This window comes from Hesperophylax consimilis, chromosome 24 (genome assembly GCF_061612785.1).
Source record: "Hesperophylax consimilis isolate HC1 chromosome 24, BYU_Hcon_1.0, whole genome shotgun sequence".
Classification (NCBI taxonomy): Eukaryota; Metazoa; Arthropoda; class Insecta; order Trichoptera; family Limnephilidae; genus Hesperophylax; species Hesperophylax consimilis.
The window spans coordinates 28,448,382-28,511,373 of record NC_142859.1 but is presented as its reverse complement, the minus strand read 5'-3'; the positions used below and the strand labels follow the sequence as shown (position 1 = coordinate 28,511,373).

The 62,992-nt window shown below is 33.2% G+C and overlaps 2 protein-coding genes across 2 annotated transcripts; both read left to right on the top strand.

Annotated features, from left to right (window-relative positions):
• The first annotated feature begins 24,900 nt into the window (after positions 1-24,900).
• Positions 24,901-26,312, top strand: LOC149412159 (actin, muscle-like). The gene has a single exon (XM_089646463.1). It carries the CDS (start codon positions 24,961-24,963, stop codon positions 26,089-26,091), a length of 1,131 nt encoding a protein of 376 aa, XP_089502589.1. The 5' UTR covers positions 24,901-24,960; the 3' UTR covers positions 26,092-26,312.
• Positions 26,313-39,154: 12,842 nt separating this feature from the next.
• LOC149412158 (actin, muscle) lies at positions 39,155-40,543 on the top strand. Its single transcript, XM_089646453.1, has one exon. It carries the CDS (start codon positions 39,237-39,239, stop codon positions 40,365-40,367), a length of 1,131 nt encoding a protein of 376 aa, XP_089502579.1. The 5' UTR covers positions 39,155-39,236; the 3' UTR covers positions 40,368-40,543.
• Positions 40,544-62,992: the final 22,449 nt, after the last annotated feature.

Here is a 62,992-nt window from a genome sequence, read left to right as displayed (position 1 = left end):
ATATAAATATTTAGTTTTGTGTTTATTATGTAAATACAAAACTGTATATATATATAAATATATAGTCAGTCTCAATTCTTAACAGCCGCACCTCATATCAGCTGTGTGTATGAAACGATCAGAGACTGACGTTTCCTCCAAAATAGCATTTGGGTTCACGTCTCCCGAGCGCTAGTTGTGGCTCTATTAATAGCTTGGGTGCAACATTACTAACTTCAGATGCAGCGGACTGATATCATAACTGGAGCTTTAAATGGGTAGGCAGAGAACTAACTTTTCGCTTGACGACTTTTATCGGCAACATCCGTGGCGGAGTATACACAAATATATTTGAATTTCACACGTAGAATAAAAAACAATTCAGATTAAAAATGTGAACTATTTCCTGATTTGAAAAATTTTCCAGTATCGTCGGGGTGAGACGTGAAACATTGACATTGCTTGAAATGGATTTAGCTTTCTTTTGTCACTTTTTTATTGCATTAAATCCACGCAGGAGACCCTGGGGAAAATAATTTCGCTGAAGGTCATTAGTGTCGTCTTTTGAGGATGTTTCTAAGGAGAGGAAGGAGTAAAAATTGGTATCTTGTAGGAGGGAGGAAATACAGAGGTTAACATATCGTTTCACAGCCAAACTTAAGAAATTCAAACTCAAAAACGAGCTAAAGGATATATAACGAGTATAAAGTGGTAAATGATGCATTCATTTGATGGGAAAGAAATTATACATTGAAAAACGTAAGCAGGTATTCTTATAAATAATTTGGTACAGTAGTTTTGCTTGAGATAGTACCACAATAATATGTTTTTTTCCCAAGGTATTACGTAGAAAGTCGACGGCTCGCATTGAATAATTTCATTGGGGATTTTGGGAATTCCAAATCTTGCGTATTAATAGTGTTGTTCGCAGACTTCAAGGTTCATTGTAATATACGAAAATACTGGATGGCTTAAAACACATGAAAAATATACTTAGTAGAATGCATGAACCTAAAAAGCCCTGGAGAGATCGTTGTTGGTGCGATATTGAATCCAAATCTAAGGTAAAGGGAAATTGCTTGTCAACCATCTTGTGTGACAAATTAATTTGATTTTTTTATTTGTTAATGCAATTATAATGGTTGATATTTTTTTGGGTATTTAGTGAGATAGGGGATGGGACGTGTCATTAAAAAAATTAAATAGGTTTTAGAATTATTTTTACATCTTCCCTTTCACCCCGTGGCTTCAAATTATTATCGAATAGCTCCGTTCAGAGCTTTTAAGGTTAATGACAGGAAACTATTTAAAAAATTAACTTCACACAGGAGGCCCTCAGGAAAATAATTTACCTCGGGGTTAACGTAAACTTTATTGGGTATTTTTGAGAAGAGGAAAGAGAAAACACGGGTGTTGAAGGAGAGAGGAAAAACAGAAGCAGGAAAATGTGTTGTTAATAGATCCACACCATCGTGATGGAAATGACATTAGACATCGTGAACAGTTGTAAATTTGAATACGTGGATACCTCCTTGTAAATTTGCTAATTTATGAAAGTAAAATAGATTATGCATATCTGTTTTTGGATTTAAGAAATAAAGGAAAAAATAAAAATTGAATACTTTTACATCGCCCAGTATAACGCTGCTTTTGTTTGCCAGCTAAATTAGTTTAGTTTCTTCCCTCGAACGAAAAATATCTGCAGCAGAAGAGAAATGACATGACAATAATTAAATTGTTGATAAGCCCTTGTAAGAAAGTTATTTTTTTAACGTTTGTTTGAATTTGATGCCAAAATACTTCACCGATTTGAAAAATATTTCTTTTATCAAAGATATAGCAAATATCTGTTTTAAATTATACAATACTGGTCATTAAAGAATTATTGTTTTCACGATTTTACAGGCAATTCGACAATTACTTCGTGAGAGTCGTTTTTCGTGTCGAAATTTAAAATTTATATGCGACAAATTTGTTTTCAAACGTAAATCTGTCGTCTGAAAATTGGAAGATTATGCATAGTGGTCGAAATTATGCGTCATAAAAAAATTTTTAACATTTGAAATAAAAATGCACATTTTTTATTGACGTGGAATAACGTCTTAAATTTGTAGGTTGACGTAACACCTAGATATTTAGAAAATGCTCTTAAATTATGTTTGGTTTCGAAGAGTTCATTTTGTCAGAGTGATAAGTCATTCGACGGACGAAACGATGTGATATTTCAGTTAATTTCATTGATATTAATAGAGAAGACAGAGTTAAGCTGAAATTTACGTTATTAAGCTTAGTATAAATGATATAATAATTAATAGTTATCCGGTACTTGTTGGCTGCATCAAAACTAAACGCCAAACACCCGGTTCATTTGAATATTTCTTTTACTGGTCTTAAGAAGACTGACATTGACAAACGTAACACAGTTTCAATTCTACACACATAAAAACACACTTTACCACAATCTACACCTCTGCTCTGATGACGGACACTGTAACGCTGTCCAAAACATAGGAAGCGCAACACGGCATAAAACCCCGCCACGATATAAGAATTATTATATTAATTTTTTTTTAATTTTGTGACAAAATTTAATAAAACCTCGGACTTTAATCACGATTTAAGAGTTATATTTAATTTCTTGTTACGAAATTAAAATTTTTATTATTTCTTGTTGTGAAATTAAGAACTTAATAATTTCTTGTTACGAAATTAAAAACTTCATAATTTCGCCGTTACGTTTAAGTTTCCTTGCAGTTCCGGGTTATAACCATCAAGGTGATAAATTCCCTGATGAAAGTCAACCTCCCATAAGAAAAGGCACCCGAATAAAAATAGGAATGCATATAGCATAAGTTTTCCATGTCGAAAAACAACCTACGGCAATTTCCCATACATTCACTAGCCAAATTATTTCAAAATTGGCCTTCACACAATCAAAAACATGCAAATAATACTGTATCATTCTACTCCCTAATTAAATAGTCCCATTGTATGGATTTGGTATTACTGCCTTAACAAATAGTGCAGTACGCATGTTGGGGGTTCCCTATTTTAATTGACTCAAATTTCTTTGATTCCTCACTAAATAAATACGATACTGGCCGACCAACGCGTGTCAGACACGTGCTTTGTACGGGAATCGAATCCTAGACTTAATCCCGTTGCAATAAGCTATTATTTAAAAGGGATTCAAACAAAATACACAATTAATATGGTTGTTACATAGTGTCCTAAATTTGTCCATGAATTTGTGAAACACAATATCATGTTGCTGTAATAAGTAGATGCATTTTTTTTAATGTCTGCTAAGAAAGCCAGAGAAATTTATTTTAAAAATGCTACATGGCACGATTGGGTGAACAAATTACTTTATTTTGATGTGAATAATGCACAATAAAAATGCTCCCCAACTGTCGGAAGCCAGTAGGACTATAACACCCCTATTTGGAGTATATCTTGTGAGTTTGAATGGAATGGGAAGGGGACGGATCTATGAAAGAGAAAGCAGGAGAAGTACCTCGCTATTCAGATAAGGTCACCAAACACGACTAATATTATTTCAAGCAAAGTATTGATTCTGAATAGTGTCCTAGTACCAGGGGGATAATGAGAGTATCTGCCAATTTGTTCAGAGTGATGCTTTCTTTGTTGAAAACTTTAATAAATAAATTTATGAGGAAAATATTTTTTCATTTTAAAAGCCTGTGAACTATTATTTTAAAATGAAGCTAGGAATTATTAATTACATACATTATTTCACTTTACGTCAAAACTTAGATTTCAATATAATTTTTCTTTTTTTAGAGAAAAATTAAAATGAAGGAAACATAAACGCTTTTTTATTTTTTTTATTTAAGCCGACCAAATGTTTACAAGTCAAGGTTTTTATGCTAAGAACAAAAAATAAAAAAACATTATAATTATTAAAGCCATAATTATTAGCCTAAAACACAAATAAAAATTGAAAAAATCACCAGAGGAAAACAATTAAAGTAAAAATTATCAGTAATTTTTTAATAAACACTAGTATTTATTGAATTATTTGGCGGTTAAAAATAAGCCGACGTAGCATGCTAGTAATCAGAAGGGTGTGAGTTCAATTCCCATCGGCGGCATTTATTTTAAAGCAGAAGATTTTTTAAATTATATTTGTTTTCAGCGTAATGATTATTGCATATAATAATATATTAATTCTTTTTTTCTTACATATAACTTTAGGTTTGCGTATTATAAACAAAACTATCGATATTTGACACCTGATTGACACTCTGGCAAAAAAAAACGCCTTTTTTGGCACAAAACTTTAACATATTCCTAGGTATTCTAAGCTTCAACTTTCTATGATTTTTTTATTTTCATTTTTTTTTTTGCTGTGTAATTATTATTACGCGTGACAGCTGTTTCGCCCTCTAAAGGCATTATCAAACTGTGGGTAGCCCACTTACAGACGATACATTTATATTATTTCTAGATAGGTATTTTAATTTCAATTACTGATTTCTTAATTGATTTCTGAGTAAAATGTTAGAAATTATTAATGGCCCAGTAAAGTTTCCCCAATTAATTACACAGCAGAAATTGTTTAAAAATAAACTGTTTTTTATGAACCCAATAACAATATTATTGAATATATAAAAAATAAAAAAAATAAAATAAAGTTCTACAAGTTAAACTTAATTACAATAAATTTCTATTATTTTATCATTTTTATTTTATTTTATTTTCAATTTACTCTGTTTTCTTTTCTTTGTTTTTCTGTTCTATCTTTTTGTTTTTGATTAAATATTTTGTTGTATCTCTATATGGAATGTGTGGGACTGCGCTAACCTCCCCACATACCGGAATAAACACTTTATTATTATTATTATATTATTAAGCAAATTGGGAAGGTTAGCAGGGAAATTAATAGCTTAAATTGATATGATACGATAAATCATTTTCGTAGTGCTGAGATACCTATCTTTTGTTGGCTATTATCACAAAAAAATTACCCTACAGCCTGGAATAACTTTGAAGGCCTCCATGGTCAAGAAGTAAGGCTGTCGACAATTCGGGTGCGAAAGTGAATTTTACATGATTAATTTGTATTATTTTACAACTTGGTGACCAGATAGAATATCTAAGTACTTACCACCTTCCTCTTTCTCATCTCCTTCCTCTCCCCACTAACTTCAACCACGCAACGTATCCCAATTAAGGATGCCATATCTTCACTGGCTCCAGACGGTTGGAATCAGTTTGGACTTTAGTCTTTCCTTGAAATATGAGTTTATATTTTATTCGAAAATTTAAATAGATAACGACCTTGAGGTAAATTTGCACAATAACGGCGCCATTAAAATCATGGAAATATTACTATTATTAACGTTCTATAAAATATTAAATAAATTTGTGGTTTCCCACGCTTACCAAAATTATAATTTTATGATAACCAATGAGATAACAAACAAAAAATTACCTTCCATCGAGTAAGGATCTGGTACGTAATTGTCATTCATCGCGTGTCCTTATTAGTGTAATAATTTACAGGGGGACTGGTGTTTGATGTTGGATAATATATTAAGAAATACGTAAAACAAGACGAACAAGAATTTATGCAAGCAAAAATGTGATACGCCCATATATTTTTTTAGTAAAGAGAAAATGTAATATTAATTTTTAGCATACTTTGTGCCCTGATGAAGAGACCATTGATTTTGAAACATGTTGAAAATATTTATTAAATAGTTTCGATTCTGGTTCGTCGCCTCCAAAAACTTCAATGCACAGGTCATCCATTAGTTGGTGCAAATGAAGAACTTGAAAATCTTAGAATTTTCTTGCCTTGATATGACTTTTGGAGACTATACATATATTACATACGTAGACTGGTTGTTATCAAACAGCAGTTCAGTCGTACAAACGAAACAATATGTTTTAATGGGATGGTGATTTATTCGTTTTTAAGTTACAATTTATAAATTCTATATATAATAATCGATCAATATAAATAAAAATCTATATTTTTGATTGTTCAAAATCCGAAAGTTCTACAACGATTACTTTGAAATTTTGACACAACGTTGAATTTGAGTACACGTTTGTTTTTGTATACCTATATTATATAGATGTCACCTGCGACAGGTAAAATCATGGTTTATTTGTAAAAACAGCGCTATCTGTTGGACGTAAAATCAACACGCGCTGTTGTTTATTTATCTAGCTAGTATAAAATAAAACTTATATATTGAGAATCAGCGTTTGTCAATCATATGATTACATATATTTTTTAAGCCACAGCTAATATTTTTCAATCTAGTTATTTTTTTATTTATTTATTGCTTGTAAATTATTTAACATTATAAATGATAACAATATGCAGACTTATATATATAATTTTTTCGTTTTTTATTCTACTACTCCATAAGTTGAGCTCCAGGAGCTCGTGTTTATGGAAGGAGTATTTTCCTTTAGTTCTAATGATTTTTTGAACAATAATAAAAAACTTTTGATATAAATACAAACATAATAATTAACATAGGTACACAAATTAGAAAATTGTGTTTTTAAAGATAATTAAAATAATATATTTTCTTACAGATTAAGTAAGCGTGAGGAAATTAAGGGTACAATATATCAGGTAAACAATTTAGAAAAATAGTTTTTTAAAGACAATTAAATTAATATATATATATATTTTTTTTACAAATTGAGTAAGTGTAAGAAAGTTAGGGGTACAATATATCAGTATCCAATTTTAGGGACTTAATTAACTTTTTGAATTGTACATAATTCACAGTTTCGGTTACACTAATTTTATTTTTGGACAATAATATATTGTACCATCTCACACCTAAATACGAATAGTGGTGCTGAGCCGTGGTCGTTCTAAGCATAGGAATGGCTATTAAGCCATTAGTTTTGAATCTATTGCTTATGCTATCTGAGGGATTATTTATTAGTTATTATTATTATTATTATTAGTTCCTTATTTAATGTTGGTGTTTTATAGTTGGATATTTTAAAGAGGACAAACCTTTTTTAAAGGAACACACAGCTCCGTAAAACTGAAGTTTTCTGACTTCTATTGTATTATTTATTTTCTTTCGCCATGTGAAATGAGCTTTCGGAATATCAGCTTCCGGAATTTTAAGTCAATATCTCTATACAAAAACATTAAGTTAACTACGAAAAATGCAAAAAACTTTTTACGTAGGAAAAAGGAAAAATTGATCCAAGGAAATTTGTCTACAACACCACTGCAGCATCTCACCTGAATTGCACAAGTGTAATTTTTCTGAGAAATAAAAAACAATTTAAAATAGTAAAATGATTTAGAATAGAGATATGAGGTCTATATTGTCCCGTAGCAGATATACTAGGATAAAAACAATGCAACGCCCACTCAATCTGCTAAGTGTTTGACAATACTTAGTCTATAATATCCTAGTTTTTATATGATAGTTAAAAAATAATATGTTACCATATTATACGTTAAAAAGTGTAAGTATTAATAGTACAGTCCATGGCTATCCTGCGAGAAGCTGCAACGATTCCACGCGTCTTAAGACATATTTATCAGCAATTCAAAACAATATTTATTATACCTACAGTAGGGTGTCCCAAAAAAATTAAAGTTGTTATTTTTGAACGCATACCCTCTAATTTTGTTTTAATAATGACAAAACACTTATAAAAATTTCTTCGTTTATTTTGGACAACTGCAACCCGTGCCGACTTGCATCGAAAGATGTCAGTACTTGTATATTAAGACGCCAGCGAGCAAACGTGTTGATGAGCTTGTAGTAACTTGCTATTTTGTTAGTAAACGAAAATCACTCGTTCAGGCAAGATGTTGTTAGATTTACGCACTTCTAAAAAGAGTATATTTTTAATAGGAATCGTAAAACACCAAATATCGGGTTCTAAACTGCCATCTAATGGACAAGTTCTTGAAGTTTTGTTCTACAATATCCGGAAAGTGAATTTAACTGTCAATATATACCAAATATAGCCATAGTTGGTATTGAAAGCTGTGATTGAAGTAAAAATCAGTCAAATGACTACAAGCCCTGACATACCACTCTTCAAAAAGTTTCGAGATAACTGTAAAAATGTTGATCCCGATAAAATTCAGTGCTACAGAGAAAATCTCACATTGCACCTAACCGCTTCCGAAATCGATGATTTGCTTGACTTTTACCATACTGCACTGACAACAAAAATACTTGGAGATGACTATTGAGAGTTTTTAGAGCTCTAGGAGGAGATACAGCGAGAAAATTTAAGATTCGGCCTCCAGGTGCTCGATGGATGGCAAATGCGCTTTATTCCTAGAAAATATCATTAATGTGTGCGCAATTTAAAATTACCGGTAAGGATAAGGCGGCACTTTTAGACGTTTGCCTGTTCATAGTAACATCCTATGTCAAGCCATGGTTACAATGTATTATAGCAGTTAAAGCACCTTACCAGAACTTTTGCTTTTTGAAATCGATGAAGGCTTAGGAAAAAATTGATGAAAACATCTCAATGGCAGCTTTATTTCTGCTCAGTAAGCAGTTATGGTATTTGACCGATGAAAGATCTATTTTATCGCTGTTTGACGACGCTGTGGATCAAACAACTAAAATAAAAATGCTCGAAATATCAAAAAAAATAATTTATCAACCCATAATAAACGTTACATCCCATCAAAGGAAGATCTTGATGGTAAATTGTATGGTAAGTTTATTAAGTAGTTTAAATTATGTTTTGTATTGAGGTTTTTGTTCATATCATAATTTAGTGACTTTTGTTTCAGAGAAAAATATTTACAACTTCATTTCAGTCAAGAAAGAGTATTTGTTTGATCGTCTGAAAACAGATGCCAGTTTTCTTAACGAATTCCCTGCGATGTGGTCAAATAATGCTTCGTATCAAGAAGTCAGAAAGAAGGTGTCGCCGCTGAGGGTAGTGAATGATACAGCTGAAAGAACTGTTAAGTTAATGCAAGATTTTCATGGATTAATCTCACGGTCGAATAGGAACAAAAATAATTTTTGTTACGATGCGTTCAGGAACACCGGAAGATTTATCCTGACTGTAGAAAACAAACTATGAAGACAAAATTTAATCAATAAACCATTTTTAAATATAAAATACTAAATAATTGAACATTTGTGCATTTTAAAATTTTATTTATCCGACAAAAATGAAAGTTGAAAATCCTTCCATATTAACTCTGTACCATATGTTTGGCATCAAGTCGGCACGGGTTGCCGGTGTTTAATCAAAATAATATTTATTATATGAGTTATTGGGATCAAATGGAATAAAATAAGAGGGTATGCATATTTAAATTCACGAAAATAAAATTCTTCCTTATGTCCTGGGACAACCTAACCTACAGGCTATAAAATGAGCTCCCTTTAAATTTTCAAAAAGTCTAACATTTTTATATCTCAATTCTGTGAAGTATAAAAATATAAGTACGTAGGTAATAGAATATTATTTTAGTAGTTTTAGAATAGATATACACTTTTAAAATAAATATTATTAATTTACATCAACGACTAAACACTCTTTACATTTAACAAGCCAGATATTTTATTTCCATCTCATACATTAATGCAAGTCTATCAGATCCCTATCCCTAGGTAACAGCTACTGTCCCACGACACTGGTTTGCTCGCGGTAGAATGAGCACAATACTTTGATATAAAAGATCATGGCGTTAATAGGGGATGATTTGTGCAAGGGGGTGGCGTGGAAAGCGCAACCAACCCTTACTGAAGGGAGACAGCTTTGGTCGGTCTAGATGCGGCTGGAGATTGCCGGCGTTGCGCCTTTTGTTTGGGGGCAAATTGCCAAAACTATAAGGAATTAAAATGTAGGCATTTTGGAGAAGGGAGTACATTTGTTGTGGGTAGGTAGGTAAAAGTGTTTTCAGGTTGTTGATTTATAAAAAGTTTATCAGGAAACCTGTTAATTCATTCTTTAAGTTCTAAAATCCCGTTTTTAACCGTTCCTATTCTGTTGTATATATACCTATATATATATATTTATATATTTTTTTTAACCGGATTACAAATAATTAATAATGAAAATATTCTTCTTGACACCTTAGTAAGTTTGGCAGGTTACGTTATCGCTGTTGGTTTTATTGTGAAACCACACAAGAGTCCCAACTGCTTTCAATCGGCTGTGGCCAGTGGGACCAGTGCATCCCCACTTGGGGTATGTTGTGAGGCTGAAGTTAGTGGGGACGGAAAGGAGATGGTAGAAATGATGGTGGTAAAGTACCTGGCTATTCAGATCTGGTAACCAAGCACGATTCTGGTAACCAAATTAATTCATTTTATATTTTGCGCGTGTCGGCATTTGAACCCGCGATCTCTGGCTTGCTAGTCGAGAGCTTTACCCCTCGACCACGGAGGCCATCAACCAGAGTTACAATCACTCAACCTAAAATAGTATTTTTTTTAAATATAATTAATTAAATCAGTTAGTTGTTAAATTGGTTGGTGACGTCGCGCGTCGAGTGTCTGCGTCGTGGCGTCGCGGCGTCGTGGTGTCGCGCGGCATGGGTTTGATTCGTCCGCTAGTAAAATCCCCCACCAATGCACAAACATTATTTCCTGCTTATAATAATGATGGTAGGAGTTGGAAAAACTAGATCTTATTTGAATTGCCATTTTAATTACATTTTGTTTTTATTTTACAAGCTGAATGACAAATATTTTTTGAACTAACAAACAAAAAATACATTTTCCTGACCTCAACAAGCAAATACATTCCGAATATTTATTAAAAAATTGACCCTGAATGGTAATTCAAATTAAGAATGCTTGTCCTTGAATGTTCGTGCACTCTCTCCGAGCGACTGAAGCGACGAAAGCGCACCTGGCGGCACAACTCGAAGCGGTTATTAATAGATGGGCTATAATCAGAGGAGAGTCTTAATCATTTTCGACAAGCTTCTTGAGGATTCGAGTGCGCTGTAGATTTTAAGACGTGGGGTTCGATTAACAAAATTAGAACCATGTTATTGTAGTTTCTTCGTAGATAGACAAGTTAATATAAAGCAAATAGTGTATGAATCATATATCATAAGATTAATGACAATATTTATACATATTTCTATTTTTGATACTGACAATTCGTGAAGGAATTCCATTATAATGACACGATTAAACAGTTTCGAATAATTTACACGATTGACATTTGTCACATGAGAACGAGTCACTTTTGCGACTCGTTCTAGAGTTCAATAGCTCGACTGTGGAACTATTTTCTTACCTCTGTGTTTCCTCCCTTCTACAACACGGGTCTTCAACACTCATGTTCACTCTTTCCTCTCCTGAAAAAGACACTCTGCACAACATCCCCAAAAATGACACCTGAGGAAAAATAATGAGTGTAAATGTGGAGTTTCTGTAAAAAAGCTTTTTTTCCACTTATTTTATTGTTTGACTGGATAAATCATCACAATGATAATTCATCACATCTTTAAAAAGTTATATAAAGTGATGAAACAAAAACTTTATTAACTGGGTTAAGTAGGTTAGGTAAGGTTAGATTTAAAAAAAATTTCATCGTTTCTAATGACTTTATATCCCTTTTTAAAAAAGTGTTGAATTATCACTGTGTTGAGTTATCATGGAACCGGTTTATTCATACTACATTTGGGGAGGGGGGAAAACGAGGGTGGTATTCTATGATTTGGTTACAATTATTAGGATTTACCCATCTGCCTTACTATGGGGTGTTTCATATAGCAATGAAGATGAGAAAATCATAGTTTAAAGAATAATTGTATTAGTCTGAAGATGGCTATAATACGTTTAAACCGGTAATGATAAAAAAAATAAAATAAATGGAAAAAGTTTAAAATTGTTTCAATGGTTCCATGATAACTCATCAAAATGACAATTCAACACACATTTAAAAAATGCTGTAAAGTTATGAAAAATGATTTAAAAAAATGGGTAAAATAGTTACATATGTAACCTATTTAATCTAGTTTTTGTTTCATCACTTTTCATAACTTTATAGCAATTTTTATAGGTGTGTTGAATTGTAATTTTGATGAATTATCCGGTCATCACTACACATATAACAATCGGGGAAGCTATACACTATACACCCACTAGCTTCGCAGTTGGGACTCTTGCGCGGTATATATATTTGGAATCCACATTATTGCAAGTATGAAAAAATTATAGAATCGGTTCAAAAAAATGCCTAGACTATTATCTTTCAAATGTGGACTTCATGACCATCTTAGATCATACGACGCACGTCGTGAATACTTTAAGATAAATACACTTAAAATACGAAGGCAATTGACTGACCTAATATGTTTGCAAAAAATTATCCACGGCCATCTTGATGCCTGATTATGTATAAGCAATATTGCAACAAATGTCCCCAATTCCCATTTTTTAAAACACCATAGCATTTTTCAAGAAAAAGTTCTGCTGCTGCTAAATAATATGTTTAGATAATTATATCAAGTATCACTGTAACTCTCGTGTCTCTTGCTCTCCTAGTATTATTTGTCATTTTACTGAACTTATGTACAATTTTATACTATAACCTATAGTATGTTACCTGTATTTAATTGCATTTTTACCTATATGTATAAAATTTGTAGATTTTTGTATGAAACTTAACTGAGTTTTTGAAACTGGATAGTTCTCACGTAAGTGAGAACATCTGTAAAAACCCAGTATAAATAAATATAAAATAAATCATACACACTAAAAAAAGGGAAAGAGCGTTTTCAGAGAACGCCTCGTTCAAACATAAACAATGAAATTTACTGAGCGTATCGAAGTTCTATTTGAACTCGACCGTTTGGCATTTCATCTGTCTGTAAATTTCTTTATATCTGGATTCTTATATCTGCTGCATCTACGTTATTATCTAAGCAAGCTTTACTTTGACTAGACAGTTGACTGATTGGCGTTTTCGAAAATCTGCTGCATCCACGTTATTATCCGGGCATGCCTTATTTTGAGTAGATGACTAACTTTGACTGAGCTTTTCAATATTATAGTACCTATCTGTAAGAAGAAAGTTTGAAAAAAAGAATGTTCATTGAAATACTGTCACTTTTCTTTGGACAAATTGTAAAATATCTTATTTGAAAAAAAAAATTTCATGAAATATTATACGGTTTATAATTAAGTACCTAGGTAGTCAGGAATTTAAGTAAATATTTACAAATCTTATTATTTCAGAAAAAAATATGTTACATATGTTAAATACGAAAATTCACAAATTTAGAATGAATGGATTCAATCAATGCTGTAGGTTTTACCCATTCGCCGATATGTTAAAATCACTCCCTTTAACCGGCCAATCACCGATTGCCACCCTTCGTAAATTCAAAAATAGGCTTTATTAGGAATTAGCGTCGGGACGCCGGCGCGCGCCCAACGCGTGGCGTCGCTAATAAGGCGTCCCTAGCGGGTAACAAGCGAAGGTTTATTGCTACGATAATTAAAATACGATGGCTGTCAACTAAGTTTTGTGGATAGTTGGGATAATTTGAATCTGATAATGTGAAAAAGGGTGGAATTGGAGTGATTACTTGCGCTACCTAATATTCAGTCCGAACACAATATTATGTATGTAATATTCCTCTCTACGATCATATTCCCTTTCCTACTCCCTTCAGCTTTAAAACACACCCCAATTGGAGATGCCACAGCAGTCGGAAGTCATTGGGACTCTTGTTAAGGTATTAACACAAATCATTTCTTTCATTTTCATGTTCAAATAATTAAAGACACTTTGAAAAGATATCATTTTAATTTTATCTTGAAACAAGATGTTTCCCTCATGCTTTTTCCGTCTTAAGGGGTGCTGTATGGAGAGTATTTTACTGTGAATAACCTTTGTAATGTTGTATTGTAGGTGGGAGGAAAATCAAAAGCTGGTAAAGAATTCCTCCGCCAAACCGTGAATCATAAGAAATATTATTAAACTTGAAGACCAATTGTGCATAAATATTGGGCACGCTTTTAGCGTCACTCCCGTTTATGCACTTAGAATATTTATATAAAATAACGGTATTAGTTTTCATTTTGCTTTTGATTTATACATAATTTAAATAAAGTTTTTTTATAAATGACGCACATAGTACCTACGTCATACTAAATTAACAGAACTCTTTACCAGGAATTCCTGTTTCAAGGCAGATTAAAAGTTGTTTTGTTGATTGATAGTGAAATCGTAACAATAATAATTGTTATGATTTCCTCATCTTTATGTTTGTTGACTGTAGGTTGTTAATTTCATAATATTCATATTTCTAAACCCCTCTTTCATGATTTTAAAACTAATCTTTATGTTTGTTGATTTCCACATCATAATGTTTGTTGAACGTGTGTTGTTGTGTAGGTGTTACTTCACGATTTTCTCATCTTTATGTTTGTTGACTGTAGCTTGTTAATGTCATCATATTCATGTTTCTAGACATGTTTCAAATTCATTATTTTCATTTGATTGTAGAACTAATCTTCATGTTTGTTGATTTACATATTATCATATTTGTTGAATGTGTGAAAATAATATTTACATATTATCATATTTGTTGCATGTTGTTTGGGTGTTACTTAATGATTTTTCATGATTTTCTCATCTTCATGTTTACTTATCCATTATTTGATATATTTTTTTAAATTTTTTATCTTTCTGGAATTTTTTATTATATTTGGATGGTGAATTGTATTGTAATTTTATCGCATTTAATTTATCATGCGAACTTCATCGTTAGTATTTACTAAATTTGTATTAGAACTAGGTCAATATCAAAAGGTCATAAACGAATTCATTGTTAAAGGCTATTTAAAGGACTCTTTAATAACAGCTACTTTCAGGGTGATATTTTATGAAAAAAGTACTACCTCTAATATTAAAATAAAATAATAATCAGTTGTCAGTTCTAGTAATATGTTTCTGCATTGTATAGAATCTTATACACTTCGCTTTTTAAACGTCTGTCAAGCCACCTGACACGCATTTGTCAACAATACAAATATCTTTCTGAACTAATTGCTTCGAAAACATCATGTCAGCATTTAATTACTGTGCCACAACATAGATTAAGGCGATGCACTACGTAGTAATGCAAAATCATGTGTTTTTGGTTAGAATATTTGGTCGCCTAGAAATGTTTTAGATGCTTTAATTAAATACTGCGAGTAGAATACATCTTGACCTTTGAAATAATCGAGCATTTTTTAGATAAATCTTTTTATAAGCCCAGAAAAAAATAATGTATAAGGCCTATGAAAACTGCTTTAAAGTTAAAAATCTCCTACTTACGAACCCATTTTCGGTTATAATTTTATTGTATAATGTGGCAAATTAAGTTATTTATAGAATGATCGGGAAAAAATTAAATATTTATGCCTGAACATCCACAAAATAAAATAAAAGGCACTTTTGGCCATGTTTTTTTCTTGCATAAATCGAAACAGGCGGATGGTGTTAAGCGGGAATTTAAACATTATCGCCATCTACGTAAGAGGTATTATTGATAGCGGCTCGATTCAAAATATTACACGACGTAGTGCATCGCCTTAAGTATATCTAAGCACCTGTTGGATGCACTGTGCATATTTAATAACTATGTTGATGCAATATCATAATCATACCTAAAGCATTTCATCTTTGAAGCTTTATATAGTATAAAACCTAGTAAAATGGCAAACTAGGTTTTGCACCGTATTCGCAGGTTCAAATCGCAGATCACAGGGTATATAACAGAGTGGTAGACACCCTTCAGTACAGCCTCGGTGAAAGTCTAACATTCAGAATCTAAACGTTGCTTGAAATGAAATTGGCCGTGTCTATTGACTAGATCTGAATTTGACAGATATTTTCACATCGTCCTATTCCCCATCTTCTTTCAACCCAACCTTCACCCTCACAACAAACCCCGATTGGGGATGCCATAGTCTCATTGGCTCCAGACAATTCGGAGTATTTCAGACTCTTATGCGGTACTTGCATAATTTATGCTTTTATTATTTTTTAAAAGAAAACTTAAAATACTTTGATGCTGTAGTAAATGCATGAAACGTTAACCATGAAAATAACAACCCTTCATTGTAGTTTTCAGATTTTTTTTTGAAAACAATACAGTGTAAAAAAAATCGGAAAGAAATACATTTCTGACTCATATCAAAAAACTGTTTTTTCTAACACTACTTTCTCCGTCCATCTCTTTTACGAGTTTATATTGACTAACCGTCATTTTTTATTCTCGTTCATCATGTTTATATGTATTTGCCTTACACTATTTTAAGAAAATATCATTTATAGAACTGTGAAGACCAACACGGTTCTATGTAAATTTTATGAAATATCAATTCGGTAGAAAATAGCGTGATTTCGTTTGTACATAGTTTGATAATTATGCTGTTTTAATGTACGTCTATTAGTTGACGATTACTAAAATACTTACAAATCTAAGCGAAACATGAAACAAAAAAAGACGCATAAAATAAACAGGTAACGGTCTCAACTGCGAATCGAACCCAAGATCTTTGTCTTATCGTGTTAACGCCTTTAGTAACTTGACCATTGTGACTTGATGTCTTTAACGTTATTTTTTACTGTAAACATTCATTTTAATATTCCTATTATAACAAAAGTTTAAACAATCGACCACCAAAACACGAGCATGTGCCTAGCATTGTGAGAGAAAAATTTCCAATAACTGTAATAATCAATGCACTGAATAAAGAAAAATTTAAAATCCGCCAAAAATCACAACACCGCATTTCCACTGCAATCTAGAAAAATACGTGATTGTCGACAGTATTTATATAATACACGTTTTAACCAAAAACAACAATTTAATATGTCTCGGATAATGAAAACATTATCACGCAGATTACGTCTGCCAAAAAATCACAACAGCGCGTGCTTTTCGCAGTCCACGTATCGCCAAATTAGCAGAAGAAGTGATAGCAAGATAAAATCAAGATAGAGTCGATTGCCAGAATGACTCAGTTACTATACGAGTCTACCCCCACGGGAGCGGGAGGTGGGATGGGAGTTACAATACGCCTTGTTCGATGCTGGATGTGGGAGAAGAGAGAGAGGAAGGTGGGGTTTGTCTGTGGGAGTTTCTCTACGGGAAGAATGCTGAGAATTCCAATTTGAAGCTGATTTTCATTGCCGCCTTTTTTGGCCATGTTTATTTTAGATAGGTGTGACTTATTTTTTTAAGTTTTGCTTTGTCTTGAAGCCAATTACATTTAATTAATGGGTGTGGTTTTACTAGAACTACTAGAACTAGAACATTTACTAGAACTGAGTGCATTCGTCACTTTAAAATTTTCAAGTTTTATTCTACATTGGAATTTTCGATATTAATTCCGATGTATGATTCCTGAGGCCTGTAAGAGAAATAACTGATGTGAATTTTCCCACAGAAGTAGACAGAAGATAGGACCCAACGTATCTCCGTATTAGTACGCACTCCTTATACATCATTTCATACAATCTTCAATTTTGTTATTCATGAAGGAAGATTTTGTTTCAATTGTTATGTTTGTTTTCCTGGGGCATCACCACCTACTTTATCCATTCACTTGCGCATAATAATTAAATTAATACAGTTTAAATTGATAGAGGAAGACGTTGGGGATGTTTCTGAGAACATCTTCGGAACTACCGGATCTGTCCTGATGATGGACACTGCAACGCTGTCCGAAACGTCGGCTAAAGAAGGAGTTAGCGCAACACGGCATAACACCCCAAAAACAAACAGCAAAAATAATTATTATTTGTCCATGGTAACTGGAGATGAAAACAAAAAAAATATTTTTTCATATGAAAGGCATTGATAATTCTAAATCTCCCACTAGATGGCGTCGAGATACATTATATCTTCATTTATTGGTGAAATATTTTAATATATAGCAATCATAAAGCTACGGGTTCAATTTCCTTCGGCCGCAAGATTTTTTCAGGTTAATAATTATTGCTTAAAAATAATATGTTTTATTTTGTGCTTTGCATAAAAACATTGTCTCGTAAACATTAGTTTATCATTAAAAATAATATTTGTTTAAAACTTATCTCGACATCTTACGATCATTCAACCCTTAATTATAAGGTTAAAATATATTAATATATTACATTATACCTAGCTCTCTCATTAAAAATTTGGGCGTATTAGATCTACCAAAAAATTTATATATAAATATGCAAAAGTCGGTCATTTTGAATACATGTATTATTTTTTTAAAATATTTATGTTGAGGGATCAGTAGGATTTATAGGCCCTATTAGGAGTTATTACGAGCCGAACCCTCTGATATGAAAATATCTGGAGTCGGTGAATTTTTTTTTCCCATTTGATCTCTGGTGATTTGACGTGTTGTTGTTTTTGTATTGTTTTGTATTTATTTTACTTATATTATGCACTTGCATAATGTTCATTGACTAGATAATCATTTGTGGAAAAGTGTGTGGAAGGGTTTAGTTTTTCCTATGGGGAAGATTTAACCCGGACAAATCAAATCAAATCAAATCAAATCAAAAATTATTTATTGTAAAATTAAAATTACAAAAGGTATAGCTTATGGGTAGACCCCATTTCTTCCAGCTAACCACATTTATTTAATTACAATGTTTATACAGATAAAATAACAATATACCAATGAAAAAATAAAAAAATACAAATATATATACCAATAAAAATAGGTGTTTCATTTACGTGAGGTATTCACTCAACGTGTAGTGACATTTATTAACAAGGAAAGTGTTTAGTAACGTTTTGAATTTGTGTGTATCTTGTATTTGTTTAATGTTATGTGGAAGGTTGTTATATACTTTAATGGCCATGTAGTATGGTCCTTTTTGGAATATTGTTTTGTTTGCTTTTGGTATTAGTAAGTTTTCTGTGAGCCTTGTAGCGTATTTATGTGTTGAGTTTTTTAGTGGGAACTTGTCTGTAGATGATCGCACTAACATGCATAACTCCAATATATATATATGTCTGTGACTGTCAGAATTTTCAGATTTTTAAACATAGGTCTACATGAATCTAAACGATCAGAGTTTGTAATTTTTCTTATGCATCTCTTTTGTATGATGAAAACATCTTTAGCGTTTACCGAGTTTCCCCAAAAAATAATACCGTATTTTATTATTGAGTATACATAACCATAGTATGCGGCTATTACTGATTCGGTGTTTAATATTTTTCTTAAGGTACCCAGAACATAAGAAAAACTACTGATTTTTGCTACAATTTTTGAGACATGTTCTTTCCAGTTTATGTTTATATCTAATTCCATTCCCAGTAGTGAACAGGTTTGGGAAGGTTCGATAATATTATTATTAATGTTTACATTTATATTTATCGGTGTAGCTTGCACTGGACAAAATTTTAAAATTTGGGTTTTGTTTGTGTTGAGTGATAGATGTTGCGATAACAGCCAGTTTGCTATTAATTGGCAAGTCTCGTTAACTTGTTTGTTAAATTCGTCAACGTCTCCATTACATTCAAACAACAAAGCGGTGTCATCAGCAAACATTGAACATTCTGTGCCCGCAATTATTGGAAGTTCGTTTATATAGATAAGGAAGAGGAGAGGCCCAAGAATGCTTCCTTGTGGCACACCCTTGTTTATTGTTCTCCATTTGGATTCTACCATGTACTGGACCATTTTTTCATTGATATTTGAAATTTGAACTTTCTGCTGACGATTTTTTAAGTACGATTCAAACCATTTTAATGCTAGACCTCTAATACCCACATGTTCAAGTTTAGTTAGAAGAAGCTCATGATCAACATTGTCGAATGCTTTTGAGAGGTCGAGAAAGATACCTACAGTTTTTTTACTAATATTAATATTTTCTAGAATTTTGTTCAAAAAATTGAAAACTGCCTGTGTTGTTGAACGGCCTTTACGGAATCCAAATTGTTGTGGACATATTATCTCAAAGTTTTCGAGAAAGTTATAAATGCGATTGTACATGGCTCTTTCAAATATTTTTGAAAAGTTTGGTAATAAGGATATCGGTCTGTAGTTTGAGATTTCCTGTTTAGGACCCTTCTTATACAAAGGTACAATAATAGATTGTTTTAATTGTTCTGGGAAGGTTCCTGATTCAAAAGATTTGTTAATTAATATTTCCAACGGGTAACTTAACGCTTCTGCACATGCTTTTATAATTTTTATAGGGATTTTGTCAGTGCCGACACTGCTTTTATTTTTCAGTTTTACGATGATTTTAATAATTTCCTCCCTGTTTACAGGCGTTATAAAGAATGATCGCGACTGTTTGTTTTTGACTGTTTTGGCAGATTGTGGATGTAGAGATGTGTTTTGTGGTGGTGGCGGTGGTGCAAAGAAAATGTTAAATTCATTTGCAATGTTTTTTGGTTCTGATACCAGGTTATCATTTATTTTAAGACAGATTTTTGGTTTACTTTTAGAATTAGAATTATTTGAGTTCTCTTTTATTATGTTCCACGATGTTTTGGTTTTATTTTGCGCGTTTTGAATTCGTTTACTATTGTAATTCCGTTTAGCTACCTGTTTTACTTTACTGAGAATTTTTTTGTATTGTTTGTAATTGTTTATGATTGTGAGGTCATTTGTGTTTTTTTGTTTCATGTACAGATGTCTTTTTTGTTTAATAGATATCTTAATACCAGTCGTTACCCAATTTATTTTGCGTTTTTGGGGATATTTATACTGTTTAAAGGGGAAACAAAGCTTCATACCATTATTTATTTCATTAATGAAGTATTCGTAGCTGTCATTAATGGATTCAAAGGATTTCAGTGGTTCCCAACATATACACGATATGTAATTGTTAAAAATGTTTGTGTTTTCTGTGTTAAATAATTGTTTTTTTGTATACCACGTTTGGTTTATATTATATTCTGTTTTTACGTGCATTAACTGTGCCATATGATCTGATACAGCTAATTCTATGACTTCCCATGTGTAAGAGCTTTTTGATATATTTGTACCTATATGATCAATTATACTTTTTTTATTTCCTTGTATACGAGTAGGTTTATCAATAATCAAGCGTATGTTGTGAGATTTTAGTGTGTTTTTGAGTGAATCTGCGTTTTTGTTCTTGTAGCTTGTATCAATATTTAAGTCACCGCAGAGTATTATTTGTTTTTTGTTGTTTTTGCAAATTTTGTTTAATAATAGTTCAAGTTGTTCAAAAAAAATATTTATATCAGAGTCATTATAGTAAACTGTACAAATTATCATTTTAAGCTTTGGGATTTCAATACCAACACATTCAAATACAAATTCTTTCGTTATTTGTTTAACACTTTCTAGTTCTGTAAAAGCAATGTTTTCGTTTAGGTAAATGCAGACACCTCCATGAATATGGCTCTCTCGACAAAAAATTGAACCTAATTTATAGCCCTTGAAATTGATAGATGTCGCTTCACCCTTTTGTAACCAGTGTTCGCTAGCACAAAAAACGTCGATATTTTTTTCACACAAAATATTTTCTATTTCTAAGATTTTATTTCGAATGCATTGTACATTTTGATGCATTATATTGATGGTTTTTCCGGCTCTGGCGGATAACTCTTCATGGTGAGCAGGCGAACTTTGTATGTTATGGATGTAAAAACTCTCTTCGTTATCTGATTGGTTGTCCGAAGATAATTTTATGTTACTGTTTACCATAGAGCAGGTCTTTAGTGACATAAAAAATCAATTTTCTTTTTTTCCGCTTCAATTTTTCTCATGTGCACAGAACATTCATCACTCCAAGCAAAATGGTCAGTTGGCAGTTGTAATTTTAGTCGATCATTCATTTTCTTGCAGTTAATGCATTGGATGTCGTTTTGACAGTTTTCACTGTCGTCGTCGTGTGTTCCGGAACAACGAGTGCATGCTTTTTCATTTCTGCAATCTTGTGATTTGTGCATGTAGCCATTGCACTTGTAACACTTTAAAAGTGAAATGTTGTCGAATACTCGACATCTGTCCCATCCAATATTTACTCTGCCTTCTTGTAACATTCTATGGTATGTTTTTCCGTCAACTTCCGCGAAAATGATGTAGTTAACGTCACCTCGTTTCGTTTTGACTTCTTTTATAAATTTTATTTCAATTTTTGATTCAATTGTTTCGAGGTAATCATTTTGCATTTTAATTTTCGATACAATTTCTTCCGGAGTGAATTTATCTGTTAAACCAATGATTTTTAGTTTAGGATTCTTAGGTTTAGGTGTATTCACGACATATTTTCCTCCCATCTTTGAGATTATTTGCTCCTCCATCTTCTTTGTTGCAGCTGTATTTTTGCATTCTACGATTACTGCTCCTTGTTTAAAATTTCTTATTCCGGTGACACCGAAATTAACTGGATCTATATTTTGTTTTATTTCATCCTTTGTAACTGTATTTTTTTGTTGTTTATCTTTCGGCTTAACAATGACTATTGGTTCATGTTTTTTGCAGTTTGGTGGTTCCACATTATTTTTGTCATTTCTTGTTATTTCCGCATACGATTTTATTTCCGCATTTATTTTAATATCTTCAATGTTTTTGTCAATTTTAGTTGTGACAGCTTTATTTTCTTTAATAATTAATTCTTTGATCTCACAAATATGCTTGGCCAGTGGTCGTAAATTTTTTAATTCTCCCCTCATTTCAGACATTTCCGTGTTCATATGGCCGACCAAATCAAATAAGTTTTCCATAACAACATAAATAGTTTCTTTTTGTATTACAGATATCTTTCCTTTACATTCAATAATCGTTGTTTTTATTGTATTAAGATATTTTCTTACTGTTGTCATTGCATTTCTGTTGTTAGTAAATATAGGATCCAATTGTAATGACAACAAAATCGGAAGCAAAAAATAAATTAAAAGTATAAGTCGATTCTCGGTTGTGCCCGAGTTATTTAAATGAAAGATTGCAGCTGAATTTTGAAATATATCTGTCTACGCTTCTCAGTAGAAATTTTGTAATTTAACTATTATAAATGTATGCGGTAATTTACAAATATGCAAAAAAATCATACTCCACTCATTAATGCCAATGGATAATTGATCTTGTAAACTTTGATTGTCCTCAAATGATTGATAGAATGTCCTCAAATGATTAAATGAGCTTTTAAGAATTAGTTTAATTATTTTTATAGTGCCGTTTTTTTAGAAAATCACATTTTTGAAATCGAAAATCCAAAACGTTATGTGAAAAATTTCTTCACTTTCTTGTGTTTTAATTAGAAAAGTTCTTCACTATTTCTTTCCGGGAATACATATAAAATAATTCTTCACGTGTACTATCTTGGCAACGCTGATATTGAGAAACATAAAATTATTGTTCGTGAATATTGTATTTTCGTCTGGAAAATCCCAACGGACTTGTGGAAGAATTTGATTTGGAAATTTATCTGTATAATAAAGCTCAGAAGAGATTTTGAAATACAGTTAATATCATAAATTTATGTTGAACCTTACTAGGTAGGCAGAAAAAATATTGCTCCACATCTGGTGTTGTGAAAAAATTCGAACATCAATGAATAAGCACAAATAATATGTTCACATCTGCAGAAAATTGATAAAGTTTAATTTAGAAAATTTCTAATTCAAGAAAAAAATAAAGCTCTGCATAGCTTTTAATTGGAATTCATAGAACATGTAATCATGATGAGTCAAAATAATTTGCTTTTTTAATGAAATTACGAAGTTTTTTAATACTATTGCATAAAGTTACACACAGGTTGCAAGTATTTGGCGCCGAATTATTTAATGAAGAGAAAAATGTTCTCAGCACAGAAATACTCTCCGAGATTTTATATAAGAAATACTTGGATTTTTTCTGTTTACTAAAAAAAAACGATTATAAAAAATGACGCTCAAACAAATTTAGCTAGCGTACCAGTTAGATAGGGTTAAGCAGATCGAGTGGGGTGAAGTCGCGATTATTAAAAATAATAATTACACTACCAATTACTGTTACGAATTAAAACTTTATACCGATATTCATCGTAGAAGTCCTCGATAAAATCAGTTGAATTGATCAATTATTGGCGTCGAATAAAATCGCACATTAAAATAGTTCATGATTAGGTTTCATTTTGAGTTGATTTAATGCAAACTAGTGTGCTAGTTAGTATAAAAATAATCCATATCAGTCCAAACGTTAAATTTGTTTGCTCATGTGTTCTTTAAAATATCTATAGAGCAGTTTAATTAAGTATTCGTCATTGATGAGGCATTAATTTGTGAATTTTGTTTACTGCAGAGTGAATCAGTAGACCAAACCAATCGCATATAAAATTCAGATTTTACTAATAAAAAAACAACTTGAAAACAAACTACGAGAAGTAACATCATTGCATTTAAAATACCCCTGAAGCATGGCTTCGTATACAAAATGAATAAATAACATACTTTATTTCGAGGCTTGGTCTCTTGTCCAACATATTTCGAACAACGCAGGTTGAATTATCAAACGATTTAATGAAAATAACAAGAGTTTGGAATGATTCAAAGCTTTTCTGAAACCATGATTATAATTAAGGGACATTTCACTCAGTAACACAAATGTGATTAAAGATTTGAAATAATTAGTACGTAACGAATGATGTAGTTTTGAAATAATGTTTAATATCATTAAAAAGTATATATGTATCGATATCTGTTATTATTTTATCATTGTACAGTTATACTCACAAAGGTGATGATGTGAACAAGATAAAAAAAATATTTATAAAAATACTAGATTCGTCTTGAACAAGTTTTAGCCCAGTGAATACAGCTACCGACGTAAACAAGCTACTAAAAATATATTAACATTATTTATTTCTCAATTATAATTTTGTTCATCCAACTACACCCGTGAATTCATAGAGCTTCGAATTTACCCCGCACTACGGGAGCTTTATATAAAGGCGGTCCGGCCTCAACACGGCACTCGCAGCATTAACTTCCAACGAGTCAGTTCAGTGTTCTCCGCGGTACTCAAACCCAAATCTTTCAAGATGTGTGACGATGATGTTGCCGCGTTGGTCGTAGACAATGGATCCGGTATGTGCAAGGCCGGTTTCGCCGGAGATGACGCACCCCGCGCCGTCTTCCCTTCCATCGTGGGTCGCCCCAGGCATCAGGGAGTCATGGTCGGTATGGGACAGAAGGACTCATACGTGGGAGATGAAGCCCAGTCCAAGAGGGGTATCCTCACCCTGAAGTACCCCATCGAGCATGGAATCATCACCAACTGGGATGATATGGAGAAGATCTGGCATCACACCTTCTACAATGAGCTGCGTGTGGCCCCCGAGGAACACCCCGTCCTGCTGACCGAGGCTCCCCTCAACCCCAAGGCCAACAGGGAAAAGATGACCCAGATCATGTTTGAGACTTTCAACTCTCCCGCCATGTATGTGGCCATCCAGGCTGTCCTCTCCCTGTACGCTTCCGGTCGTACCACCGGTATCGTGCTGGACTCTGGAGATGGTGTCTCCCACACCGTGCCCATCTATGAAGGTTATGCCCTTCCCCACGCCATCCTCCGTCTGGACTTGGCTGGTCGCGACTTGACCGACTACCTCATGAAGATCCTCACCGAGAGGGGATACTCTTTCACCACCACCGCTGAGAGGGAAATCGTACGTGACATCAAGGAGAAGCTGTGCTACGTCGCCCTGGACTTCGAGCAGGAAATGGCCACCGCCGCCGCTTCCACCTCCCTGGAGAAGTCCTACGAGCTTCCCGACGGACAGGTTATCACCATCGGAAACGAACGTTTCCGTTGCCCCGAAGCCCTGTTCCAGCCCTCATTCTTGGGAATGGAATCTTGCGGAATCCACGAGACCGTCTACAACTCCATCATGAAGTGCGACGTGGACATCCGTAAGGACCTGTACGCCAACACCGTCATGTCTGGAGGTACCACCATGTACCCCGGTATCGCCGACAGGATGCAGAAGGAAATCACCGCCATGGCTCCTTCCACCATCAAGATCAAGATCATCGCTCCCCCGGAAAGGAAGTACTCCGTATGGATCGGAGGTTCCATCCTCGCTTCCCTGTCCACCTTCCAGCAGATGTGGATCTCCAAGGAGGAGTACGACGAGTCCGGACCCGGAATCGTCCACCGCAAGTGCTTCTAAGCTATATCCTCACACTCGCGAGGCTAGCTGCTGCAAGTTTACGTTCAGTGATCAGGGCCGCATCTCACCTGGTAGCCCGCGCCGACAGGCGCTACTGTTATACATACGCGATATTATCATACATTTGTTACATTTTATAATTAATTAGGCTACGACTTAATTTTATAGCTATTTTTTTGTATTTTTAATAAATAAAGATTTTATTTATTTATTTTTACTGATATCATTCTTTCAATTCACTCCAACGTTTTATCTGCCCGCTTCGTCTCCAAACATCTTTTCCATCTCCAATATCACAACCAAACTATATATCAAACATAATATTAAATACCTCACTGACATGCTCACAATGTACACATACAATATATCAGACAAATAAATCTTCATAAAAAATTAAAAAATGAATACTTTTAAAATATTTTTTGAGTCACAAAATGTTAGATGTTAGACAGCTAATGAGTGTTCCACTAAAGTGTTAATGTGTATGCAATCCAATTGATCCTGTTTAATCAATGGATTATATTTAGCATTATGAATAAGACACGAGAAGGAGCTATATTTAAACCACTATTGGCGATACTAATTAGTATTGTCTATGCACTCACTTGCAAAGTGCAATGCGCAGCATGTGCAATGGGTACGCACCTGGGAATCAACAGTTCGATATCATTGTAGCAGGCAGGGAGTCGCGAGTGGAAATAAAATTCAATAAATTTATGATAAATAACATATCAAGATGTAATGTTTCATTCCAGGGTAAACTTTTTACTCTCAGTGTCAATTTTGGCAAGGGTCCAACATTCAGAACAGAACGTTACGTGAATTGGCTATAGATATTTTGAGTAACGTTAACTGGTTAATCTCTAATTTTACTTACACCTTATGTAATTCCATTATAATTTTTTTCTTTCGTGTGGATATTTAAAATTCAACCTTCTTTTAGTCGCGGTTTCACTGTACATTTTCCATATTTTGTATTGAAATTCTTATTTGTGCAATTTTTTATGTTAAAATTATTGAAGTTCAATACATACTTGTAATTAACTCCTGACCTTCACGTTTTTGAAAGTTTTCATTTACGATTCTTTTTTATAAAATTCATATTAACGACTCAAATTATCTGCTGAAATTCTCGTAAATATATTGCGAATTGGATATTTTAATCGCAGATTTAATGTAAAAATCGCCAAAAGTCGACAATGGATTTTTACTGCCTTGACAATGATGCATTTACCGTCTATTATATGTTCTAATTTACAAACGCTAAATACCTTGTATTGAAAATCCTGATTAATTCAAGTTTTTTTATTTATTTTTTTATTTATTTGACAAAATAGGTAGACCAACAAAGCTGTCACACGCCAGCTTGTCTGCAGGATCCACCGAATCAAAATATCTTAAGTCTATGTCTATAACATTGTATGATTATGTTTACATGAGTAAGTCTTATTTCTAAGTAGGTACATTTCACAGATTTTATTTTATTGCAGACATTCGCAAAATATATTTCAAACGAGTAATTGTAAATACATAATATATCTAATGCACCTCACTAAAAACATAGAGTTTGGGAATTTACATGAAGGTGTTCAAAGGTACATGGATTGATCATTTATTAATTACAACTTTATGATTTTAGGGCAGGGTCTCTCATTATTCACAATTTGTAAGTTTTTATTTAGTTTGTTGAAGATCACAGGTACCAAGTATTCAAGAGTACGGCCTCCGTACTTATTTAAAATTCGAGGAGTTTTTAGCCCGTTTCCTTCTGTAAATCTTGTGTTGTACCCGTGTACCAGTGGTTTTTCGTACAAGCTTTCTCCTGATTGTCCATAATAGTAATATACCAGTCTGCGCAGATATGTAGAATTGCAATATTTACCAAGGAAACCTGATTTCTCATTTCTTTTCTATTTAATCTTTTTTTTTGTCAGGTGGTATTTTTGTACATACTTTACATAAATAAATAAAATAGATTAAATAATTTATCAATTTACAGAGTATAATCAATAATATTAACTTACATAATTCATACAATTAATTTTCACTGCTTTTGATTTTTTTATGTTCCTCTTCTATAGAAGCTGGCGCTTGTGTCTAGAAGAGTAAACAAATAGATTATTAATTCATATAAGTAGAAAAACATGGCTAAATACATGAATGGTGGTCCTACATCAGGGCGATACTCTTCCACTCTAGAACGTGCTGGAAGAATACTACATATTATTATCAATGGAATTAAATTCTAGAATAACACAATTTTATCAAATAAAATTTACTTGCGCACCCCGAGATTTTAACCCGCGGCCGCTTGCGATCTAAAAACCTCACCCCTCGATCACCTTACCCATCAATCAAGAACAGTTCACAGAAATATGAAAAGAAATTCTAAAAAAAAAATTTAAATATGTTTGTATAATTGAGGTTTTATCGATATTATTTAAAAACAAATATGTTAAAATAAATCTACGAGAATTGTTAAATATCATCAGTGATTGAGATATCATTAATAATACCATGTTATCATTTGCTAAAAATAATATATGAATTACATTTCGATATCGTGTAAGTGTCATTTGATCATATTATGCTTTTCTACATAAAGGGTGTCCGGCGGTAAATTGCGCAAACTTCGGGAGGCGATTCTACATGACAGATCAAGTAAACAGGGTGTTCGGGGGTAAAGTGCACAAACTTCGGGAGGTGATTCTACATGATAGAACAAGTAAAAAGGGTGTCCTAGGGTAAAGTGCACAAACTTCTGGAGGTGATTCTACATTTATTTTTTTATAATTTTTTATTTATATATAATTTGTACATTTATTTATAACAATTACAGGTAATAAAGCCTAAGACGTTATAATTGTACCATTTATGCAGTGTATATGCAATGCCAAAAATCTCGCAAATGCGCTATAGGACACAAAAAATAAATCTAATTTTTTATCTACCGCATTCAAAAAGCACGTAGCTCTCCCCACAGGTGAGTTCATTAATAAATTAGTGCGGCTTGCTCTACTATATAGAAGATTGTGATGACGTCCTCGAGAGTGAGACTCTGGTACAAAAAAATTTAATTGGGCCAGTATCTCATTATTAGATAAGTGACCGTTTATTAGTTGGAAAAAATATTTAAGCAAAGCAATACCTCTACGTGTCTCTAGGAAGTGGGAATTGGTCATGCCTAATATATAAATCGATGGGTAAAGCCAAGGGTAACGTCCATAGAGCCGCGAGAATAAAAACCTTAAAAAAATTTTATGGACTCTTTCAATGCGTAAAGTGTATGTTAATTCATGTGGAGCCCAGATGATCGAGTTTGATTCAATTACACTTAGGACTAGTGTGTTATATGATAACGTCAGTGTTTTTGTGTTACGAAACGGATATGAGTTTCTAATTACGAAGCCGAGAAGCCTGTATCCTCTGCTTATTAAATCATCGATGTGTTGGTGAAAAGTTAGTTTGCTGTCGTAAATAACTCCTAGATCTTTGATTTGGTTTAGGTGTTGGAGAATAATTTCATTGATTGTATATTCAAATACATGCGGTTTCTTTGATCTTGTATACGAGACAATATTGCACTTGGGTGTACTGAAGTTCAAGCCATTTATTTTGGCCCAGTTTGAGACGCAGTCGATGTCACGTTGAAGGAGAATACAGTCAAGATGGTTTTTTATTGAGCGATATAGTTTCAAGTCATCTGCAAATAGTAAATACAGCGAATGTGTGATGACTGAACCAATATCGTTGATAAAAATCAGAAACAGAAGTGGTCCAAGGATAGACCCCTGAGGAACTCCAGAAAAAACTATGAATTCCAAAGAACTGGAACCCTTATAATAAACAAACTGTCTACGATTTCGAAAATATGAAGCAAAAAAACAGAGTAGTCTTTTGGAAAAACCAAATGAAGTTAGCTTATTTAGAAGAATGTCGATGTCAACCTTGTCGAATGCTTTTTCCAGGTCGAAATAAGCAACATCCACTTGTCCCCGATTAACATAACAGAACAAGTATAAAGGGTGTACTGGGGTAAATTGCACAAACTTCTGGAGTCGATTCTAAATGAGTAAAAATATACTTATAACCACAGACAAAGGAATTAATAGACGAGAAGATAATGGCGAGGGGTAAAATCAACTGTTGAAGAACGAAGGGCGTAAGGCTGACTGTGATTCGTCAATAAATCAATCTGATAGTAAATAGGCATCTCGCATTATAATATCACCATTTACTTCTTAAAAGTAAAATCTGCTTTTGAATGAATAGACATTTTTACATGGGAGCGCAAATTACTCGCCACGTTATGAACAAATTTGCGAAGTCCAAATTCGGCAAAAAAATTCGGTTCTATTTTCAGAGTCGAATATTTCGTTTAAGTATTTAGTTAAGACACTTTTATAAATGTTCATAATTTACTTCCCAGCAACCAACCAGCTTTGTGTTTCGCGTCCAGACGTTTCTCGATGTGATAGTATATGTTTCTAAAACTGATCTATATTATACGTTGAGAATATGCTTAAAATAAAGTAAAATAATGCTTATATATGGAATGTAATACGACAATTGGGTTTATTCTCTTTTTCACATCTATTTTTACAAGTTTTCATAGTACAAGTCAACATTTTGCCGTGTTATTTCGTAAAATGAACCGATGATGCCTCGACCATAGTTCGCACAAGAATGATGACGTCACGTTTTCAAATTTCACTTGAGGCCATACGCGAGCACAGCCGGCTCCAATGGAACCGGTATGGGGAGTGGGGATAATACGCTTTTAATCACTAAGGGCAAGTCTACTAATATTCATATGTCTATGCTTATAACTGTTTTCGAAAATCAACGTTTTAAGGTTGTTTTCAGATATAAAAGTTGAATTGTAAAAAATCATATACTTTTATGGAAAAAGATTTTTGTATGGAAAAAAACGCATTTTATTCTTTATTCGTGTTTGGTGGCCAGATATAATAGTCAGGTACTCCCCCACCTTCCTCTTTGCCATCTTCTTCCCCTCTCCAATCCCATCAGTTCACAACTTACACCAATTTGGGACGCCATAGTTTCACTGGCTCCACTCCACTGGTCTGCAAGCAGTTCGAACCGTTAGGTTTGGGCTGTCAGAATGTCGGAGAATTTGTGTGTATTTCTGCGTATAAATAAAATCCAAGTAAATGGGATGCTTATAAACGCATCCTAAAACAAAAACTGTTTTTGAAAGGTTTTCGCTTTCAAATTTTGTTACTTGAAAAATAAACAAGTAATAAAAATCACCAAGTTTTATAATTTTTTTCTAGAGATAGAGGTGTATATTTTATTTATTCTGTGGTTTACTTCTATATTTGAATATAGAACTTGGTATTTTATCTTGTTATTGCAATTTGAGGCTACCGGTAATACCTGATGTTCCCAAAGAAGAAGAGTTAATCAAAAAATTAATTAAAAATAGTAAATGCATAAATAAAATCGATTTTAAAAGTTGTCATCCCTATTGCAAACTTCTAAGTGACCATTCAATACATCTTCATACAACAATGCGATAACACATGTATCGATCTACTGTAATTACAGGCGGCACTCAACGCGAAATGTCTTGTCCACATTGTAAGCAGAGTCAATGGAATGATCTCCTTTACGCTCTGATCGCCCGGTACCGTTCTGGCCCGGCGCCAGGAGAACAGAATCTCCAAGAGATTGTTGTGGGATATTTACAGAGGTATTCTCTGTACCGTAAGGGCTCACCTCTCGTTAGATCGGAATGCGTTTGAGGCGAAAGTGATTTTAACGTTGAAGGAGTTATCGAATCTTTTCAGAAAATGCAAATTAATGACAACGATATCATTTTTTTGTATACTTTATCTATAAATCAGAAAATATTTATATTGTTAAAGAAGCAATATTCACTCTCTAAAATTTGCATAATTGTAAATAATATTTAGACCGACATTTTATAAAATATGTTTGAACTAATTATTGAAAATAATGAAACCTTTTTTAATCTATTAACGCAGAAAATCGGCGAATTCTGAAGTCACGAACTTTTTCTGCTGTTTTTAATTGAAATTAAAATTTTTGTTGATGTACCTGTACTACAATGAAAAAAAACTGTTAAATTATGAAATATTTTGTTATTTTAAATTATCAGAAAAGCAGCTTGCTAAACGAAACTCGTCTAATTTGTTAAATATTTTGTTTTCTCGCCAATTGAATTATATAATTAGATCAAATACCTACATTTTTTTTAAATAAATATTCTCTGGAACGTAAATGTAAAATCAAAATTCCGCAAACTACCGTAAAATGTTGCTTGCGTAATGATGGAGGACTTAGCAAGTAGAAGATTGAAGCTGCTACGACTGGGTGGGAACCCGACGTTGTAGTCATTTAGCTACTAACTGGACTGAGAATTATGACTTTTATAAGAATATAATAAAAATATATATTTATTTAATGATTTTTCAACCAGTTAAAAGTTTTATATTACCAGTTATGATTATTTTAGATTCGTCCGTTTCTTCTGGAAACACTGATTCCTAGATTCCGCTGCTCGTACTTTTTCCTTCCCAAAACTTTCTATCCTTCCTGTCTATAAAAATATCCTCCACACAGCATACCAAAAGATGACTTAGGCCCTTAGGGAAATTATTTTCCTTAGAGCCTCCCGTGCGGGTTTAATTATTAAATACCAAAGTATATGATTGATACCAGATGGAAGAAAAAGTCGGAGTTGTCTCCGTTGTCGTGAGGTTTTAATTATGTAATCTGTGTTATTTCAAAAATACATTTTAAATAACACCATAATCTAAAGTTGATACTAATTTCGGTTGTCGGTGTGTTCCGCATAACTTTGCTTCAATGAACTCAAATTTGCTCTGAATTTAAGTGTCATTTTAAAAATTGAAACAAATTTTAGTACCTACGAATTATATTAATATTTTTAACTGAACATTATTTTAACTGTCATTTTAAAAACTATCCCGCGATTTTTCACGGGTCTGCGTTATTATAGCACGTGTTTGCGGCACGATTCATAGTGGAAGATTATAATTCAGAATTGAAACATTCATTGAAATGGCTTTAGCCGTATTTTCTGACTAGATTAGAACACTCACGTAGATAATTCTCGAATCTCCTCTTTTCCGTCTCCTCACAACATTGGCGAACTCCAATAATTGAGGACGCCATAGTCCTACCGGCCCCAGACTGAATCTTAGGAATTCACATAAAAAACAATGTTGTATCAAGAAAAGTTGAGCGGCGTTCCATTATTTCTGCAACACCTGTGGAGAAACAGAGATATAGTAAGTAAGTTAGTTACCTATTTAAAGATTTTAGAGCTTTCGCGTGAACTTGTACCGGAAAGGAAACAAATTCTTTCTGCTTTACGTGCAATCTCGTTCTAGAGGCCAATATTCTCCTAAAGTTAAAACAACAGTACCTAGTTATAATAATATAATAGCGTCACAACATCCGGGATGCTATAATACACTTCTCGCACTACTATGCCTGAAATATGACTGAAAACTGAAATATCATGAAAACATTATAATTCTGCGTTTAACCGTTGGGTCTTTTTTTACTTTTTACGTTTAAATACAGCGAATTTTTTTTTAAATTGAAATAATAATAAACATTTCTAAATAAATCATGGATCTGACAAATCTTTTTATTTATTTATTTTATTTGGTACAATATTTTTTACATTTTAAGTTTTCCAGTAATGTTGGCCTCACTGGGTGGCTTGCCCGTGCTGAGGCCTTCATTTTATAATATGAAAATATATTACATTTAAAGAGAAAATAATACATTTAAAATTAAAAATACGTAATACATAATAATATATTTAAAATTAAAAAATAATACATTGAAAATAATCTTGTGTGTTTGTGAGTGATGTGTGTTTATATTGGTTTTGTGTGTTACGTGTAGGTTTTATTTTTGTTTTATGCTATGACATTTTGGTAATATTGTCTTTTTTGTTCTTTAATCCATTTTGTAATTTTGTGTGTTATTAATTTTTATTTTCCTCAATTTTAATTTCAGTTTTAGACTGTTGAAAGCTTTTATAGCATGGTATTGGTAGTGTCTTTGTCCAAAGCTTTAATTTACTGTCGGAAATTTTCTTTGAAAGTAACATGACGAAAAAATCCCAAAAGACCCACAGGAGTTAATTTAATTAATATCTTGTGAATGAAAGCAGTAAGAGCTAATGAAACAAAATAAATTAAAGAGGCAAAGCTTACAATGCACTATGAAGTGTTGATACCAATACTGGTGTACAGCAAGTTGGGCAGATGAAGGATGAAAGTAGACAGAATGCTTTTGCAATGAGATCCTTCAGGCGAATGTGTAAAAAATTTTGCGATCCGCGAAAAATGCAATAATGAGTAAGATTAAGAAAGGAACGCATACATGGTTTAAGCATGTAGAGTGGATGGATGAAGATTAGAGTTTAAGTAGAATATATGATGCGAATGTGTCTTGTAAAAGAAGTCGGGGACGCTCTATATACATGGAACAATCATGTAAGCAAAGCAAATTTAGAAGGCGGCTCATTTTAAGAAACAGAATAAGAGAAGAGTATGTATGCGACGATTTATGAATGTGACTGAAGCAAAGGAATTTTTGCTAAGACCGAGCAATCCGATCAGAAGCCTACCCCGGTCGAGAAACGGCTTGATGATTAATCAGTTAGTTAGTGTTGGTAAAAATTTGCTTGAAAATCTTGTGAAAATGATCTAATGTTAATAAATCTCACTAAGGACGGATTGTTTTAGAGAATTTGAACAATTCTTCAAAGTTGATTTATAGTTCTTTGAAAGATTTTTTCAAGTTCTCTTATTATTTTTGTTCTGCCAAGCAGTACTCTAAAATGATACACTAGCACTAGTCTAAAATGATACAATAACAGAACTTGAATATGAAATTTTCATATGTAGCAAACACTTTGTTGATGTACATTATAATAATTAGAGTAAAATTCCTTGTTTTTAATACATTTTTACTGTATATATTTTCAGTATATGTATATAAAACCGTATATATTTGATTTAATCCTTAACCTTCATCAGGGTTATATAAAAACATATTGAAAATGACTTTCACAGAATTCTGTGTAACAACCAATCCCAAGTATGCTTATAAAATCGAACTTCACGAATTACTATTAGCAGTGCAGATGTCGAGAGAAGTTTTAGCTTTTGATATGCCTTAATAATAAAGCTCGCCGAGCTTTGGTAGTTTACGTAATACGAAGTATCTTACTGGGAATGCAGATAAAAAGATAAATAATATTCCCATTATATTTTGACCACATTGAAAGATTTAAAGATTCTTCGATTAGATTTAATTTATAATTTTGTTTTTAATAACTGAGCTCAGTGAATTTATTGTTTCGATGTTCACAATATTAAGGTATTATGCTTCGATGTAAGTTCTATTGTTGCTCTCTTAGAACATCTGATAATGAGATATACATATAATTAAAACTCGCAAGATTCTTACATATGAAATATTTGAGATGTTTAAAATAATTATTGTAAAACAATCTTTATAGTAAAGTTCAGTGTAGCTCTTGTATTTCCCTCTTCAAAATTGAAGTTGTAACTCACAACAAAATCCTTTAATTAACTCCTGATCTTAATTCACGTTGTGAAATGATTTCTTTTGCGATACTTTATATGTAATTTACTTCCGCATACTGGCGACCAAATACGATTTACATGTAAAATATACATTTATTATTGCTGTCTTTGCAATAATCATAATGAGTAACATCCTATTTATCAACGTTTGATAGATTACCGTATATTAACTGATTGCAATCTTTAGAGAACATGCGTCAAGAAAATACTCCGAGGAATTAGCGTCATTCATCCCATCGGTCATAGTACATAGTCTAGAAACACGCCAAACGAGTGGCCAACAAAGTAAAAGGTTGACATTTGTCACATGAGAACGGGTCGCTTCTACGACTCGTTCTTGAGTTCTACTGCTCGGTTATGGAATGATTTGCAGATAGTAAAAAAATAAAATTAAAATAACGCGAGTAAAGATTCGAGGTGGTAGAGGGGTAAGGCTCTCGACTAGAAAGTTGGAGGTCGAGGGTTCGAATTTATTACTAGTTATTTAACAAATTACTCATTTAAAAAAATATATAGTATTTTTGTGGCACGTTCCACAGTGGAAAATACTCTCAGTATCGCCCTCGGGTAACACCACCATTCAGAATTAAAACGTTTATTGAAATGGCTTTTGGCCGTGTTTGGTGACCAGATCTGAACATTCAGCTACTTCCCAACCTTTCTCTTCCCTATCTCCTTTACCCCAACTGGGGATACCATAGTCTCAATGGTTCTAGGCGGTTGGGAGCAGTTAGATGGGATGAACTCATATAATGTTGTGCTTTCCGCATTATATTTTACGGTTTTTTACGTTCACCTAAATAATCATTTAAAATTATTTAGTCGTCCAACATTTTGGTATGAAGTGACACAATTTGATTGGTTTTTTTTTATTACGAATGAACCGAATAATTATATCTATTACGAAAGCAAATATCAATTTTCGATGATGGGTGTTTTTTTTTAATTAAAAAGGGCTTTGTGAGGAACATTTTTTTATTTGAAATGAAGAAATAATTTATTGAAAATATTATTTTCGGTTATGACTACGTCAGTCTTTAACTCCAGTTCAATGAACTCAAGAACATTTACTTTGAATTTGAGTGTCATTTTCAATATTTGTGGAACTCAGATAAACGATAAAGTAACTTACTCGTATTACATGGTGTTTTTAACAAAACTATTTTGATTAGCATTCTAAAAATTAGAAATAATTTGTAGAGAATTCAGACTGTTCGTGATTTTTCACGGGTCTTCGCTGGTAAAAATTATAATTTCAGTCTGTCTGTAACTTGGGTTCAACGAATTCTATAACTTTTGCTTTGAATTTATGTGTCATTTTCAAAATTTGAACTGTTTGTTTAGCAAATTCAGACAAGTTCTGAAGTACCTATTGCCTTTTTGAAAATTGGAACTGATTTGCAGAGAATCCGGACTATTATGTATGAAATAATCTTGCCAATTTTAGTGTCCTAAAACGGGAATTCTTCCAAGTTGGACATTTAAAATTTTATTACATCTGTAAATAATATTTAAATTGTAGAATTGATCGAGTTAATATACACAGTATACCTTTGGTGGAATAGATTTTTTATAGAATATAGCTGTTGCTGTTGGTTAGTCTGTCTGTGCAGATAGAGAAACAATAGCGCATGTTGCTTTTACGTCCAACAGATAACGCTCTTATTTTTTAATTAAGATGAAATTATTGCAGTTTTCGGGATTAAGAGAGATATTACATGTATTATATTAAGTTCACTCTCCTAATAAAGCAGATGCTTGTGGTATAGAGAGGAAAACTTACATATTACAACTAACTAACTATCTAACTAGCTAACCATCACGCCGTTTCCCCGCAGGGGTAAGCAGAGAGGACAGACCGCCAAACAACTCGGTCTTGGCACACACTCCTTGCCTCATTCACATTCATACATCGTCTCATACATACTCTTCTATTATTCAGATTCTTGAAATGGCCCGACTCAAGTATCCGATTCACTTGGTCCCGACTATTACGACTACTTGTGTAAAGCTATGATATAAAAGAAATTAACGTGAAGTTTGAAGTTTAAAGTTACAAGTTACAGAGTGATGTTTTAAAGTGAAAGGTTACAGAGTGAAGTTAAGTGAAAATTTAGACATGCATGTTAGATAGACGTCTATATTATTGTGTAAAGTTATAAAATGTTAAAAGTGAAAAGTCACAAAGTGAAAGGTTACAGAGTGAAGTTAAGTGAACAGTTAGATAGTCAGAGGGTTCATAAATATAAAATAAATAATATTTTTCATAGTATTATAAAACTACAGCAAAATTATTTTAAATAGTACAAATTTGAATGTATTTGTGCACGTCGATATCATTCCCCTCTTACCCGACAGTAATCCTACGATGCGATACAGTACACCACCACACAAGCAAGAATAGCTTTATTTTAAATTACTTGTTCCTACTCGAATAAAAAATATTCATTATAAAAGATAGAAATTCCAAAGATTCAAATTCATTCATCCTTTCATACGATTTGCTATGATGTCTTCGTTAAGAATTTTGGCAACATAATCGTACGTATAATGTTTACCTAACATTCGCATGAAATAATGTGTAATTTTCATAATTTCTAGTAATAATCTTTCATGATACTTGCAGAACTGAAATAATGCGAATATATTACTTTCGTGCTGGCTTTTAAAAATAATAACAATGTATTGCAATGAATTATATGCTGCAATGAATAATATAACAAAAAATAATATTGTATTGCAATGAATAATATAATATTTAAAAAATTATATTAACTAAGCAACAACATATCTGGTTAGTTCTTTTTCTGTGCCTTACGATCGTACCTGATCAAAAAATGAAATTGATGTTTATTAATGAGTTAAATGAAAGATTGCTAGCAAATAATAATTAACTGAATTATTGTGACTAAAATAATTAATGAGAAATTATAAAAAATGTGAAGTATAGAGTTCGTTTCCCGTCTCATGTGTTCCCACCTGACCACTTTCAGTTTTTTTGCAAGCCTATGAATGTTCAGCTGACTTAATTTCGGAACATGTGCTTTCCATCTGTTTTTATATTATTTAGGAATATAAAAAGTTTAATTAAATTTGATCACGCTTGTATATCTATTTGGTACCCGGGAAGAGTGTTGAGTACTATTTTCGATGGAATTTTTGTTGATTTGATTTCTTTATTTGGGTTTGGGCGGAGTGTTTGCGTGTTAAGGACTCGGTGAAGGGATGTGCGTGATCTCAAGGAGCTGTAGGGTGGCTGGGTGGATCTCCTTTAAAGGCATCAAACAGCGGGCGCGGGCCGCGATATTAATAGTGTCCGCAGTACCAGACCGAGTTGGGCGGCAGACCTAGGGCGGGGGGAGTGTGGCGCGGGGGTGAGGGCGGGCGCGGGCGGCCGAGAGTATATAAACCCTCGTTCCCCCGATTCACGGCACTCGCAGCATTTGCTTCCACCGAGTCGGTTTAGTTTCTCACGCGGTACTCTAACCCAAATCTGTCAAGATGTGTGACGATGATGTTGCCGCGTTGGTCGTAGACAATGGATCCGGTATGTGCAAGGCCGGTTTCGCCGGAGATGACGCACCCCGCGCCGTCTTCCCTTCCATCGTGGGTCGCCCCAGGCATCAGGGAGTCATGGTCGGTATGGGACAGAAGGACTCATACGTGGGAGATGAAGCCCAGTCCAAGAGGGGTATCCTCACCCTGAAGTACCCCATCGAGCATGGAATCATCACCAACTGGGATGATATGGAGAAGATCTGGCATCACACCTTCTACAATGAGCTGCGTGTGGCCCCCGAGGAACACCCCGTCCTGCTGACCGAGGCTCCCCTCAACCCCAAGGCCAACAGGGAAAAGATGACCCAGATCATGTTTGAGACTTTCAACTCTCCCGCCATGTATGTGGCCATCCAGGCTGTCCTCTCCCTGTACGCTTCCGGTCGTACCACCGGTATCGTGCTGGACTCTGGAGATGGTGTCTCCCACACCGTGCCCATCTATGAAGGTTATGCCCTTCCCCACGCCATCCTCCGTCTGGACTTGGCTGGTCGCGACTTGACCGACTACCTCATGAAGATCCTCACCGAGAGGGGATACTCTTTCACCACCACCGCTGAGAGGGAAATCGTACGTGACATCAAGGAGAAGCTGTGCTACGTCGCCCTGGACTTCGAGCAGGAAATGGCCACCGCCGCCGCTTCCACCTCCCTGGAGAAGTCCTACGAGCTTCCCGACGGACAGGTTATCACCATCGGAAACGAACGTTTCCGTTGCCCCGAAGCCCTGTTCCAGCCCTCATTCTTGGGAATGGAATCTTGCGGAATCCACGAGACCGTCTACAACTCCATCATGAAGTGCGACGTGGACATCCGTAAGGACCTGTACGCCAACACCGTCATGTCTGGAGGTACCACCATGTACCCCGGTATCGCCGACAGGATGCAGAAGGAAATCACCGCCCTGGCTCCTTCCACCATCAAGATCAAGATCATCGCTCCCCCGGAAAGGAAGTACTCCGTATGGATCGGAGGTTCCATCCTCGCTTCCCTGTCCACCTTCCAGCAGATGTGGATCTCCAAGGAGGAGTACGACGAGTCCGGACCCGGAATCGTCCACCGCAAGTGCTTCTAAGCTATATCCTCACACTCGCGAGGCAAGCTGCTGCAAGTTTACGTTCAGTGATCAGGGCCGCATCTCACCTGGTAGCCCGCGCCGACAGGCGCTACTGTTATACATACGCGATATTATCATACACTTGTTACATTTTATAATATAGACTACGACCTGACATTTTACTTTGTATAATTTATAAATAAATTTTAATTCTAATTTTTATATTGATCCTCGATAGGTTCGATGACAACTGTATTTGAATAAATAAACATTTTATTTATTTATTTTTAATTACATCTTTCTTTCAATTCGCTACAATGTTTTATCTTACCACACCTCTCCGCTTCCACCTCCAACCATCCCTCCAACCTCCTAGACATATCATCGCAACCAATCATACCATACACACACAATACACAAATACTACAACACCATCCATGTAACTCGATCTACCTCACACGCATTGGGTTAATAACATTCTTGTGTTTCCAAAATACCCGCCTCACACATACATTAGTTTCATATCCCATCTAGTGCCACACTCTGAGACTGATCTAATATTGTCAACAAACCCGGTCTTTCGGGGGAGCCATGAGCCACGAGCCATCGGTTACTATCTCCCGTCATAGCCATGTGCTCTGTAGACTACCAGCTGTTAGTAAGCTACCATCGCCGCTATAAATAGCTCCCAAACTTCTGGGTGTGTGGCAATTCACAAATAGCAACGAAGATTTGGAAGCGCATAATACGCGCAGAAGATCGGATGCTAGAAGCTAGAATATCGCTTCTCCTTTTACAGGTCGGCTGCTTTACAGCGGGAGGAGATTCTGTAGTTAAATCTGACGGACCAACACTACAAAGATTTCTTGTCACATATAATCATATTCATAAACATAGAACTGACTAAAGAGTTTTTAATTTCTAAAGCCTTTATTCCAATTTCCTTGGATTGTTTTCATCTTGTACTATATACCTTCTTTAATTATCAAACCTGCTTTCAATTTCAATCAACGATAACAAGTTTATTTAAAGTTTTGCAAAGTTCAAAATTGTTTTTATTTAAACAACTAATGTTTTTACTGACTAGCCAAAGATCAATATTGTACTTGTTTTAACTATCGTTTATATTTATTGAATTAGTATGTTCATACAATTACTTTGACTTTCAACCAACAATAATATAGATTAATCTTTTTTTTAGTACGCACACCATTGTAGATAGTTCATCTAACTTTCCATTGCTTTTCTAGCATGCATCTAAGTCAATAACATTGGCAATTGACTTGACTTTGAACAACGTTATTTCTAGTTTTGACTTCACAGCTGTTCTGTAAGTTTTATTGTATTATTAGGTCACGCATATTACTTAACAAAGTTCACACACACACACACGTTTACACTCCTACCTTCATACAATCTTCATGTTTGTCGTAACACAAACCCCTTTTAATCACGACGGAGCTTTCTTTGCCCAAGAGTTTGATGATGGTTTTCGAAATTTTCGCAGCAGATTTATAAAAAATTCGTTTTCATCACAATTGCATCATTAAAATAAATTAGTGTTGTCACGTATTCGATTCGTTTTATTTTTTTTCGTAAGTAATCATTCGTTCCAACGTCTCGTTTTGTAAAAATATAGTTTGTTTTTCCACAATATCAAAAAGCTTATTTGCTTATTTTTGTCAGGTAGAACTTTGTATTGTTTTCAAGTTATCATTACGAAATGTTGTGTGAGCATCATTGTTAAAATCATAGATAGCTAATTAATATCTTCACATTGTTTTAGTAAAATTATATATTTTAAATTGCTTATTTTTTATCGACATTAATCGATAAACGCTGTAATTTTTGTTTAATATTTTTTTCGAGAAATATTGCAAAAAAATATCCGTCAAAATAATTCAATATTTTTAAATTTATTTGTATTACATATTTCAATCTTATAAACAATCAAAAACGTATTGTGAATGATTTTAGGTTATTATGCCGTGTGTCTCTTTATATACAACGTTTCATCCATCTGTAGGTTACTCCGTCTTAGACATTGGCTAAAGAAGGAGGCATTATAACCCAAAAATTATTCACAATAAAATACATTTTGGTCATGAAATCCCAAAAATTTCATGAAAAAAAGATTACTCGTCAGCAATAAATTATCACTAATTTACTACCTGGTAACTGTTTTTTCCTATTGAACAATTAATAAAAATAACTCGGTTCTGGCACAATTTCCCTGCCTCATTCACATTCATACATCGTTTCATAATACATAATTAATTATTATTCGTGTGTATCCAAAGCCAGTAGTTTAGTAATACTCAAATTACAACGGTGGATACGCCATACTTCCTTAGTCGGGAAATATTTAAATCCGTACCACAACAAACGGGCGCCATACTGTTTTGCCTAAAAATGGCAGGACGAGGTAAAGCGGGAGCGGGTGAGGGAGGGGGAAGAAGAGGGGAGCCGAAACGATTCGGCTATTTCCGGAGCACGTCGGCCCATTCATGGCTCGCCTAGACGCCGCGATTTCAGGGATGACTCGCTGAAATTTCATGAAAAGTTTTTTTTTTTCACAACGCAAAATTATTTTATTCCTTATAGCATAATTAATATGTTAAATAATCCACGGTAGTTTGGCGAAACCTTTCAAGTCACAAAATTAAAACTTTAGAGTAGATTATAAAAACGAGAATTTACAATTTCGTAAAACTTATTAAAGAATAATAATTTAGAAGATCATTCCGATGCATTATTTATAGACATTGGCGTAAAATTAAATTTAACTAAATTTACCAACAAAATGTTTATATTTTTTATTTCTTTTGATGTATTTATGAAATATTTTCGCCGAACTACCTTTAAAATTTTTCAAGTTTCTTATTAATTAAAATAAATTTTAATAGTGTTACTAAATGTTGTCTCTTCCGAAATTTTTTTTTTTTAAACTCACTGGGAATAATGTATTATAAATAATATTTTTATTATTTTGTAATATATTATCACAAAATAAATAAACTAATTGAAAATCTTGAAGTTTACATGAAAATGGTATTTTTTTGTTAAATATTGCAATTTTACTTATGAGAGATTTAAGGGTTGAACAATTTCGTAAAAATAGTAAATTAAAATAATTTATTCGTAAATAAAATTGTCTAAAATTAGCAAAAATTATACCGTATTGTAAAGTGATACATTTTAGGATTAGTGGTAAAAATATAAAACGAATATACCTAATAAGTGCTCGATGCATTTTGGATCTTCTATTAACAATCATGAACCAATCCAAAGTAATGCATATAATATGTACTACATTTTTTCCCAACTGCTCCAATTTTGGAGCCAGTGAGACTATGGCATCCCCAATTGTTGTATGTGGTGAGGTTAAGGGTAGTGAGGAGGAAAAGAAAATGGGTAAGATGAAGGTGGTTATTGAGATCTGGTCACTAAACACGGCTAAAGTCATTTCAAGCAACGTTTCAATTCTGAATCGTGGTCTTAAACCAGGGCGATACTAATAGTATATTCCACTCTGGAACGTGCCTCAATTATACTATATATTATTTTAAATGAATAAATTGTAAAATAAAACATATTAATCAAATAAAATTTACTTGCGCCGCCGGGATTTGAACCCGCGACCTTCAGCTTTGCTAGTTGAGAGCCTTACCCCTCGACCACTCGATAATTTCATAATAGGGCTGTAGCATAATATCTGTAACGGCAGGCCAATAAACTCATTTTCGTTTTCAAACTCAATAGAAAAAATTGTGAAATTGAGAAAGAATTTTTGTATTGATCCATTTTTTTCTCTGATTTTTTCCGTATTTTATACATATTTTCTGATTCTATAATATCTTCATTTTTTCTTTTCTTTTTTTTATTCGAAATAATAATCCTAAGTAATAATAATAAGAACCCGTTGACAAACAATCCAACAGTGTAACGTGACTTGACTTAATTACGTAATAGTTAAATAAATAAATACAGGGATTTCCAATAAGAGTCGTTTTTTTGATATTCAATCGTTAAAAATCAATGGTTTCGTTGCTTGTGTGGCACGTTGCGCGGTCTTGTTGAAAGTAAACGTTGACCAGATCAATATCATCCAATTTCGGCCATGAAAAATCATTAATCATCTCTCAATAGCGCAATCCATTCACCGTAACTGTTGCTCCAGCCTCATTTTCGAAAAAGTAAAGTCCAATGACTCCGCCGGACTATAAACCGCAGCAAAAAGTCACACATTGAGGATAGAGAGGCTTTTCAACAATAACTCTTGGGTTTTCCGAGCCCCAGATGCGATAATTTTGCTTGTTGACGAAGCCACCGAGGTGGAAATGGGCCTCATCACTCAAGATGATTTGCATTTGATTTAATGTAGTGAATTTTAAAAATTTTAATGCGTTTTTGAAGCATGTATCGTTCCATTTTTATTAATGGCGTAGTTTCTATTTGTCAAATGTCAAAAAATGACAGCTTCAAAAGTAACATCTACCGAAATAGCGGGCTATTCAAAATAACACCTCTTATTGGAAAACCCTGTATCTTTTAAATGTATTTCGTAGCTTGTCGGAAATTTTTCCAAGCAAATTACCAAATAAATGCTTCCAATTTTGAAAAAGTTGACACAATAAGGAAGTTGAGTGAAAAATATTTTGACTTATAAAAAATATGTTCATGTAGATCAAAAAATATCGATTCTAAATATATAAATATATTTCTATATTATTATTCTTACAATTAGTTAAACGTTCTTGAAAAAGCATTCAATAGCAATATACTGTATACGCTCCACGATTGGTCGAAAGAATTCTGTCGTCACATGTGTCGTGACTTGTAAGTACAACGGAACACCTATGGTGCATCTCTTTCTATTACATGAGAGATGGTCGATTTAGATGAGAGAGGTGTATAGGCCAAAGGTTTATTTGGGTTTGTCAAATATATGTACGTATTTGTTATTATTATTATATGAAATGGATTTCTAAAGATACATATTCGTATAGTGCTTTATAATAATATGTTGTTTATTGCATAACTTAGATGTTTTTATTATTATACATGTCACAAAGCATGTGATACACTTCAGGCCGCCGGCCGCTCAGAAAAGTCTCACAGTGAACTGGGCTGTAAACCGTTATTTTACTTTTGGTCTTTACTTTTCTGCGCGGTGGTCCTGAATTCGCGCGGGGAACGTCAACAAGTAGCGACGGCGATACCGTACAAGTACCGTATCGGGCGTGAAAAGCAAATATTCTAACTTAAAATATTAATTTAACTATGAAATCTTAATCAATTTTCTTTTTTTTTTTAATAACATCAATTATAATAGACGGTTAACATTGGTAAAAAAATTACTGGAATTCCTTGTTGAAGAATTAAATTTTTTTCCATACATAATGCTTAAGCGACGTGGTTTTCACAGTTCTAATGACGTCACACCACACCCCGCCTCTTACCGCTCGGATTCCGCTCGTTTTGGCGGGCTTAATAAAATTTAAACTTTGAGAATTAATTTAACTATGAAAACAAACTTAAAAAAAAAAATACCAGTATTTAAGTTTGAATGCGAACATTGATAAAAAAAAATAAAAAAAATGGACTCAACTTCCTTATTCAAAGCAAAATTTCATTGAACCGAAGTTACGGATGGACGCAGAGACACAGTCTAAATTAGTATTTTTAAATAAGTGATGAAATTCGGCGTAATTATGACGATACCAATCAGAGCATTTCGATTTCAAGCGACTCGTCATAAAATTTATTTTCTTACCGAATTCGTATTCTTATCTTTAGGACTCCCGTGAACTTTAAAAATCACCAATGACCGAATTAGAAATCTGTTTCATCAAATTAGTTCCCCGAAATTTTGGTTCACCGTTCATGTAAATCTTCTTTTAGAGTTAGTTTCAACTAGCCGTCAAGATGGGAATAATATATATTTTTTTTAAATACAGTATGATCGTGTGAGGAATGTGGAGATCCACAAAGAGTGCAAGGCGGATGTAAGCGTAATGAGTAAGATTAAGAAAGGGACGCTTAGATGGTTTGGGCATATAGAGCGAATGAGCAAAGAAAGGAGCGTAATGAGGATATATGATGCAAATGCGTATGGTAGCAGAAGTCGGGGGCGCCCGAGGAAGACATGGTACGACTAAGTGAATCAGATACTTACAGAGTCGGGCTATGTCAAGAGTCAGAATAATAGAAGAGTATGTATGAGACGATGTATGAATGCGAATGAGCGAACTGCCTACCCCTGCGAAAAACGCGTGATGGATAGTTAGTTATTTAGTTAAGACGATTTGGAGGGTGTAACGAACTTCACGGAGGAATATAATAATTTTAGTTATAAGTTTCTACATATGTAAATATATATGTCATTAAGATAGTAGTTATAGGCCTTAGTCGTAAGTCACTAGATATAAGTCTTAGGGGTAGTCACTAGTTTTAAGTCAGTTCTAGTATTAACTATTTAAGAAATATATTTGTACAGCGCCCTTGAGGTTATTTCTCACGAAAACGGCGCTATATTAACTAGCCGAATACTAATGTTATTATTATTAAGAGTTTTTTTGGTTTTGGGCCCACAAATAATGAACTCAAAACTAGTAACTAGAAAATTTAAAATTCCATATTTACTCATATCTTTCCTGACGGAAAGATAATTGCGGTATCGCCCTGATCAGAGACCACCAGAAAAAATAAATTGAGCACTTTTTGAAGTGGCTTTAGCTATTTTTAATGATAAGCTGGCTAGGTCTATCATTCTTTCCAATCTTTGCTTCTCTGTCCAACTTCGCTATATACTACAGGGTTTTCCAATAAGAGGTGTTATATTGATATTTAATCGTAAAAGATCAATGGTTTCGTTGCTTGTGTGGCACGTAACGCCGTCTTGTTAAAAGTAAACGTTGTCCAGATCAATACCATCTAATTTCGGCCATAAAAAATCATTAATCATCTCTCGATAGCAGAATCCATTCACCGTAGCTGTTGCTCCAGCCTCATTTTCGAAAAAGTAAGGTCCAATGACTCCGCCGGACCATAAACCGCACCAAACAGTCACACGTTGAGAATAAAGAGGCTTTTCAAAAATAACTCTTGGGTCAATAAGACAACTTTATGCCAAATCTGCACTACTAAATTTTCTCCAACAGAAACTACACATTCCAATGCCACCTCAAACAACAATAAAAACAAGGTCGACAACAAACAATACCCTGAACATACCGATAACATACACTACACACGGACAAAGACACTTCCAGTATTACGCTACAAAACTTTTTGATTGTATGCCCACCACTCTGAAACTACTACTAATGGGAAATACATACACAAACATTCACAAAAAACTGATCACAGCCTGGATCAAAAAACAAGATATCCATTTTATACAAAACATTATAACACCAAACCAAACATAATCATATATGAATGGGTATGTATGTATGTATACATGTGTTTACTTATATGTGTGTATGCATGCATATATGTGTATTTATGTATGTATACATGGGTGTATGTGAATATGTGCATATAAATAAATATTTTTTCCTTTTTCTTTTAATAACAATGTACAATAACCATTTAAAATAAATAAAAAAATTTATAATCCCGACTTACACTTATATACGAAAATTTAACCAATACACATAAATACATGTACCATTTAATCATAACCACGTAAACACCTCAGCACAGGTTCTCCCAGTGAGGTGTTCACGAAACATATAACATTACCCACCGCAGTGTCACCTACTCAAACCTACCTCACACCCAGCATAAAACACCATATTAACAACAGTTCTAAATTTATGTATTATATACAAATGTAAATATTTGGTAGACACTATAATGTATGTATAGAAATAAATCTTTAGTTTTCCGAGCCCTAGATGCGACAATTTTGCTTGTTTACGAAGCCACCGAGGTGGAAATGGGCCTCATTACTCAAGATGATTTGCATTTGATTCACTCAAGTGAATTTTAATAATTTCAAGCGTGTATCGTTCCATTTTTATTAATGACGTAGTTATTACTTGTCAGATGTTAAAGAATGACAGCTGTAAAAGTAACATCTATCGAAATAGCGGGTTATTCAAAATAACACCTCTTATTGGAAAACCCGTATATCCACGAGTGATGGTGAGCATTTAGTGAAAATTTCTATGGAACAATCCAGATTTAAATGCATTGTTTTAACCATAAATACATAAGAAATTATAATCTTCTCTTTCATAGATGGCGCTAATTTAATTATTTTAGGAAAAAACAAGTTTTGAAAATTATGCTTTTATATATTAAGAATAATTATTTGATTGCGCCCGCGTACATACGCAATAATAATATGAATAAATAGTTTTTTTTCTTTTGACAAACTCATTTTTTTCAATGAAGTTATACAAATACACGTTAGACAGGGTTCTAACTTCACTTTACCTTGATTCGAGGTGTATTTATATAAGAAAAATATTACAATAAGACGAATACCTACTTTTTAGAACCTATCTAAACGTGCAGATTAAACCATATGTTACCAGCTATGATCATACTAATTCACTGTATAAGGTTCTAACTACATTTACACAAAATTGAACCTCAAAATCATAAATTGGTAAATACGTAATGAGAAATTGTATTTGGACACTTTGATACCTCAGAGCAAGGTAGAGTGAAGTTAGAACCCTGCCCAACTGAGTTGACCTAATTGTATTTGTAAAATTGGTCAATAGATAATGAGAATTCGTTGTTGCAAACTTTGACAGCCCAGAACGTGGTAAGGGGAAGTTAGAACCCTATACAACCACAGTGACGACTTACACAACGCCTCATTACACCGATCAACTGTCAGATACAAACATAATCTCGATTGAAAAAGGTTCAAAGTGATGTTAGAACCTTGTAATATGTGGAATATATAATATATACGAAAATACAACATAGATGGCTTTGAAAATTATTTTGGATATAAAAACGGGCAAAAGAAATGGTTTTGCATTCAAAGGTCATTTAATATTTTTTTTGTTAGAACCTTGTCCAACTGAAGTGACGATTATTGTATCTATCAATGAGCAACTTTCAAATCGGTTCTGTACTGATCTGTGAACTTTTCTTTAATTTTCCTTTAATTCCGTTTTAAGCCGGATTACGAAAATCTTCTCGAACTGTTTCCAGCTTAGTATTTGCTTAGCAATGAAATGCGCTATGAAAATGTAAAAAGGCAGTAAAACCCATTTGCAGCACTATCAAAGGAATATTTTAAATCGAAGTATCGCTGAATTTCGAATCAATTCAAAACAAACCTGGTCTATGACATCGTAAATGTCATCTAAAGAAACTTGAATTTATCAACTAAACGCTAATTGCGAAAATAACCGTGTTATTGAGGATTGGAACAAAGTGGTGCCAGTCTAAAAAAATTTGCATGTATATTATTATGTGTACAGATTTTAAAACGAGCATTTCACTGTATAGCTAAACCAACACTGCAGCGGCGCATTAGAGAATTTTATAAGACTGATTTGAAACACTTCTGTGGGACTAGCGTAATTATTGTCCGTGATGGCAGTGAGCGGGAAGGATTCAGTTATACAGAATCCATCCTAACAAGATACAAATATGTTTATAAATAACTCAAGTATCCACTGATGTTTACCAAACATCCCTCTCTTCACCTTGGTCAGAAAGGGATTACCATATTTTCTACGAATATCCACATATGACAAACTCATGTGTGGCATGAAAATTATGTGAGAAAGTAATTATTTATTTATTAACGGCGATGCACGACGTCGTGTAATGTTTTGAATCGAGCCGCCATCAATAACACTCCTTACGTAGATGACGATAAGGCTAAAATTCCCGCTTAACACCATCCAGCTGTTTTGATTTAGGCAAGAAAAAAACATGGCCAAAAAGTGCCTTTTATTTTATTTTGTGGATGTTCAGGCATAAATATTTAATTGTTTTCCGAACATTTTATAAATAACTTAATTTGCCACATTATACAATAAAACCATAAACGAAAATGGGTTCGGAAGTAGGAGATTTTGAACTTTAAAGCAGTTTTCGTAGGCCTTATAAATGATTTTTTTCAGGGCTTATAAAAAAACTTATGTAAAAAAATACTCGATTATTTCAATAATGTATTATACTCGCGGTATTTATTTAAAGCATCTGAAACATTTCTACGCGACTTAATTTTCAAACCAAAAACACATGATTTTGCATTACTACGTATGGCATCGCCTTAACGTCCGCTTTAGGGGCTTTTGCATATGAATAATAAAAAAATATAAATTATTTATAATTTATTATACATAACTGAAATGCCTCAGTTACCATATTTTGTATTTGTTAAGTGATAATTTCGAGACGTCCACTGACTGTAATTACTTCCCCAACATACAATGCTGGGCAATATGAAATACATAATATGGTATTTCATTTTTAATTTATCAATAGCTTGTTCACGAATATTGTAATGTGGGTTGTACTCAAGCTGACTTCTTAGACAGTTAAACTTTTGAAGAAAGACCTCCGTTCAAAAGCAAGAAGATGTCAACCTATTACCAAATGATACATCCTTATTAAAATCGTTCTATCTCTTTTTTATCATAGTCTAACATAGAATATAAGCAGATTTAGAAAGAGAGAACATAAAGCTTTATTCGAATTTTTAAAAAATACCATAGATTTCCCCGTCGTCACGCAGTTTACCTGGTCAAAGTTAGTCATTTTTCTGAAATAATTATATTTATTTAGAACGAAAAAAATAAAATAACCACAACTCATATTATAAGCATGTCTAACGAAATATGTTTTCTTTTCAAAATTTCAAAAAAAATCTTTGCAAATGATAGTTTGTAATAATAAAATCAGAAAGATTCTTTCATCTGCGTTAAAATAAATGCTTATGAAAGATTTAAATAAATAAATCCAATCCGTCAATAAACGATTTAACGTTAGTTGTACGATTTCAGAACAGAACTTTGTAGTAGTTTTACGATGTGTTTTTATAAAACAGTTTTTTACGGTTGTATAGTGTTTTTTTATTTTGTAAGACAGCCAGCCTTTAACAATACCGCATTACGAAATAAATAATAGTTAATAACCACTTTACGGAATTATCCCATAAAGCCAAAACTAATTTAATATCCTCCCACCACAGCCGATAGATAAGCAACTAAAGCCTGGGGAGGTTCTATGACTGTTGTGTCTGTATGTATAAGTGTAGTGTGTAGGGGTAGTTTGTAGCAGTGAGTGTTCTCTCAGCAAATAGAGCCTGTCTGCAAAAAGCTTGGAAAATCGGTTGACTAATGAAAGCCCCAATAAATACAGGGGATGATACATAACTGTTATTAATACCCGGGGCGGTGGACGGGAGCTACTGGGCCGCATCGGTTTGTTTTTATTTACAACAATAAGTCCTGTTTTTTTATGTGAAAACAGCACAAGTGTCCTACTCCCAACCGTCTGGAGCCATTGAGACTATGGCATCCCCTATTGGGGTATATTATGAGGCTGATGGTAATGGGGAGGGGGAAATATATGGAAGAGGAAGATGAGGGAATACTTGGCTATTCAGATATGTTCACCAAACACAACCAAAGCGATTTCATGCAAATTTTCTTTTTCTGAATGTTGGTCTTACGCCAGAGCGATACTGAGGGTATCTCCCACTCTAGAACGTGCCATGAGTATACTATATATACTATAAAAACCTCTATGCAGAGCATCTTTCAATTAAGTATTGATTTTAGACGAAAATTTCTTGCTCAATAAAAATGTAGAAATTTGTAATGATTCTGTTTCCAAATCAAAGGTAACAGATTTTTTCAAATACGAAATGTCTCAAAAATAATGTGAATGTGCCAATGGCGTCAAATGTCATTGTGCTTTGGTATTTATGCTGTAGACAGATAGAGAATTAATTAACAATAAGCAATGAAGCTATACACACGTGAAGAATGCGGCATTATTTTTATTGCTTATTTGACCAATTTCCAGTCTGTTGTTTTAACGCAGGTGGGGCAAAAGTAATGTTAAAATTTTTATGTGGCAATGGCGTCAAATATCATTGTGCTTTGGCATTTATGTTGTAGACAGATAGAGAATTAGTTAAGGTTAAACGCAACGCTCGTTGTATTCTACGTGTTTACAGATGGCGTTAATTAATTAATTTTGTTTAAATACGCTTTTGCAAGGTATTGCTTTACAGTATTAAGACAAATTATTTGTTTGCGCCCTCATATACGCAATATGAATATGAATAAATAGTTTTGTGCATATAAAAACTCAATTCTATCGAGAAAGGCATACAAATACAATATTGGATTGAATCATCGGTAAAATATTGTATTTGTGTGCCTTTCTCGAAAGAATTAAGTCTTTAAAAGAACAAAACGATTGATTCATATTCATATTGCGTATATGAGGGCGCAAACAAATAATTTGTCTTAATACTGTAAAGCAATACCTTGCAAAAGCGTATTTAAACAAAATTAATTAATTAACGCCATCTGTGAACACGTAGAATACAACGAGCGTTGCCTTTAACCTTAACAACAGTAAATGGAGCGATACACACGTGAAGAACGCGGAATTATTGTTACTGCTTATTTGACCGATTTCCAGTCTGTTGTTTTAACCCAGGTGGGGCAAAAGTAATTTCAAAATTTTAATGTGGCAATGGCGTCAAATATCATTGTGCTTTGGCATTTGTTGTAGACAGATAGAGAATTAGTTAACAACAGTAAATGGAGCGATACACACGTGAAGAACGCGGAATTATTTTTACTTCTTATTTGACTAATTTCCAGTTTGTTGTTTTAACGCAGGTGGGACAAAAGTAATGTCATAATGTAAATTGGCCACAATTTGTTTAGAATTGAAAAAAATTGGTCTCTGTTTTTACGGAAAGCTAATTTGAAGTTTTGCAAGAGACGCTCAGCCAAAAGCTTATTTTTTAGCGCACATCGTGCAGGACGACGAGAAAAACGACGACTAGGCTGAAAAATCTGAGACGAAAACTGAAGAACATGCCGGAAATTGGTCAAATAAGCAGTAACAATAATTCCGCGTTTTTCAGGTGTGTTTCGCTCCATTGTTTGTTGTCAACTAATTCTATATAAGATTAATGTCAAAGCACAATGACATTTGACACCATTTGCCAAAAAGATGGCACATTCACATTAATACATTACTTTTGCCCCACCTTGTATTATTTTGTGAAGCAATTATTCTTAGTTGTAATTTTTTTTCACAATAAATATAATGTATTAATGTGGTACGGTCGAGTGTACGTAGGTACTAAACCTGAAATAAATTGGGTTCCTACAAAATTATGCTTTTCGCATTGGGAACCCCGAAACATTTTGATCTTTTGGTTTTTACTTAGAGATTCCCATTTCGATTAGCAAAAGTGAATATTGGTATGAAATGTAAAAAAATAAAGTAATTTAGTGTTTCGAACATCCCCAATCCGGTCATGTATTTGTTTATACACCAAAGCGGTTTGGTATAGGAAATGTAACTTGATTTGGAAATTATCATTCGCCTCCGGAGTTACCGGCTCCCTGGAGTGGTGGGGGGTGAGCTGAGAGGGGAGGGGTGGGGGGGCAAGGTGGGGGCGCAATATCTAATAAACAAGTTGAGTCTGTCGCCAGTTATGACGTCAAACAACACGGAGATAGTTGGCGGTAATGTGAGACTCGGGGCAAATAATGGCGGCTTGAGGTTATGTTGTACTTTGGCTATTCGTTCATAGATGGAGTGTGGTAGATTTTTAATGGAAATTTCATTTAAGAAATGATTCTCGAAAAAATTTGATCGCAAAAATTCGGTATTCTCAGATTATAAAAAGCTCTCTCATTCAAAATTTAGGCCTATTAGATGTGTCAAAGAATTTATATATTAAAATGCAAAAATCAGTCATTTTAAATATATGTAGGATTACGAAAGATTTTTTAAATATTTATATTGAGGGATCAGTAGGATTCGTAGGTCCAGTTAGAAGTTCTACCGAGCCGAACCCTTTGATATGAAAATATCTGGAGTCGGTGAATTATTTTCCCATTTGATCTCTGGTGAGTTGACGTGTTGTTATTTTTATTATTTTGTATTTATTATTCTTATATAATGCACTTGCATAATGTGGATTGACTAAATAATCATTTGTGGAAAAATGTGTGGAAGGGCTTAGTTTTTCACGTGGGGAAGATTTAACCCGGACATTAAGTCGGAAATATGGTTATTAGTTATTAATACAGTGCTTATCTTTGATGTTATAGTTGAACAACGTTTTACAATTTTGTGAATGTTTAAGCAAAAAAAACTGTTTTTATTAATGTTAAATATAAATAACTTACATCCCGTGTGTATCTGTCTAAGAAAGGATGTTTGAGTTATGAATTCAATGGAATTTTTTAATATTAATAATCACGGAAGGAGGCTATCGGAGAGAGGAAGTGAAAATTGTTTTGGAAAAGCTATCGGACGATGTTGCCTTCATCGCACTCTGCAGAATAATTTAATTCGATAAAAAAATGATTTTTATAAATTAGGTAACTGAAATTTTCGGAAAATTATAAATTTATTATTTTCGACCTACATGCACTAAAAATATTGTATTATTCTCTCTAATAACAATGTTCAAACAAAAACAAGTGGACTTTTCGAAGGACATAAGCTGAATGTGTAAAAAACTACAATGATTTGTAATAGTACTTATTAAGATTATTATTAGTTTCTATTATAATATGTAAAAATATGTAAAAATAAATAACACTCTCAGTGAACCGAACACAAGTGACTTTGGAATACCACAAGGCACCATATTGGGCCCTCTTCTATTCATATTATATGTTAATAATATCTTTAAATTACCATTAACAGGAAAACTCATTTCATATGCAGATGATACTGCAATTATATTTCAAGCGAATTCATTGAATGAACTTGAAATAATTGCTAACAATGATATCAATACGTTAAAAGAATGGTTTGATAAAAACTTATTAACATTAAATATTGAAAAAACATATTATATAATTTTTAGTATAAACAAAATAAACCCTTTTATTACATTAAATATTAAAATACATTCAAAAAAATGCATATCAAAAAAATCTACTTGCCAAAATAATGACTGTTTATCCATAGGAAATAAAAATGAAATTAAATATTTAGGTGTTATAATAGATAGTCAACTTAAGTGGAAAACTCATATAAACAATATCATAAATAGATTAAGAAAACTCATTTACATATTTATTAGTCTAAGAAATATACTTAACTTAAAAATTCTTAAAAATATTTACTACGCTCTAGCCCATTCAATAATACAGTATGGTATCGTTGCGTGGGGGGGAGCTTACAAATCATCACTTTTACCGCTGGAAATCACTCAAAGGCTGTTAATAAAAATTTTAATAAAAAAACCACCAGACTACCCAACCTTACAACTTTTCCAAGATTTTCAAGTCCCATCACTAAAAAATACATATACGAAAAATACGCTACTTCAAATCCACAAAGATCTGTATAAGAAGTCACACCATGCCATGGTTCGTGTCGAGAGCAATAGGCAAAATACAATGGGTCGCTTATGGACTCCATTAATGCATACCAGTTTTGCACAACACTATTACACGTACACTGGAGTGGTATGGTTTAATAAATTAACGACTGAGATGAGATTAGAACCGGATTTTAATAAATTTAAAAATAAAATTAACTTCACTACAATAAATAATTTAACGAATTAGAATGACGATGATATCTCACTAAATTATTTTATAAATTATTATATAAAAAAACTAAAATCTCTTCACTTTATATGTTTTTATGATTCTTTTTTTCTTCTATTTACATATGTATGTTAAGTTTTTATTATTTTCCCTTTACACACGAGTTTTAGACTCTTGTAAAGGTAAACATGTTAATTTTTATTGAAATATGTTCTTACTATGTAAATTTAAACATTATACTGTATTTTATAAAATAAAAAAAAATATAAAAAAAAAAAAAAAAAAAATTATATTTATAAGAATTTCTTGCACCGTTTTTTCTTGACCGTATTCTAATACTCTTTATTTAGTCATTGTTATCATTACTTTATTGCGAAATATAGTATTTTCTACTTGACCGTATTTTAATACTCTTTATTTAGTCATTTTTATCATTACTTTATTGCAAAATGTACTATTTTCTACTTGACCGTATTTTAATACTTTTTATTTTGTCATTTTTATTATTACTTTACTGTAAAATCTAGTACTTTCTACTTGACCGTATTCTAATACTCTTCATTTAGTCATTTTTATCATTACTTTATTGCGAAATGTATTATTTTCTACTTGACCGTATTTTAATACTCTTTATTTAGTCATTTTTATTATTACTTTACTATAAAATCTAGTATTTTCTACATGACCGTATTCTAATACTCTTTATTTAGTCATTTTTATCATTATTTTACTGCGACATATATTATTTTCTACTTGGCTGTATTCTAATACTATTTATTTAGTTATTATTACTGTATTGCGAAATGTAGTATTTTCTACTTTACCGTATTCTCATGCTCTTTATTTTGTCATTGTCATTATTACTTTATTGTTAAATGTAGTATTTTCTAATAGATGAATGAACATGTCTACATAAACGTACAAATATTCAAACATGGCGTGACTTGACGCCAAAGAGATTTTACGTAAATAACTCAAATATTATTATAAACTCAACCCCTTTCCGTAAAGACTAAAGATGGCTCGCTGCAAAGACAATATTAAATCTTCCCATCCCCTCATTTGCACTTCGTTTGAAATCATCCCCTAAATTAAATAGCAGATAATTGTGTTTTCTCTGAAAGGCCCCGATCAGGTCGTTATTAGTTTCGGGGGTTTGTTGGTCGAAGGATTAAATTGGTTTTATTGGGTGCCACTGCCCGGGAGACCTCCGTCGTTGGTTTACAAATCGATTGGACATTTTGGTAATCGTTAGATGTTTGTTGATGTAATATTTTATTAACGATGTATTTATTTTTACACCTTTGATAAAATGGTTAGATAAATTTCATTTCATGTGACACAATTAAACACGGAATATTTAAGCACGTGCAGGGTGCTTGGATTATTTTAATCCATAGAATAAAGATAAGGCAAGAAGTGCCTTGGGGGTGCGTTTCGTGATATAAATATTACCTAGAGGCTAAAATTTCTAACACAAAACTGTGATTACCAAATTCAAATGGGATTTGACATCTACGATGTGAGACGGAGCGCTGGGCTATTGTATTAAATGGAACAATGTTTCCATTAAAATTTGTATGGAATCCACTTCTAGTGCTATTGTTTATTTTATGCTCGGACTACCAGTGATTCATGACATTATTTGGAGTAAAAAGGGTAAATGAATTTTTGATACCGGGGTTTTTTTTAACTAAAAATATTTAACTTATATTCAGAGAAATTATTATATATTAAAATATTATTTACGAAAATATTGAACATATAGAAAATATTTTCTGAGATTGGTTATTTTTCCAGCTAAGTAAGCGTTCATTACAATAAGAAGTCATTAGACGCTTTCCTGTAATTAAATACAGTACCTACGACTTTGAAAATGTAAAATAATATTTGACGTGGAATTGTGCAATCCGCTTTTTCACAGATTTGACTTTGCGTCTTTTCGATTGTGAAAAGGTTGCATATCAAGGGGATTTTTGAAATACATGTTATCAACTGCAAATTCCTTTACTTTGAGCTTTTGGTTGGAGTCATTGCAATACAATTTTTTTTACGTGCAAAAATGTTCCCGGAGGTCATTTGGATTTATTTCTTCCTAGATAGCAATGTTATCTACAGGATTGTCCAATAAGAGGTGTTATTTTGAATAGCCCGCTATTTCGGTAGATGTTACTTTTGAAGCTGTCATTTTCTAACATTTGACAAGTAGAATCTACGCCATTAATAAAAATGGAACGATACACGCTTCAACAACGTATTGAAATTATTAAAATTCACTTGAGTGAATCAAATGCAAATCATCTTGAGTGATGAGGCCTATTTCCAACTCGGTGGCTTCATCTGGGGCTCGGAAAACCCAAAAGTTATTGTTGAAAAGCCTCTTTATCTTCAACGTGTGACTATTTGGTGCGGTTTATGGTCCGGCGGAGTCATTGGACCTTACTTTTTCGAAAATGAGGCTGGAGCAACAGTTACGGTAAACGGATTGCGCTATCGAGAGATGATTAATGATTTTTTATGGCCGGAAATGGATGGTATTGATCTGGACAACGTTTACTTTCAACAAGACGGCGCTACGTGCCACACAAGTAACGAAACCATTGATCTTTTACGATTGAATATCAAAATAACACCTCTTATTGGAAAACCCTGTGCAACAGCTTTTCTAACCACACAATTTTCATTTAATGGATTGGTAACTGGACTTTCTAATGTTTAGGTGTAGTTATTGTTTAATGTTTAGTCTAGTTAATGTTTAATGTTTAAATCCTTCATGAAAAAATTCTGAAAACAATTGACCCTTCTATAGCAGACATGGTGAGTTATTATTCTTTGAAAAATACGATAAATTTGAATTTTATTCATAAAAGTAATTATTTATCTAAAGATCTCTAAAAAAATAATAGATTAAACGTATTATCAAGTGATAAAATAGTTCCTTGCCATAAGAAATAAAAAATAAGGTTAGGATGCTAGGATATTTTTTTAAGACTCATACCGTAAAATTAATTATTTTGACAATGAAACCAATAAAGAAATGCGTGTCTTATTAAATACCCGGAAACGATAAGTTCTTTCGTGTTAAGTTGGAATTTTTTTTCTGTGTGATTTCGGATTAAATTATTATTCTCAGCTTTCAACAACATTTTCATTGTCTAAACTGTTGAAGAGAGTCGCAACTCGGACGTCGAGTAGTTACTAACCATCATTAATCCATGGGCATATTGTCTCAGTTTATTCTTTATCCATTAGTATCCGTAAACTGTTTTGCCATTGGTCTGAATTTAATTTTCAAAAACCACGTTTACCTACTATACATAATAACACTTTTATAAAAAACGTGTAAATATTTTCTCCTTCACGGAATGTGTTCATTGGAACTCTTCGGAAGTACGTTCTAATAATAATATTACGGTATCTTTCAATTTTGTAATGATGTGATAATATTATTATATTAAAATCTATAAATTACTCAGTATATTACAACACGAAATTTTTTCTCACAAAATGCAATGCTTCTGCCATCTGTTGTCGAAAAGAAAAAGCATTATTGCTTTTAGTTATTCTACTCGACAACAGATGACAGTCACCTCCGCGTTCTATTAATTGTAGTGTGAACGAAAAATAGTATATTGTTTCAAATAGTGTAGAATTTTATCATTTTTTTAACTCACATACAAACGGACATTATTGAAAAAAGAATCCACAAATAACAAAACTGAACCACGGGACTTCATAAATGTTTTTTTAATTATTCAATATAAGCTAATCAAAACGTGGTTTTGGTCGTGAGGTCCAAAGCTTCAGATACTAACTTTAGATCAAGAATTTTTTTAGAGCAATTCAAATATTAATTATTACATAGAAACTACATTTACCATTTCATTTCAACTGTACTATAAAAATGCTTCTTATAATGTACTTGTTCATACATGGCGTTAATTTAATTATTTTATGAAGTAGACTTTTTGCATACGAATAAATAGTTTCGTCCGTATACAAAATCAATCCTTTGAAGAAAGGCATGCAAATACAATAAAGTATCGATGATTCAATCCAAAATAATATAAATTTTAAAATATTAAAATTTTAATATGGACAAAACTATTTAATCATATTCATATTGTGTATGTACGGGCGAAAAAATAATTCGTTTTTATATTGTAAAGTATAACTTGCGAAATGCGTATTTTAATAAATAATCAAATTAACCTTCTTTTATGAACGCGTAGGTTATAGCAAACGTTGCGTAGCTATAAGATATTATGATAATGTTAGGTAATTATTACAAATTGTTGACGAAGGAATGCAATTCTATTATACTCTCAGGTGGAACAAAAATGTTTATAAATTTACTTTAAACAATTGGATTGAATCACATAACCACTAAATTATTGTATTTGTATATATATATATATTTTTTTTTAAAAAAGAAAGACAAACATTTCCGGGTTACGAATAACCTGACAATATTTGAAAATCTCCTACTACCACCACAGTAAGCTGAAAATGTTGCTTGTGTTGTGATGGAAGACTTAGCCAGCCGAGGAATTGAACACACTACGCCTGGGTGGGACCCAAACGCGATGTCAACTTGTTTGTATTTGTAGAGTTGTGTTTGTATAAGGAGAAAACTATTTATACATATTCCTGATATGTATGTACACTAGGGTGGAGTGAAATCTTTTTTTTCACTGGACGGTAATGTAAGAGTCAAAATTTGGTGCCTTTTAGGTTTAATTTAAGCCATGTAAAATATTATACCATTTGGTTTAGGGTAACTGCCTCCGCAACGGCATCGAATTTATGAAAATAATCGGTTTTACACTCTAATTTGAAGTAATGTTTATGTACTATATTTTTGAATAAACATACCTACCTATTTTTATCAAGAAAATTTACTTGGTATAATATAGATTTGACACAAAATAAAAAGAAGTTAGAATTTGTGTTTTATAATTTAAATAAGGGGAGAGAGGAAGCGCGGGAGGTGATACTGAGCTTGCTTGCACTTGTCGCGTCTCGAGTCGCGCGTCGTCAGTGCTCTATCGTTCGTGGCTCGGATCAGTCGCACACTCGTTTATCGTTAAAAATACGTTCGATAATCTTTCGTTGCAACCATGCAAAGAACTCGGAGTGTATTCAAATGTCCTCTATTTGGTGATATTTGTGAGATGAAAGAAAACGTTCTACCTACTTATGAAGATGTAGTGAAATACTATGAGTGGACGAGACATCAACTGAAATTGCAATTAGAAACTGCAAAAGAACCAATTTTTGACGAGATAGCAGACATAGTAACGTCGAGAATTGAAAATATATGGCAAACGGCATCTATTCCTACAGTGACGCGAACAAGGATCATTCAAATGTTGAAAGCATATCATCTAAGTGCAAAAATCTACTCAAATCTATCAAGAGGCTCTCCCCGGACGAGTTAAATAGTTTTTAGCAAAGAAGTAAGATACTTTTTGATATTTCAGCATGCAAGTGCAAAGAATTCGCTCAATGTATCTGTCCTAAGGATAAAAAGGTTCCTAAACGAGAGCAAACTTTTTTGACCGATCAAAGAACGTCTCGGATAATGGTAATCAGCGGAATCGACGTAACTGCTACAAAGAACATGCAAAAAACTCTAAAAAAGAACCATGAACGAGAGAATTGCCGAAACACATCCTTAAGCACTTCAACGTTAGCTGATTTAAATGCTAGTATTTCTTCAGCGACATCATCAGAGACAGAAAAATCTGATTGCTCCATGATCAAAGGCGTTATTAAAAAGAAAATAAAAAAATCGACGCTTAATTTTCCAACGTTATCGAAGACATGTGATAGGTATGGAGTGTCTGACAGAGCAGCAGCAGCAATAGCATCATCTGTTTTGTTCGACATTGGGTCTGATGTTGAGGTCATTGATCGGCACAAGTTACGAAGAGAGAGAACTAAAACTAGAGAAAAAATAACGGAAAATGCAACAATTACAGAGCTCTTGGCCTTATACTTTGACGGGAAAAAAAGACAAAACTTTGAATATTGTTAAAAAGGGCGGTAAATGCTACAGGACTATGGTTGTGGAGGAACATATCTCACTAATTCAAGAGCCGGGATCTATTTACATGGGATACGTGGTACCTGATGTTGGGACAGCAAAAGGAATAGAAACCGCGATAACAGGGTTTCTGTTACATTAAGAAGTTTCCCAAGATAGAATTATGGCAATTGGTTGCGATGGTACGAATGTAAATACTGGAAAGTATGCTGGAATTATAAGACTGCTAATAATTTGTTTGCTTCACATGAACGAACTGCCTTTGAGACATCTGTTTTTTCATCTCGATGGGTGTACTTCGGGACCTAAATCTTATATTGGTCCACTGGGAAAATCACTGGAAACCTGTGAAAAGCTGCCTGTTAAAAAATTTAAACGCATCGAAGGTCAAATGCTACCAGAAAAGGCCAAAGATCTGAGTTCAGACCAACAGTACTTGCATAAAATTGTCTCGGCGGTAATTTAAGGTGAATTTCCAGAAGACCTAGGCAATAAATCTCCAGGAAAACTATCACATGCCCGTTGGATCACGCGTGCTAACCGAATACTACGTTTGTATGTATCTACTGAAGAACCATCTGAAAATTTGAAAACTCTGGCTACTTTTGTGGTCAAAGTTTACGCACCGTCTTGGTTCTCAATTAAAAATAAACCATCATGCAAAGATGGCACGCGTCATCTGTTCAATATCATTAAGGCCTCCAGATACCTGCCAGAAACTCTAAAAAAAATTATAGATCCTGTTATCCAAAGAAACGGCTACTTTGCGCATCCTGAAGGGATTCTACTTGCGATGATAACAGATGATAAAAAACATGTTAGAGAGCTGGCATCCC

What these genes read in the sequence shown, in the direction of transcription:
- LOC149412159 (XM_089646463.1), top strand. Translation starts at nt 24,961, where the DNA reads ATGTGTGACGATGATGTTGCCGCGTTGGTCGTAGACAATGGATCCGGT.
- LOC149412158 (XM_089646453.1), top strand. Translation starts at nt 39,237, where the DNA reads ATGTGTGACGATGATGTTGCCGCGTTGGTCGTAGACAATGGATCCGGT.